We start from the raw sequence: 72089 nt of genomic DNA on the forward strand, positions 1-72089 counted from the left end.
GTTTCATTTTTGGGTTGGGTTTCATCTGCAGGAGGGGCATTAATCTATGTAGGCGCGCAACACGCTACAAGTACGTTTAAGAATGACTCCTATTCTTTTGTTTTTGTCTATTCGTGGTGGGTGTTACATAACTTTGTAAGGCAAAGTGTTTCCATGCTCTTGTTTTGTGCTTTTTAAGAGCAGGAGCGCTCCCTCTCGAGAATACTGTATACGTGGATACAGTTCTGTGCACGAGCATCACGTGCACTTGCCTGGTTTTTATGTGCAGGGTTTTGAGACTAATAGAACACATACAGATATATCTCCCTTCATTGACAAAGACAGCTCAATGCAGAAAAATGTCCCTTCTGACTGTTACCTTTATACTGTAACATTAGATTATTATTAGATTAAAAGCAGGAATTTACTGTGGTAGTTTGGTGAAGTGAGGTTTGGTATAGATCGTGTGCATGTGACGTCACGCTTACGTCCCAACCCGTAAATCAGCCATGTTGGATGATATACACAACCAAGACAGCGCCCGTTCACGTGGGAGTTGCTGCAACGCTTCGCAATTTTCTTTGTATTTAAACGTCTAAGATTGAAAGAAAATGCCAATCGTGTGTGCAGTGTATAACTGTGGTCATAACGCTACTCGTGACCCAGAGAAACGCTTCTTTAGATTTCCTAAAATCATCAAAAACAACGATCCACAAAAGAGGGATGAATTGCTGTCTACCGAACGCCATCAGCTGTGGTTTAGCAACATAACTCGTGAGGATTTAACAGAAGAAAAAGCACAATTCGTCCACTTTATATCTGGTAAGAGCTCATGCTAAAGCTATGTTTTCAATGTTTACATTAAACATTTGTGCTTATAATATACCCGAACACTGTAAGACCTTACTTCTCCATATCGCTGACCCTAACCCAACCGGCATTTATTTTCTTCCACTTCAAGCACTGGAGGCAAGTAAACAGCAGAGCAGCATCTGTGCGAAATAAATGACAGATTAGTCAGTTAGTTGTGACGTAACTTGTGAGCAAAAATATCTTTTGACACTTCCTTGAGTCTGCCATAATCAGTTTAATAACCTCTAATTAACCTAAGTGATCAGAACTGTCCTGAGTTGTAGTGGTTGATTTAAACATAATTATTTGTTTATCCTCCAGTTGCTGTTCTTGGTCATGGATGATTTTGTTCGCAACAAATTAACTGAGTGGAATCTCAGCGACTGGATAGAAACATTCAAAGGTAAAGTCTTACCATGCTTCTTCATCGAGCACATATATTCTACACTGTTGATATAACCTACCAATACTGAAACATTTGAGCATCTAGTCATACACACATACACAATGATCAAACATTGTTCTGTAGTACAATGCTTACATATGCTTAAACTATATAGTTTTAAGAACATGGAGAGAGATCAGCGTTGACAAATCCTGACAATTTGTGTCTGTGTTCAGAGAGTACAAAAGCACTATTGGTAAAGTTCTTGTATATTTTCACACAGAAGGGACACGTTAATTAACTTGACAGTAACTGCTGTTCTGTGGCATATGTTGGGTTATTGAAATTAATTCTCAATTTTCCATGAAAAATTAATTACAGATCAATGCATTGACAAGGAAAGTCTTTACTGTCTGGGTGATCAAGAAATTGCTGAATTGATCCCAACAGTGGGACCAAGGTCAAAATTCAAGAAGAGACTCAAGTTGTTAAAGGTAATGTTCTGCACTGGGAAGACAATTTACACAAATACTGTATTTAGTCTCATACATCTCATTTGTGTAGATATATTTAGAATTTACAGAAACACAAAGTTCTGTGAAAAGTTTTAATGACGTCTAAAAATAAAGGATAAATAATATCTCATTGTTAATGACAGCATTTATTAGAATGTCTTTATTGTTATGAATTTGCAACTATTTTCTTTTGTCACTAGGAAGAACAAAACACAACAAATCCGGAAACAGTTGAATCTTCTGCTCAAGTAAGTTTCCTAAATGTATGTATCATCTAATCTAAGGCATTAATTACAATCAGACAGATTATATTTGTATTGTCTGCTAAACACTTTACATGGACACTTAGAGTATCACTTTTATCTACAGTGTAAACAGGAGTATGAAGAAGAAGATGTTTCTGTTCAGGTTAGGATCACATTGAATTTAACAGGCATGTAATCAGTGAACGAGCCTCTATTCTTCATGCATAATCATCTGAAGCGCCCTGAGACAAAGTCATCTTTAACTGAAGACCGTGATCACTTGTTGGCTCTTTTCTGCGTTCTTCAAAACTTTCCAGAGTTTTTCCAGGCTCATCCCAGATTAGCTGAGAACATAAATACAAATTTCACTATGAGAATTGTAAAGTTGTGTGTTCAAGCATGTAAAACCCTGTTAGAGGACAAATAGTAAAATATTCTTTACTATTATAGATTTGCAATTATTTTCCTTTGTCACTAGGAGTTTCCTACACTTATGTATCATCTAAGGCGTTAATTACAATCAGACAGAGTTGTATCTGCAGTGTTATGAAGGAATATGAAGAACAAGCTATTTATGCTCAGGTAAGGATCACATGAAATAAAATTTTGCAAGGCTCATCTTAGACAGGATGGACACAGCCTGTGTGAATATCATTTCTTGATCAAATACTGTTTTAAGAGTCAAATATTCATGTTCATCCTCAGGTTTGTCCGTCCACCAGCAACACAAGTAATGAAGGTGAGATACACAGCATCGTATTGATTACATGTAGTGTTCTTTCAAGGCGGTTATATCTTGCTTTGACATAGCAACTATAACGAGACTACGTTTTAATATTGTGAGAGGCTCATACAACAAACTTCTTTTTCCCTTTTTTTAATTAATAAAATAAGGAAAGAGAAAGATGGATCTTCAGGGTGAACCCAGACAATGTCAACCACCAACACAACAGCCACGTGATGATATACAAGGTATTTATATTACTTTCTAAACAATTATATGTCTGATGATACACTCTGAGGCATCCTAAATTGGATTGGCAGAGAAAGTGCTTCATTGTGCAGCTTACTGGATACACTGGTTCATGGTTCCTGAATAGTTCTTTACTTTTACTCTGACAGAAGAAATCATTCTGTCTGATGTGAAAAACATCATGAGATGTGTCAAACAGAAACTGCCTAACGAAGACAACAAGCTCAATAAGTTCCTGAAGTGAGTATTACGTTTATTAAACTTTCCATATTCTTTGTTATATGGGCCTTGTTTTATATTTTAGACTGGTCTTAATTTTGCTCTTAGATTAGTGTAATACAAATACATACTGACTTATTTTTTAAATAAAAACTTAGCCACCTTACCTCCTGGCCGACTCAGAACTAAGAGCTGTGTTTCCATGGTAACCATCTGTGACACCTGCTGGCAAGAGTCACCAATAAAAAGTAAAGAAGAAAACATGTTCATAGTTTTAGAGACTGTAGTAAACCTGTTGAGGACATCGTCAGTAGTTTTCATGCAGAAACTATCCTAAGCCTGACTGACAGTAGACAGTAGGACTGAGCCCTGCCACATTATGAAGCTGCAGCATCTCAGCAGGTCTGCACTGCGATGACATTTTAAGCTCTGGAAGATTCTTGTGTTGTTGCACTCTTCACTGAATTTACACTGCAAAACGTCCTTGTTACTATTTAACTCTCTTTCAGAAAGCAAATGTTTTCTGCAGAAGTGACAGAAGCATAGCAGTTTGATAACGTTGCTTTGTCAGACAAGTTTTATTTATTTTTTTAAGTCATAATTTACCCAGAATTTATATTATTTTAGTCTGAAGATAGTATTATGCTTGAGTAGGCTGTTCGTTGATGGATTTCTTCCTGATTTTTAACACAATCTTTAGTATATTGGTGTATATTTTTCAAACTAACCCATGAACCATATTTAACCTCTTGTACAACAGGGATAAAATCAGAGATTTGGAGACAGACAAGAGGGAGGTGGTCGGTGTCTTTGGTAAAACGGGGGCTGGAAAGAGCTCTTTGATAAATGCCGTCATTGGAGAGAAGGATCTCTTGCCCTCTGGAGATATCAGTGCATGTACCACAGTCATGATTAAAGTGGAGGCTAACATGCAGAACTCAAAGTATGAGGCACACATTGAGTTCATCACAAAAGAGGTAAAATGAGCTGAATATGTTTGTTCACTTGAAGCTATTTTGAAAGTTATAATGTAGCTGCAGAAAATAATGCAGGTGCTAATTACACAACATGCCATCTAATTGAACTAAGTTTTTATGTTTTTCATTCAGGAGTGGAGAGATGAGATGTGGTCCTTGTTTAATTTCCTTCAGCATAATGTGGATCAGGAAAATGATCAGGAAGAAGATCAGGAAGAAGATCAGGAAGATGACGATGGTTATCAGGACACTGAGGAAAAGCTCTCAGCGCTGTATGGAGAAACATGGAAAAACAAATCCCTTGAAGACCTCGTGAATTTCAAGCATTTCAAAGAAATTCCAGAATTTCTCCTGTCCAAGAAGAAGATTCTGACATGTGAATCAGTAAGTGAGGCTAGAAATATTATATGACTTCATAGAAAACATTCTTACTTGTCTGTCAAATATGGAGGTTTATGTAATCTGCTTTCCGTTTAGCCATTCCAGGTTGGTGTAGATTAACGGTAGATCAACAAATGTAAAAGTAAATTCAGTTTGTGAAAAGTACTTAAAAAAGGACTTTATCTATCTAATTTATCCTTCATCGGAAAATCACAACAAACATCGTCTACAAGTTACTAACTTACTTGCAAGAAGCTCCTGGATAATTCTAGGCACTATCATGTTTAAATTTAAATGTAAAACCTAATTGTTCACTATTGCCAAAAAATAATAATTTTGACTTTTTGCTGTTGTTGTTTCAATGATTGGGTTTCTTAAATGCATCTCCTTTTTTAATCTCATCCTGTTCTAACTCTTTTACGCAACTTTTGAAGGCAATTTAAAGTTGGAGTTTGTTCATAAAAATGAAATTCCCTTGCATTGTCTTAATGTTACTTTATTATTTATTTTAGGCTAAAGAGCTTTCTGCTAAATTAGTCAAATACACAAGAAGTGACTCAAAAGACGGAGAAGATAAAGATGTGAAGAGGTGGTATTGGCCACTGGTGAAGTGCGTGACTGTCAAGGTGCCCAATAATAAACTTCTCCAGCATGTCACACTTGTGGATCTGCCTGGAAATGGGGACCGTAACAAGAGCAGAGACCAGATGTGGAAAAGGGTAATTTATTCACGTTCAATTCTCCTTATTGTGTATTAGTGTTGTCTGGGAACTGTGACAAAGCTCTGACATTCAGTAATCATAATGAACTTCCAGGTTGTTGAAAGTTGTTCTACAGTGTGGATTGTGACCGACATTAATCGGGCAGCATCAGAGAAGGAACCATGGGACATCCTGAAAGATGCCAGTAGCCACATGGGAAATGGTGGCGAGTGTCAGAACATTCACTTCATCTGCACCAAATCTGATCTTATTGAAGATTCAGATGATCTGTGAGTGATTTAAGATGCCAAAAGTAGATATTTGAATTGAACATTCAGTTTAGACGCTTAGTTTGGCGGCCAAGAGGAGAATCTCTGGAAACATTGGTTACGTTAGTATCCTGGTTTTGATCATATTCAGGATATATACATGAAACATGAGACACCAGGTGTATCATGTCCCTGTTAACATGATCATAACAGTATCTAAGTTTATGATTGTCTGCATACAGGTGTGTCTTGATCCCTCAACATCTCTGTCATTCATATCTGTCCCATTGTTGTTGCCTCAACACATTTTGTTCTCTGGCTGTCTGAACTATGCTGGATTTAGCTTCTCCATGTGATCACTGTTGATGGAAAGCAATAGCGAAAATACATATAAGAAATAATTTGCATTGTAGTACAGAAGTAAGACTTTCCCTTTTATTTCAGCTTGTTTATCATAATTATATTACATCATCATGTTTTTCTGATTAAATTCTACATTATTTGAGTTCATGTCACACCTGCAACATAGCAGAGAATGATCAGAAACCTGAGTGAGTAAGTATCCCGGTTCTTACCAGAGTCCTGAAGCTGTCATATCCAGGTTCATGAAACAAGGATATGGCCCGATCATAACCAGAGTACAGGTGCACATGAAACACACATACTGAGCGCAGCTGACTTGAGAACTCCTTAAGAAACTAATTATAAACTTAACACAACTAACTAGACTAAAATAGTCATTAGTAACAGGTATGGATTTAACAAAAGATAACTTTGGCTTTAATTCTAAGAGGAGAGAAGACGACTGTATGCAAAGAATGTTGGAATTTGAGTTTTCTGCTCCAAATACTGTGAGCTGTTCCACTTGACACAAATCTTTTCTTATAGTTCAGCAGATGGTGTTCGTGCTTTCATACTTAAGGAAAACGAGCAAGCCAAGAAAGAAGTGAGGAGAGAATTCAGCAAACTACACCAGGTTAAGGTGAGTTGTATACACTACATAATATAAACATAAAGATTGTCTACAACTGCAAGTCTGTATTAAAATCAAATCATGTTTTTCCAGAAACATTTCAGTGATGAATGTTTAGAAGTGTTCACAGTGAGCTCCAAAGAGTTTCTAAGAAAGAAATGTCTACAGCAAGATGACACTGGTGAGTGAAGTCTCCATGCATGAGCCCTGGATAACAGAAATACAGTATATAACTTATGGAGCTGAAATTTTCATTTGCAAATGTTTTCAGATGCAAATCAAATTTTTGGGGTTTCAGATCTTTTTTATTTTCAGATCATATTTTATTCAGTTTCAGACTTTTGGTCCTGATCTGATGTGGGGGGGCTTGGCTTTAACTGAGAGGTGTTTAAATGTGAGTGACGGCAAAACAAAGGCTGAGGACCTTCCTCAATCATGTTGCCTTCAGGAAACATAGGTATAGTGAGAAGTACGATTCAACACTTTCTATACACCATATTTCTGTGATTGGCAGTAAAAAAAACTGACGCCGTCACAAAGTTCTGTTAAGCAAGTTGTCTTAGACCGTACTCGGTACCAATAGCAGTACAAGATCAATAAAGTGACAGATTGTGCAGTTCAACAGTCACACTTCAGGGATTGAAGTTTCCCACTTCCACTTAGCAGTGTGGACGCATGAACTAGCTTTATGCTGTTTGCTATAGTGTTAGTGAATTTTACACTTTTTACAGTGTCCAGCTCAAGTTTTAGTTAGACTGCTTGCTTCACGGATCTTAATGGATTTATTTTACTGCCAATCACGGGAATATGGTGTATAGAAAGTGTTGAATCATACTTGTACCTACATTTCCTGAAGGCAACGTGATTGAGGAAAGTCCTCAGCCTTCTTTCTTTTGCTGTCAATCACATTTCAACACCCCTCTCAGTTGAAGCCACACCAGATCAGCGCCAAAAGTCTGAAGCTAAAAGTACGATCTCAAGACAAATTCTTTTCTATCTGAATCTGAAAAAATTGAATTTGCAAATGAAAAAAACTCAAATCAAAATGAAAATATATTTATTACAAAAAATAACAGAACTGAATCAAAATAATATATATATTTGAACGTTTTTGAAAGTTCAAGATCAAAACTTGAACTTTTCTTTTTTACCAATGATCAAAACTTTTGGCCTGGATGTAGCTCCATAATAGCTCCAATACATATTTTGTTTACTTTAATCACTAATAAAAGACATTTTAATATATATATATATGTAATGTCAATATATCAATAAATGTTTTACAGAAATACCAAAACTTCAGGAATTCCTGAAAGGTCTCAATGACCGGCACTCAGAGACATCAAACTATGTGTCTGGAGCTCATGGGATTCTCTCTCTGATGCACGGGGCGAGCCGTAAAGAAGGGGTAAGATCAAGTAATAAAACCTCTCACATTGTCTTTGTCTAATCATTTTCATGGCAAAAATGTAAGCTGAAGGATACGCTCAAATTCAGTGTAAACATGGGAAAGTCAGAGACAGACCGCTTACATGTAATGTCACCCCTGCAGACGTTTTAGCCACCAAGGTAGTTGATTTCATGAGTTTCTGTTGCTTCAGAGAAGATGCATAACCACAGTAATTAAAGGCTGGTCGTACTCGAGACCAACAGAATCAGGGAGCATTATAGTTGTATTTCTTTAAATACTGAATGTGTTGTGTTTGGTTTCAGGCTGACATAAAGACAGCTGTGTGCAAAGACCTTGAAGAAGAGCTGAAGCAGGAGCTTGATAAAGTCAGGAAACCAATAGAAGAGACTTTTCAGGCTTTTGAAAAATGCCTCAGTGAGGGGGTTGAAAAATCTAAGAGTTCATGTGAAACAGTCTTGCAGTCGGTCATACATCCTCCTGTACGTACTTTAGTTGTTATTCCATCAAAATGATTTTGCACTTCCTGTGAATATGTCTTTAAAATGTTTATTTTGTTTCAGGCTAAGAAAAGTCGTGCTTTTCACAGTACATTGAAGCGTATAGTTGTGAACGATGGCATCCACAAAACAAAAAAAGGGAAGCAAATAAATCTCAACATGAAGTTAACTTCATGCCTGACTGACAGCATTGATGAGAAATTCAAGGAGACCTTCCCGTAAGAAATGACTTAACTAAGACATAAAACCCTGTGTTGGCTAAGTTTACAAATGATGGGGAATTATTGATTCTACATTATATAGTTATACAAATGATGTATTACAATACATTAAATTACATTATTGAAATACAAACTTGTCAATGCTTCATGTTTATGAAACATTTCTTCCTGTTAACATGTTTCAGAAATGAAGGAAAACGTGAACCATTCAAAGGAGTCATCAATAAGTTTTCACTTGGCATAAAGAGGATGATGAGAGAGAAGAGAGAGTACAAAGATGTCACACTGCAGCTGATCTTTCTCAGGACAGAGGTAAAAGATGAGAACAGTACCGTCCTATTCATTAGTCCATTATCAAAGCTGTTTGTCCAGGTCATGGAGACTTGAGCGCAAACATCAAGTTGGTAACTGATGACTGAACATTAAAGAATTAAATGCAAACAAAATAGATATTTTTAGCTGTCAACATATTTATATACACTGTAAATGAAGAAGTTAGAAGTTAGATAGAACTGGAGAAAAAATAAATAATGGGGTTTTGTTTGGTTTGAGGCTGACATGAACACAGCTGTGTGCACAGACATTGAGTTAAAGATGAGGCGTAGTCTGACCTGCACTTCCACATGGTGGAAAACAGCTCCCATTTTAAAGTCAGTTTCAATAATGTACTGCTTTGTCACGTAAAATCTGGAAGGAAAGAAAAATAAAGTAAAATATGAGCCATATTTGTACTACTTTGATTTATTATTAAAATAGGTTTATTTATGCTTCATATTTTCTCTCTAAGGAACACAATATAAAGACAAAACTCAACAAAATCATCCGTGAGGATAAGAAAATTATCTACAGGAGTCTGACGACAACAATCGAGAGCACCATGAAAGAATGCTATGAAGGTAAGATAAAAGATCATGACATATAAATCCTGACACAATAAAAATACATATTCATGATGATTGTGCAGAACATTTTAATTGAATGTTTTTTCTGTTTTATTATAGAAGCAAAAGAAATCAAAGGACGGGACTCGCTGAAAAACATGAGGGACATTATTGTGAAACACGTACATGATTCAAAGAACATCATGTTTGAGCAGGCTAAAGATGATATGTTGAAGAAGCTAAAAAAATTGAAGGTTTGTCACATTTTATATTACGTCAGGCAGTGATGATGATATAGTAAAACATGTTGTGCTGCACATCTTTATCTTTATCCATGATTCTAGGTCTTCATTTACATAAAGGATTTTTCTATATTGAAGGGGAATATGATTCATTCTTAAAGCTGCTTTTCCCACTGAAAACCCTGCAGACACTTTCACAAACATTCAACTATATTAATCTTAGACAGAAACATACAAAGGATTATAGCTTTTAACTTTAATGCCAACTCTGAGCAGCCCTGTGAACACATCTTAACACTGATTTCATGTAGGATTCAGTTCATCTTGAATATTATGACACAATATTTGACAGTGTGAGTGACAAGTGAGAAATATTTTCATCCTAATTTAGTTTAAGATCCTGCAGAAACTGGAGGAAACCATGCAGGAATCAATCGAGCTGTCGCTCAAGACAGAAGGTGTCTCGATCCCAGGTAAAGGGAATGTAACAAAATCACAAAAAATACTGTAGATACTTTACTGAAATTAAGAAGTCAATACATTTCCAAACGTGTAATAAATAGTGCACTTGTTTCAAACAATATGGTTTTTGTTTTTTAGATGTTACAGTGGAGCTTGAGATGGTGAAGAACTACTACAATGGACTGAAACGAAGCCCAGATACAGAATGACTTCTCTGGTAAAACCTTTGTTAAAATATACATAATGCTCTGATGATGAGCACTTCTGAATAACGCTCATCAGGCTGATTAGAGACGTTAGGCCTCTGGGTTTGATCTCAACCATTTTTGTCAAGTTTTTATCCGTGTACTCTTTGAGTGTTGTTTTGATGTGTACTTTGTGTTTGCTTGTTGTGAATTACACGCAAAGAGATTTTAGATTTCTATTATTGGTAGAACACTTTTGCTATTAAGTGATTAGAGGCAGGTAGAAAATGTGAGGGGGGGGGGGTTCCTTACTCGGATTTAAATGAGGGACATTGTGGTTTGTATTGTACGGGTCTTAGCCACCACTCCACTAAGATGTCCCAGATACTTTTTGTTTTATTGATTTAACAATTTATTTCTTCTTCTTGAATATATTTTCATGTTTTTCATTTGTTATTTTACTTTATAAATGAGCGTGCTGAAATGTCAATGATTTGATGGATGTCTAACTTTAATGATGAACCTTGGTTACAGCACAAACTGTAGGATAGATTTGACATAGACTTTAAAATTTTCATAGAATGGAAAGAATGGAACATGTGGACACAGACGGGCCATAAATGTGGACAGGTATCATCTGAATTTTATTTTAATACTGCTTTTCATCCTTCACGGTTCCTTTCTTATTAATGTCCAAGAAAAAGAATAAATTAAAAGATTCATGTCAAAGGTTCTCTCTTTTAATCCGTTTCTATTGTAAGATAAACAGATGATTCTCCAGCCTTGTTCTTGTCTAAACCTTCATTAAAACAATCCTAAAACTTCTTACCTAAAATTAAGTTTTCTGAAACAAATCTACATTACAATACACAAATATTTTTACTTACGTGTGATCTTGCATTTGTAACTCTTACAGAATGTATTTATACTGTGTACTGTACAGAAGGACGCTTGCAAATTTAGTAATAAGCACTTATTGAACAATTCAAGTCAGAACCATTGTTATAGATCAAAGTATTACGGTAGTACAGAGCGGACCCAGGCGCAGAACACAGACAAAGAGATTCAATGAGAATTATGAGGATTTTATAGCAGTAAGACAGGGATGTGAGAGGTGCTGGAGAATGAAGGGGATAAGCAGGCAGGCGAGCTGGCAGGCAGGCAGAAGGCTGGTTCTGACCACACAAAGACAAAAGGTTAGAACTGGCCAAAAACACAGAGCTACAAAGATAGCGTGAGAGCGGTCTGAAGGCAACTACCACTTGCAGTGGAAACAACAATCTGACGATGAGTGGAGGGAAACCGAAGGAGATATACAGCTGAGTGGCTGATTAGATAGGAGGCAGGTGAGCTGATAGCAACGAGGACCAGGTGTGCAGGTGGAGCTGTAGAGGGAGGCAGACACACCCATGACACACAACTCCCATGTCAACTCCACCTGTAGGATGGATTTTACACAGACTTTAGGCTTCTCAAAGAATGGAAAAATTGGAACATGTGGACACACAGACGGGCAGAATCTTGTGTATATATTTTGCTTATTTCTTTCGCTATACATTTGTGTGTGTGTGCGTGCGTAAGAGCATATTAATAAGACTATTTATAAAATAAATATTTAAATAAATCAATAACTACACAGGCGACATTTAGTACGTGAGCAGTAACTTTACGCGCCCCTATAGGAAACAAACCCACAAGACTTTAGGTTTCTTTTTTTCGGTTGGGTTGGGCAACTTTTGAGAGCAATACCTAGAACTCCTAACATGCGCTTGAATGCGACTCTCGAGCCATAGGTTCCCGACCCGTGTCTTAGCACAAAAACTGGAAGTCAATACAATACTGTAACTCACATGCTTTAGTAAACTAGTTTATGAATGTGGTGAGTGTGTTCATATCTCTGGTGTACTGTTGGTGAGACTTTGAGAAGTATACTTTATAGGTGATGATGAATGCAGTAGCATTAGTTAAGGTGTGGTGGTTCTAATTACAAGTCTAGTGGTGTATGAGGCGATAATAATACACATTTTTAACTAGATAAAAGTCTCAATTAATGCCAAGTTTCGTTTCATACTGCTTACAGTGCACCTTAATGACCATGCCCTCAAAATGACCCTTTCTGGGCAGATGAAGTGGCTACACATTTCACATAGACACACAGGTACATACACAAAGTGCATACACGATGTACCTAGGCAGGAGTAAACTGTTTGCAGGCTGTAGGTTGACAATTTGCCGAGTCAGGTGCTGCTCAAGACCCTGTCTGTCTTGAAGGAGCCGTTGTTTGGCCAGTTCTGGGATGGTGTGCTGTTCCACAGAGACTGGGTGCAGCTGTCACCACTGAGCAGGGTCATGGAAAGGTCTGGTCAGCTGGGCTTGGCACTGGAGGCAGGTGAAAAGGGACTCATTTGCAGAGTCACCAGTATATTTGGTACAGTTAGCTACATCCACTGCAATCCAATACAGTAAAATACATACTTCTTTAATATTGACATATAGTGTCAAAGAGGTGTTGTTGCACTATACTGTATATAGCAGCATCCTGAAAAGTGTGACTTCAAGAGGTGATGACGGAGCTTCTGTTAGCAGTTGGCGGTTAGCTTGACTTTAGAAACATCTACCCCAGCTCTGGGGCTTGTATCCCGGGAGGGGGACGACCCCGATTCCCCTATTAATTGACAAACTTTCTGTTTCTGTCGTTACACAGGTTAGACCAAGGTGTTACTATCCAAATGACCATTAGCTATAGGAACAGGAAAGTTAATAGTCTTACTGAGGGAACAAATACTTTACGGGATTTAGGTGAGATTGGAGATTAAGTTAATTTCATGTTTAATTTGTTAATTATTTGCTAAATTAGAGGCTACACTTTTTTTAGTAAAATGTCCTTCATTTCTGATGAGTTCTTATGTTTAGAAATGTTTTTAATGTGTTTTAGGAAGGGAACATTTGGCAGATTTTATTTGTCCAGTCTGGGACCGAAGACCAAGACCAAGAGGTTATGTTCATTTATGTCAAATGTTTTAGCACTGAATCTGGATGTCCATGTCGGCTGGATACTTGTACTTATTGCATGATGCAATAAAAACATGAATACTACCTCGTTATTACATTAGCACTTTGAGTTCTGTTTACGCAAATGAAAAATGCGCCTATAAATATAATTTATTATTATTATTATTATTATTATTATTATTATTATTATTATTATTATTACATGATTACCCCAGTAATAACCCCAAGTAATTCACAGACACTGACTGACGCTACAATATATTATACATCACATAACAAAATCCACAAGGAAAGCATTACAACTTCTTCTTCTTCTTCGTCTTCGTCTTCGTCTTCGTCTTCGTCTTTTTCTTATTATTATTGTGTTTTATCCATCCATCCATCCATCGTCTACCGCTTATCCGGGATCGGGTCGCGGGGGCAGCAGCTCCAGTAAGGAACCCCAATCTTCCCTTCTCCGGGCCACATCCTCCAGCTCCGACTGGGGGATCCTGAGGCGTTCCCAGGCCAGTGAGGAGATATCATCTCTCCACCGAGTCCTGGGTCTTCCCCGGGGTCTCCTCCCAGCTGGACGTGCCTGGAACACCTCCCTAGGGAGGCGGTGTTAATGACGTTCTCCGGGATATGCTTAATCGATTTGTGTTCGTGTATCTGGATGACATCCTCATTTTTTCATCAGATGAGGAGACCCACATACAGCACGTCGGTTAAGTGTTACGACGCCTTCTCGACAACCTGCTGCTTGTCAAGGCGGAGAAATGTGAGTTCCACGTCAAGACTGTTTCGTTTCTGGGATTTATCATCGCTGAGGATAGCATTCGAATGGATGAGGCGAAGGTCAGTGCAGTCACTCAGTGGCCTACCCCCACCAGTCGGAAGCTGGTGCAAAGATTCCTGGGGTTTTCAAACTTTTATCGAAGATTCATTAGGAATTACAGCACTGTCGCAGCGCCTCTACATGCCTTGACCTCGCTTTCTGTCAAGTTCTATTGGAATGAGGGGGCTGAGAAGGCATTTCAACGACTGAAGACAAGCTTCGTTTTTGCTCTCATCCTGAACTTGCCAGACCCCCAGAGACTGTTTGTGGTGGAGGTGGACGCGTCAGATGTGGGGTTGGGAGCAGTTCTGTCCCAACGATCAGTTTCGGACAATAAATTGCACCCATGTGCATTTTTTTCCAAGAAGCTGTCACCAGCAGAAAGAAATCACGATGTCGGCAACAGGGAGTTACTTGCCATTAAGGTGGCGCTCGAGGAGTGGCGACACTGGCTGGAAGCAGCAGAGCAGCCATTCCTGGTTCTTATGGACCACAAGAACTTGCAGTACATTCAGTCGGCGAAGAGACTGAATTCCCGGCAAGCCCGATGGGCTTTGTTTTTCACCCGCTTCAAGTTCACACTAACCTATCGGCCGGGGTCTAAGAACATAAAGGCGGACGCACTATCCCGCCTTTTTGATCCCAACCCGACCCCCAGACTCCCTTCATTCGTGTTGCCGCCTTCTCGTGTTGTGGGAGCGGTAACCGGGGAATTGAGGAGAAAGTAAGAAATGCCAATATAGACATTCAGATTCCTGAGGGGGGGTCTGATAATCGTCTGTTGGTGCCAGAGCAGTTGTGCCCACAGGTGATTCATTGGGCCCATACATCTCTCGTTTCCTGTCATCCCGGGGTTCGGAGGACCCTGTTCGTCATTCGGCAGCGGTTCTGGTGACCGTTCATGGAGAGGGCGGTCAGGGAGTACGTGGCTGCCTGTTCGGTATGTGCACGCAACAAGTCCTCACGTCAACCGCCATCGGGTCTTCTACGACCCCTTCAAGTGCCACATCGTCCTTGGTCAGAGATTTCTATGGATTTAGTCACTGGACTACCCATTTCAAAGGGACAATCCACTATCCTAACCGTGGTTGACAGTAAAATGGCACATTTCATTGCATTGCCCAAACTTCCGTTGGCGAAAGAGACGGCGGAGGTACTTCTCTCTCAGGTGTTCCGGATCCATGGTTTCCAGAGGGATGTGGTTTCCGATCGGGGTCCTCAATTTGTTTCGCTTTTTGGAAGGATTTTTGTGAACTTTTGGGAGCCAAGGTTAGCCTTACATCTGGGTACCATCCCCAGTCGAACGGACAGTCTGAAAGGATGAACCAGGAGTTAGAGACTTGTCTACGGTGTCTCATCTCCCAGAACCCCACAACCTGGAGCAAGCACCTAATCTGGGTTGAGTATGCCCATAATACCTTACCTGTCTCTTCTTCTGGTTTGTCCCCTTTCCAGTGTGCGTATGGATATCAGCCACCTCTGTTTCCGGACCAGGAATTGGAGGCCAGTGTTCCTTCAGCCCAAGCTATGGTTCTTCGTTGTCGTCAGATGTGGAGTCGGGCAAAACAAGCTCTCCTCCGCAGCTCCGCCACCTATAAAAGGGCAGCTGATAAGAGGAGAATCCCTGCACCCAGTTATGCTCCAGGACAGAGGGTGTGGTTGTCCACCAAGGACCTTCCTCTACGGGTGGAGTCACGCAAATTGGCTCCACGGTTTGTGGGCCCATTCCCGATCTCCAGGGTCATCAACCCTGTAGCAGTGAGGCTGCAATTACCACGGTCCATGAGAGTACAACCCACCTTTCATGTGTCTAGAATAAAACCTGTGAAGGAGAGTAATTTGGTTCCCACAACCAAACCCCCACCTCCCCCCGGTTCTTCGAGGGGGGAACGTCTACACGGCGGTGAGAGAGGGGCAGGGGTCGTCAATACCTGGTGGATTGGGAGGGGTATGGTCCTGAGGAGAGACAGTGGGTGGCTACCAAGAACATTGTGGACCATACTCTGATCCAGGATTTTCACCTGGGATGTCAGGTGCCGTCCCTAGAGGGGGGGGGAGGGGTACTATTAGGTCTTGGCCTGTTCGTTGTTTTGTGTTGTGTTTGTACTTCCTGTTTTATTTTGTTAATTACCTGTTCTCTGTTGTTTCTACTTCCTACCCCCAGGTGTTCCCAATCTGTTCGTTAGTGTCCTCACCTGTGTTTCGTTCCCTCTCACTTCTTGGTGTGTATATAGAGTCTGTTTTGTTTGTCTCTTGTTGCCAGTTCGTCTTCGTACTTCGATGTCAAGAGTTCCAGCATTAGTCCCGTCTTCCTGTTTCCTGTTTCCCAAGCGTTTGATTCCCCGGCTTCCTTGACCTTGTTTCCGTGACTCGATTCTGCCCTTGCCTGATCCTTGTCTGCTGTACTGCTACGCTGAGTATCTGCCCGTGTACCAAACCTGTTTCCATGACCCGACTCTGCTCCTGGATTACCCCTTGATACTTTGTATGATCAACTGTCTATGTGTGTACCATAGCAACTGCAAAGCTTTCAGTAAAGACAATTCCCATTCAACATTTATCTGCCTCTGTGTCGTGCAATTGATTCCCACCTCCCTTCCGTCTTGATCGTACTGTTACAACATAGATAGAGTTTTAGCATCGGGGAGATCGATGAACTCAGGATACATATTATCTATCTTTACAAAATCAACCCCATAAAAGGTTTTTTTTACAGTTTTGTAAGAAGTGAGATTCTGTCTTAATCTCTCTTTTATGACAAAGTGAACACAGGCCTCAGCCTCCGTGGTGAGCCAATCAGAGAAAGAGTTGGGTGGGAAAGGGGCGTAAAGTAAATTCGGGGGCCTTTATTTATGTTGTGAACATCAGCAATATATCCAAGTATCTTTTATTTACTGTAGAAATTCTAAATGTTTTAATGATTTGCTGATACCGACCGATACACACACCAACATGTGAATAAGGGGATAAGCCGACTGGCACTTATTTTCTTCCACTTCAAGCACTGGAAGCAATGAAACAGCAGCGCAGCATCTGTGAGAAAGAAATGACAGATTAGTCAGTTAGTTGTGATGTAACTTGTGAGCAAAAATATCTTTTGACACTTTCTTGAGTCTGCCATAATCAGTTTAATAACCTCTAATTAACCTAATTGATCAGAACTGTCCTGAATAAAACACAGTTAATGACCTTGTCAAATGCATGCTAAATTCTCTGAAGTTTTCCCTTATTGTCCACTGCTCAAGAATAAGGGTCAGACTCTGAATAAAATAATATTTATGTGCACAAATAATCTAACCTCATGTTAAAAGATTGGTACACCCACTTGTTCACTGCAATATCACATTGACTTGATTGTCAGTAGTATTCAGTTTGTTGATGTTGTTTGCTGACATTGCTATACTCTCTTAAAAAAAAGTTTTTTTGTTTGTTTTTTAAATGCCAAATTGTCATGTTTTCTATGACCAGAATAAATTCTGAAATTATTTGATTTTTCTGGACTCTGATTCACTATAAAATGGAAAGATGTTTATACTGAAACTGGCTTGACTCAACAAGCCATGCAAGGGAATAAATTATGGTAAAAGATTGCATGATGCAGTGCTGTAGGTAATAATATAATTTAATCTTTTAAATTAAGTTTTGTGCCTTTAAAGCACATTAATCTACATCAAGAACATGCATGTAGATTAATGTTCAACCTATTTGCGCTCAATTGTTTTCATGATTTTAGAAACACATTGCATGTGGTTTCAAAGGGAAGTCTGTTTAAGATAAGAAAGCCTTAGTTTTATGTGTAATTTTGGTGTGGACATGTATAACTGGAACCAAAAGCAGCTTACTCACCATTGCACACACCCATAGACTAACTTCTGCAAAATAATGCAAACCGTTTATCCTGGAGAGATACTAACCCTTAAGACAGGGATGGGCAGCCCTCACCCTCAGTTTCAAGAAATCAATCTGTCAGACACATTTTTTTTGACCTTCCCTATCTTCAAAGTTGCCCATCCCTGCCTTAAGGCATACAAGATAGGCCGCTTGCTAAACACAGGGTATTTTATTGCAACATAATTTGTGTGTGATGCCTGATATTATTGCGCTTTCTCTCTCTGATCCCAAATGTCTTTCTAACTTTTACTGTCATATTGTATCCCACATTCACGATTCCCACAAACTTGAGTGAGGAAGTCACTTCATGTATCTGAGAGCTATTAGTGAGTTTACTGAGTGATGTTACTGCTTCAGAAAATAGAAGTAAATGTACATAAGTACTAAGTGGTGATAAAAAGCTGTATTAAACAAGATGCCATGTTCCATGTTCTTGCATCAGTAAGTAGCACTTTGCTAACATGAACGAGCATAAAACCTTCCATTAACATTAATCCTCAATGAAAAACACACTTCTACTGAACCTGTTTGGACAAGAAGAGCAATCATTATTGCTGTCACCTGACGAGGGAATGTTTAAACAAGTACACAGAACAACTTGCATACACTTTCTAAACTCGATTTTAAGAAACAACTTTTAGGAGTTTTCAGTAAGAAGTCAAGAACAAGGCTGAAAATCATTTGTTTATCTTACAATAGAAACTGATGTGAGAGAGAACTGCAATGGTACATTTCATGATATGCTTTGCTTATACTTATATGCGTACATTGTAGATGTGTTTGTCTTAGTTTCACACGGTACCAGTTAGATACATTCCACTGTTTACTCAGGAGGTATTTCTCTTATCACTCTCTTTGGGGAGTAGAGGACTAGGGGTAATGGCATTTCATTAGGGTCATATACTTTAGGGGACCCAACCAAATGGGGCACATGGTCTGGTCTATGTCATGGGTTTATAAGCTTTACGACTCTTCCAAACCTCCCCTTTGTTTACCTTTAAAATATATGCAAAGAATAAAGAGCTCTAAGACTACTTATTTCCTCAGGTACCTTTATTTCAGTATAAAAGTTATAATGTAGCTGCAGAAAATAATGCAGGTGCTAATTACACAACATGCCATCTAATTGAACTAAGTTTTTATGTTTTTCATTCAGGAGTGGAGAGATGAGGTATTTCCTTCGGCATAAAATGGATCAGGAAGATTATCAGGAAGAAGATCAGGAAGAAGACGATGGTTACCAGGACACTGAGGAAAAGCTCTCAGCGCTGTATGGAGAAGGATGGGAAAACAAATCCCCTAAAGAAGAAGAACTCATGGATGACGAGCATTTCAAAGAAATTCCAGAATTTCTCAAGTCCAAGAAGAAGATTCTGACATGTGAATCAGTAAGTGAGGCTAGAAATATTTTATGACTTCATAGAAAACATTCTTGCTTGTCTGACAGAGCGAATTATGGAGGTTTATGTAATCTGCTTTCCCTCTAGCCATTCCAGGTTGGTGTAGATTAACGGTAGATCAACAAATGTAAAAGTAAATTCAGTTTGTGAAAAGTACTTAAAAAAGGACTTTATCTATCTAATTTATCCTTCATCAGAAAATCACAACAAACATCGTCTACAAGTTACTAACTTACTTGCAAGAAGCTCCTGGATAATTCTAGGCACTATCCTGTTTAAATTTAAAACCTAATTATTCACTATCGCCAAAGAAAATGTCTTTCAACTTAAGATTTGCTACTTACTAATTAAATTGAGACTTTTTTATTTTGTTTGTTCATCAAAATGAAATTCCCTTATATTGTCTTAATCTTACTTTATTATGTATTTCAGGCTGAAAAGCTTTCTACTGAATTAGTCAAATACACAAGAAGTGACTCAAAAGACGGAGAAGATAAAGATGTGAAGAGGTGGTATTTGGCCACTGGTGAAGTGCGTGACTGTCAAGGTGCCCAATAATAAACTTCTCCAGCATGTCACACTTGTGGATCTGCCTGGAAATGGGGACCGTAACAAGAGCAGAGACCAGATGTGGAAAACGGTAATTTGTTCTCATTTAATTCTCCCGATTGTGTATTGGTGTTGTCTGGGAACTGTGACAAAGCTCTGACATTCAGTGATCATAATGAACTTCCCGGTTGTTGGAAGTTGTTTTACAGTGTGGATTGTGACCGACATTAATCGAGCAGCATCAGAGAAGGAACCCTGGGACATCCTGGAAGATGCCAGTAGCCACATGGGAAATGGTGGCGAGTGTCAGAACATTCACTTCATCTGCACCAAATCTGATCTTATTAAAGGTTCAGATGATCGGTAAGTGATGTAAGATGCCAAAAGTAGATATTTGAATTGAACATTCAATGTAGACACTAAATACTGTGAGCTGTTCCACTTGATACAAATCTTTTGTTATAGTTCAGCAGCTGGTGTTCGTGCTTTCATAGCTAAAAAAACGCAAGTCAAGAAAAAAATGAGGCAAGAATTCAGCAAACTACACAAGGTTAAGGTGAGTTTTATAGACTGAAAGAAAATCCAACACAAAGATTGTCTACAACTGCAAGTCTGTATTAAAATCAAATCTCATTTTTTCAGAAACATTTCAGTGATGAATGTTTCAAAGTGTTCACAGTGAGCTCCACAGAGTTTCTAGAAAAGAAACGTCTACAGCAAGATGACACTGGTGAGTGAAGTCTCCATATATGAGCCCTGGATAACAGAAATATATAGCTCAAATTCAAATATGTAATGTAATGTCAATATATCAATAAATGTTTTACAGAAATACCAAAACTTCAGGAATTCCTGAAAGGTCTCAATGACCGGCACTCGGAGACATTAAACTATGTGTCTGGAGCTCGAGGGATTCTCTCTCTGATGCACGGGGCGAGCCGTAGAGAAGGGGTAAGATTAAGTAATAAAACCTCTCACATTGTCTTTGTCTAATCATTTTCATGGCAAAAATGTAAGCTGAAGGATACGCTCAAATTCAGTGTAAACATGGGAAAGTCAGAGACAGACCGCTTACATGTAATGTCACCCCTGCAGACGTTTTAGCCACCAAGGTAGTTGATTTCATGAGTTTCTGTTGCTTCAGAGAAGATGCATAACCACAGTAATTAAAGGCTGGTCGTACTCGAGACCAACAGAATCAGGGAGCATTATAGTTGTATTGCTTTAAATACTGAATGTGTTGTGTTTGGTTTCAGGCTGACATAAAGACAGCTGTGTGCAAAGACCTTGAAGAAGAGCTGAAGCATGAACTGGAAAAAGTCAGGAAACCAATAGAAGAGACTTTTCAGGCTTTTGAAAAATGCCTCAGTGAGGGGGTTGAAAAATCTAAGAGTTCATGTGAAGAAGTCTTGAAGTCGGTCATACATCCTGTACGTACTTTAGTTGTTATTACATCAAAACTACTGATTGTGCACTTCCTGTGAATATGTCTTTAAAATGTTTATTTTGTTTCAGGCTAAGAAAAGTCGTGCTTTTCACAGTACATTGAAGCGTATAGTTGAGAACAATGGCATCCACAAAACAAAAAAAGGGAAGCAAATAAATCTCAATATGAAGTTAACTTCATGCCTGACTGACAGCATTGATGAGAAATTCAAGGAGACCTTCCCGTAAGAAATGACTTAACTAAGACATAAAACCCTGTGTTGGCTAAGTTTACAAATTATGGGGAATTATTGATTCTACATTATATAGTTATACAAATGATGTATTACAATACATTAAATTATATTATTGAAATACAAACTTGTCAATGCTTCATGTTTATGAAACATTTCTTCCTGTTAACATGTTTCAGAAATGAAAGAATATGTGGACCATTCAAAGGAGTCATCAATATGTTTTCACTTGGCATAGAGAAGATGATGAGAGAGAAGAGAGAGTACAAAGATGTCACACTGCAGCTGATCTTTCTCAGGACAGAGGTAAAAGATGAGAACAGTACCGTCCTATTCATTAGTCCATTATCAAAGCTGTTTGTCCAGGTCATGGAGACTTGAGCGCAAACATCAAGTTGGTAACTGATGACTGAACATTAAAGAATTAAATGCAAACAAAATAGATATTTTTAGCTGTCAACATATTTATATACACTGTAAATGAAGAAGTTAGAAGTTAGATAGAACTGGAGAAAAAATAACTAATGGGGTTTTGTTTGGTTTGAGGCTGACATGAACACAGCTGTGTGCACAGACATTGAGTTAAAGATGAGGCGTAGTCTGACCTGCACTTCCACATGGTGGAAAACAGCTCCCATTTTAAAGTCACTTTGAATAATGTACTGCTTTGTCACGTAAAATCTGGAAGGAAAGAAAAATAAAGTAAAATATGAGCCATATTTGTACTACTTTGATTATTATTAAAATAGGTTTATTTATGCTTCATATTTTCTCTCTAAGGAAGAAAAAATGAAGACAAAACTCAACAAAATCATCCGTGAGGATAAGAAAATGATCTACAGGAGTCTGACGACAACAATCGAGAACACCATGGAAGAATGCTATGAAGGTAAGATAAAAGATCATGACATATGAAACCTGACACAATAAAAATACACATTCATGATGATTGTGCAGAACATTTGAATTGAATTTTTTTCTGTTTTATTGTAGAAGCAAAGACATTCAGTGGAGTGGGCTCACAGAAAAACATGAGGGACACGATTGTGAAGCACGTACATGATTCAAAGAACGTCATGTTTGAGCTGGCTAAAGATTTTATGTTGAAGCAGCTCAGAGACTTGAAGGTTTGTCACATTTTATATTACGTCAGGCAGTGATGATAATATAGTAAAACATGTTGTGCTGCACATCTTTATCTTTATCCATGATTCTAGGTCTTCATTTACATAAAGGATTTTTCTATATTGAAGGGGAATATGATTCATTCTTAAAGCTGCTTTTCCCACTGAAAACCCTGCAGACACTTTCACAAACATTCAACTATATTAATCTTAGACAGAAACATACACAGGATTATAGCTTTTAACCTTAATGCCAACTCTGAGCAGCCCTGTGAACACATCTTAACACTGATTTCATGTAGGATTCAGTTCATCTTGAATATTTTGACATACTATTTGACAGTGTCAGTGATAAGTGATAAATATTTTCATCCTAATTTAGTTTAAGATCCTGGAGACACTGGAGGAAACCATGATGGAATCAATCACGCTCAAGACAGAAGGTGTCTCGATCTCAGGTAAAGGGAACCTAACAAAATCACAAAAAATACTGTAGATACTTTACTGAAATTAAGAAGTCAATACATTTCCAAACGTGTAATAAATAGTGCACTTGTTTCAAACAATATGTTTTTTGTTTTTTAGATGTTACAGTGGAGCTTGAGATGGTGAAGAACTACTACAATGAATTGATGGGAAGTCCAGATGCAGAATGACTTCTCTGGTAAAACCTTTGTTAAAATATACATAATGCTCTGATGATGAGCGCTTCTGAATAACGCTCATCAGGGATTAGATGATTAGAGACGTTAGGCCTCTGCTTTTGATCTCAACCATTTTTGTCAAGTTTTTATCCGTGTACTCTTTAAGTGTTGTTTTGATGTGTACTTTGTGTTTGCTTGTTGTGAATTACACGCAAAGAGATTTTAGATTTCTATTATTGGTAGGACATTTTTGCTATTAAGTGATTAGAGGCAGGTAGAAAATGTGAGGGGGGGGTTCCTTACTCGGATTTAAATGAGGGACATTGTGGTTTGTATTGTACGGGTCTTAGCCACCACTCCACTAAGATGTCCCAGATACTTTTTTTTTTATTGATTTAACAATTTATTTCTTCTTCTTGAATATATTTTCATGTTTTTCATTTGTTATTTTACTTTATAAATGAGCGTGCTGAAATGTCAATGATTTGATGGATGTCTAACTTTAATGCTGAACCTTGGTTACAGCACAAACTGTAGGATAGATTTGACATAGACTTTAAGATTTTCATAGAATAGAAAGAATGGAACATGTGGACACAGACGGTCCATAAATGTGGACAGGTATCATCTGAATTTTATTTTAATACTGCTTTTCATCCTTCACGGTTCCTTTCTTATTAATGTCCAAGAAAAAGAATAAATTAAAAGATTCATGTCAAAGGTTCTCTCTTTTAATCCGTTTCTATTGTAAGATAAACAGATGATTCTCCAGCCTTGTTCTTGTCTAAACCTTCATTAAAACAATCCTAAAACTTCTTACCTAAAATTAAGTTTTCTGAAACAAATCTACATTACAATACACAAATATTTTTACTTACGTGTGATCTTGCATTTGTAACTCTTACAGAATGTATTTATACTGTGTACTGTACAGAAGGACGCTTGCAAATTTAGTAATAAGCACTTATTGAACAATTCAAGTCAGAACCATTGTTATAGATCAAAGTATTACGGTAGTACAGAGCGGACCCAGGCGCAGAACACAGACAAAGAGATTCAATGAGAATTATGAGGATTTTATAGCAGTAAGACAGGGATGTGAGAGGTGCTGGAGAATGAAGGGGATAAGCAGGTAGGCGAGCTGGCAGGCAGGCAGAAGGCTGGTTCTGACCACACAAAGACAAAAGGTTAGAACTGGCCAAAAACACAGAGCTACAAAGATAGCGTGAGAGCGGTCTGAAGGCAACTACCACTTGCAGTGGAAACAACAATCTGACGATGAGTGGAGGGAAACCGAAGGAGATATACAGCTGAGTGGCTGATTAGATAGGAGGCAGGTGAGCTGATAGCAACGAGGACCAGGTGTGCAGGTGGAGCTGTAGAGGGAGGCAGACACACCCATGACACACAACTCCCATGTCAACTCCACCTGTAGGATGGATTTTACACAGACTTTAGGCTTCTCAAAGAATGGAAAAATTGGAACATGTGGACACACAGACGGGCAGAATCTTGTGTATATATTTTGCTTATTTCTTTCGCTATACATTTGTGTGTGTGTGTGTGTGCGTAAGAGCATATTAATAAGACTATTTATAAAATAAATATTTAAATAAATCAATAACTACACAGGCGACATTTAGTACGTGAGCAGTAACTTTACGCGCCCCTATAGGAAACAAACCCACAAGACTTTAGGTTTCTTTTTTTCGGTTGGGTTGGGCAACTTTTGAGAGCAATAGCTAGAACTCCTAACACACGCTTGAATGCGACTCTCGAGCCATAGGTTCCCGACCCGTGTCTTAGCACAAAGACTGGAAGTCAATACAATACTGTAACTCACATGCTTTAGTAAACTAGTTTATGAATGTGGTGAGTGTTGGTGAGACTTTGAGAAGTATACTTTATAGGTGATGATGAATGCAGTAGCATTAGTTAAGGTGTGGTGGTTCTAATTACAAGTCTAGTGGTGTATGAGGCGATAATAATACAAATTTTTAACTAGATAAAAGTCTAAATTAATGCCAAGTTTCGTTTCATACTGCTTACAGTGCACCTTAATGACCATGCCCTCAAAATGACCCTTTCTGGGCAGATGAAGTGGCTACACATTTCACATAGACACACAGGTACATACACAAAGTGCATACACGATGTACCTAGGCAGGAGTAAACTGTTTGCAGGCTGTAGGTTGACAATTTGCCGAGTCAGGTGCTGCTCAAGACCCTGTCTGTCTTGAAGGAGCCGTTGTTTGGCCAGTTCTGGGATGGTGTGCTGTTCCACAGAGACTGGGTGCAGCTGTCACCACTGAGCAGGGTCATGGAAAGGTCTGGTCAGCTGGGCTTGGCACTGGAGGCAGGTGAAAAGGGACTCATTTGCAGAGTCACCAGTATATTTGGTACAGTTAGCTACATCCACTGCAATCCAATACAGTAAAATACATACTTCTTTAATATTGACATATAGTGTCAAAGAGGTGTTGTTGCACTATACTGTATATAGCAGCATCCTGAAAAGTGTGACTTCAAGAGGTGATGACGGAGCTTCTGTTAGCAGTTGGCGGTTAGCTTGACTTTAGAAAGATCTACCCCAGCTCTGGGGCTTGTATCCCGGGAGGGGGACGCCCCCGATTCCCCTATTAATTGACAAACTTTCTGTTTCTGTCGTTACACAGGTTAGACCAAGGTGTTACTATCCAAATGACCATTACCTATAGGAACAGGAAAGTTAATAGTCTTACTGAGGGAACAAATACTTTACGGGATTTAGGTGAGATTGGAGATTAAGTTAATTTCATGTTTAATTTGTTAATTATTTGCTAAATTAGAGGCTACACTTTTTTTAGTAAAATGTCCTTCATTTCTGATGAGTTCTTATGTTTAGAAATGTTTTTAATGTGTTTTAGGAAGGGAACATTTGGCAGATTTTATTTGTCCAGTCTGGGACCGAAGACCAAGACCAAGAGGTTATGTTCATTTATGTCAAATGTTTTAGCACTGAATCTGGATGTCCATGTCGGCTGGATACTTGTTCTTATTGCATGATACAATAAAAACATAAATACTACCTCGTTATTATATTAGCACTTTGAGTTCTGTTTACGCAAATGAAAAATGCGCCTATAAATATAATTTATTATTATTATTATTATTATTATTATTATTATTATTATTATTATTATTATTATTATTATTATTATTATTATTACATGCTACACGCTACAATATATTATACATCACATAACAAAATCCACAAGGAAAGCATTACAACTTCTTCGTCTTCGTCTTTGTCTTCGTCTTCGTCTTCGTCTTCGTCTTCGTCTTTTTCTTATTATTATTGTGTTTTATCCATCCATCCATCCATCGTCTACCGCTTATCCGGGATCGGGTCGCGGTGGCAGCAGCTCCAGTAAGGAACCCCAATCTTCCCTTCTCCGGGCCACATCCTCCAGCTCCGACTGGGGGATCCTGAGGCGTTCCCAGGCCAGTGAGGAGATATCATCTCTCCACCGAGTCCTGGGTCTTCCCCGGGGTCTCCTCCCAGCTGGACGTGCCTGGAACACCTCCCTAGGGAGGCGCCCAGGTGGCATTCTTACTAGATGCCCGAACCACCTCAACTGGCTCCTTTCAACGTAAAGGAGCAGCGGCTCTACTCCGAGTCTCTCACGGATGGCTGAGCTTCTCACCCTATCTCTAAGGGAGATGCCAGCCACCCGTCTGAGAAAACCCATTTCGGCCGCTTGTACCCGTGATCTCGTTCTTTTGGTCATGACCCAGCCTTCATGACCATAGGTGAGGGTAGGAACGAAGATCGACCGGTATATTGAGAGCTTCGCCTTCTGGCTCAGCTCTCTTTTAGTCACAACGGTGCGGTAAAGTGACTGTAATACCGCCCCCGCTGCTCCAATTCTCCGGCCAATCTCTCGCTCCATCGTCCCCTCACTCGCGAACAAGACCCCGAGATACTTGAACTCCTTTACTTGGGGTAATGGCTCATTCCCTACCCGGAGTAGGCAATCCACCGGTTTCCTGCTGAGAGCCATGGCCTCAGATTTAGAGGTGCTGATCCTCATCCCAACCGCTGCACACTCGGCTTCGAACCGATCCAGTGACTGTTGAAGGTCACAGACCGATGATGCCATAAGGACCACATCATATGCAAAGAGCAGCGATGAGATCCTCAGGTCACCGAACTGCAACCCCTCTCCTCCACGACTACGCCTCGATATCCTATCCATGAAAATCACGAACAGGATTGGTGATAAAGCGCAGCCCTGGCGGAGGCCAACATTCACTGGAAACGAGTCCGACTTACTGCCGAGTATCCGGACACAACTCTCGCTTTGGGCGTACAGGGATTGGATGGCCCTCAAAAGTGACCCCCTCACCCCATACTCCCGCAGCACCTCCCACAGTATCACTCGGGAGAACCGGTCAAACGCCTTCTCCAGATCCACAAAACACATGTAGACCAGATGGGCGTACTCCCAGGCCCCCTTCAGGATCCTTGCAAGAGTAAAGAGTTGGTCTGTTGTTCCACGACCAGGACGGAATCCGCATTGTTCCTCTTCAATCAGAGATTCGACTACCGGCCGAACCCTCCTTTCCAGTACCTTGGAGTAGACTTTACCAGGGAGGCTGAGAAGTGTGATACCCCTGTAGTTGGCACACACTCTCTGGTTGCCCTTTTTAAATAGGTGAACCACCACCCCGGTCTGCCAACCCCTAGGCACTGTCCCAGACTTCCACGCATTGTTGACGAGGCGTGTCAACCAATTTAGATGGATGGATAGACAGATGAGATGTGATAAACAGACGAACATTTGCTACACACCTTTTTTGTATTAGTGTATGATAACAGTGCACTGAGTTTTCTCCCCTCATATATCAGGTCTTAATGGCGGTCATCCCTCCCATCACCACGGCTACTCCCCAGCCAATGATTCGTCTCTCCAGACCCGAACGCTTCTCCGGAGATTTGGAGAATTGCAGAGCGTTCTTAACCCAATGTTATTTACATTTTGAATTACAAGCTGCTTCTTTTCCAACTGAGCGTTCCAAGGTGGCATATGTGATTTCTTACCTGTCAGGACGGGCGGAGGCATGGGCTACGGCAGAATGGGCCAGGGAGGCACCAATTTGTCAATCCTTAGGAGCCTTCACAGAGACTCTAAGGAAGATCATTGACCACACGGCTCCGGGTCGAGAGGCAGCCCGTGCACTCACCAGTATTCGACAGGGGAACCGGCTGACTTCGGACTATGCTGTGGAATTCCGGACATTGGTGGCCGACAGTGGATGGAATGAGCAGGCGTTGTTCGACGCATTCAGGAGTGGACTCTCGGATCGTATCAAGGATGAGCTCGCCCCATTGGAATTGCCCACAGGTCTGGACTCTCTTATTGCTCAGTGCATCCGAATCGACAACCGATTCCGCGAGAGGGAACGAGGACTATCGACGATTGCAGCTCGCAGATACAAGGGACAGGGTGGTTCCGGTCACACTTCCGCCCAAGGTCCGGGGTATTCTCGGCTTCAGAGACCACCTTATTCGGCGACAGTAACCTCACCAGACGAGGAGATGCAGTTGGGCCGCACCAGATTGTCTCAAGCGGAGAGACAGCACCGGATGAGAGAGGGTCGCTGCATCTATTGCTCTGAGTTTGGACATTTTGTTAATAGATGTCCAGTAAAAGCCAAAGGCTCACCAGTAAAGAGGGCACTGGTGAGCCGAGCAGTTTCTGGAGGAGGACCCTCTCGAGCGCTGACATCTGCCATGCTCATCTCATCCCATGCTGATCGATTCCGGAGCAGACGAGAGTTTTATGGATGAGGGAATGGCTAAGAGGTTGGGTTTGAAGTTGTACTCATTACCCGAGGTGTTGGAAGCCAAGGCTCTGGACGACAGACTACTGTGTCGAGTTTCCCATATCACCCAACCTCTGCAACTGGTCATGGCTGATGGACATTCGGAACAGATTGAGTTCCATGTGTTTGAAGCTCCCACACACCCGATAATTCTGGGGTATCTGTGGCTAGTCCAGCACAACCCACACATGGACTGGGCCGGAGGAGAGGTATTGGGATGGCACCAGAGGTGTTCTACCACGTGTTTTCCAGACTGCAAGGAAAGAGGTCTGGGAATGACTACTTTGGACAAAAGACCCAGTGGAAGACTGGAGAGGGACTTTCCGGATTTGGCCAAGGTTCCGGCGTGCTACTTGGGGCTTAAAGAGGTCTTCAGTAAGACCCGGGCCACGGCTCTGCCACCTCACCGAGAGTATGACTACCCGGTTGACCTACTTCCGGGCGCTGCACCTCCAAAGGGTCATTTGTATTCCTTGTCTGCGCCAGAGAGAGAAACTATGAGGGAGTACATCGAGGGAGCCTTGGAAGCTGGGATTATTGATCCTAAATCTTCACCCGCTGGTGCGGGATTCTTTTTCGTGGAGAAGGACAAGTCCCTACGACCCTGTATTGACTATCGGGGTTTGAACAAAATCACTGTGAAGAATCGGTATCCACTTCCACTTATTTCTTCGGCATTTGAGCTGTTACAAGGGGCCAAGATATTCAACAAACTGGACCTATGCAACGCGTATCATTTGGTGAGGATAAGGGAGGGGGATGAGTGGAAGACCGCATTCAATACTCCCAGTGGACACTACGAATACCTTGTAATGCCTTTTGGACTGACCAACGCTCCAGCGGTGTTCCAGGCCCTGGTTAATGACGTTCTCCGGGATATGCTTAATCGATTTGTGTTCGTGTATCTGGATGACATCCTCATTTTTTCATCAGATGAGGAGACCCACATACAGCACGTCGGTTAAGTGTTACGACGCCTTCTCGACAACCTGCTGCTTGTCAAGGCGGAGAAATGTGAGTTCCACGTCAAGACTGTTTCGTTTCTGGGATTTATCATCGCTGAGGATAGCATTCGAATGGATGAGGCGAAGGTCAGTGCAGTCACTCAGTGGCCTACCCCCACCAGTCGGAAGCTGGTGCAAAGATTCCCGGGGTTTTCAAACTTTTATCGAAGATTCATTAGGAATTACAGCACTGTCGCAGCGCCTCTACATGCCTTGACCTCGCTTTCTGTCAAGTTCTATTGGAATGAGGGGGCTGAGAAGGCATTTCAACGACTGAAGACAAGCTTCGTTTTTGCTCTCATCCTGAACTTGCCAGACCCCCAGAGACTGTTTGTGGTGGAGGTGGACGCGTCAGATGTGGGGTTGGGAGCAGTTCTGTCCCAACGATCAGTTTCGGACAATAAATTGCACCCATGTGCATTTTTTTCCAAGAAGCTGTCACCAGCAGAAAGAAATCACGATGTCGGCAACAGGGAATTACTTGCCATTAAGGTGGCGCTCGAGGAGTGGCGACACTGGCTGGAAGCAGCAGAGCAGCCATTCCTGGTTCTTATGGACCACAAGAACTTGCAGTACATTCAGTCGGCGAAGAGACTGAATTCCCGGCAAGCCCGATGGGCTTTGTTTTTCACCCGCTTCAAGTTCACACTAACCTATCGGCCGGGGTCTAAGAACATAAAGGCGGACGCACTATCCCGCCTTTTTGATCCCAACCCGACCCCCAGACTCCCTTCATTCGTGTTGCCGCCTTCTCGTGTTGTGGGAGCGGTAACCGGGGAATTGAGGAGAAAGTAAGTAAGGCCAATATAGACATTCAGATTCCTGAGGGGGGGTCTGATAATCGTCTGTTGGTGCCAGAGCAGTTGTGCCCACAGGTGATTCATTGGGCCCATACATCTCTCGTTTCCTGTCATCCCGGGGTTCGGAGGACCCTGTTCGTCATTCGGCAGCGGTTCTGGTGGCCGTTCATGGAGAGGGCGGTCAGGGAGTACGTGGCTGCCTGTTCGGTATGTGCACCAACAAGTCCTCACGTCAACCGCCATCGGGTCTTCTACGACCCCTTCAAGTGCCACATCGTCCTTGGTCAGAGATTTCTATGGATTTAGTCACTGGACTACCCATTTCAAAGGGACAATCCACTATCCTAACCGTGGTTGACAGGTTCAGTAAAATGGCACATTTCATTGCATTGCCCAAACTTCCGTTGGCGAAAGAGACGGCGGAGGTACTTCTCTCTCAGGTGTTCCGGATCCATGGTTTCCAGAGGGATGTGGTTTCCGATCGGGGTCCTCAATTTGTCTCGCTTTTTTGGAAGGATTTTTGTGAACTTTTGGGAGCCAAGGTTAGCCTTACATCTGGGTACCATCCCCAGTCGAACGGACAGTCTGAAAGGATGAACCAGGAGTTAGAGACTTGTCTACGGTGTCTCATCTCCCAGAACCCCACAACCTGGAGCAAGCACCTAATCTGGGTTGAGTATGCCCATAATACCTTACCTGTCTCTTCTTCTGGTTTGTCCCCTTTCCAGTGTGCGTATGGATATCAGCCACCTCTGTTTCCGGACCAGGAATTGGAGGCCAGTGTTCCTTCAGCCCAAGCTATGGTTCTTCGTTGTCGTCAGATGTGGAGTCGGGCAAAACAAGCTCTCCTCCGCAGCTAAGCCACCTATAAAAGGGCAGCTGATAAGAGGAGAATCCCTGCACCCAGTTATGCTCCAGGACAGAGGGTGTGGTTGTCCACCAAGGACCTTCCTCTACGGGTGGAGTCACGCAAATTGGCTCCACGGTTTGTGGGCCCATTCCCGATCTCCAGGGTCATCAACCCTGTAGCAGTGAGGCTGCAATTACCACGGTCCATGAGAGTACAACCCACCTTTCATGTGTCTAGAATAAAACCTGTGAAGGAGAGTAATTTGGTTCCCACAACCAAACCCCCACCTCCCCCCGGTTCTTCGAGGGGGGAACGTCTACACGGCGGTGAGAGAGGGGCAGGGGTCGTCAATACCTGGTGGATTGGGAGGGGTATGGTCCTGAGGAGAGACAGTGGGTGGCTACCAAGAACATTGTGGACCATACTCTGATCCAGGATTTTCACCTGGGATGTCAGGTGCCGTCCCTAGAGGGGGGGGGGAGGGGTACTATTAGGTCTTGGCCTGTTCGTTGTTTTGTGTTGTGTTTGTACTTCCTGTTTTATTTTGTTAATTACCTGTTCTCTGTTGTTTCTACTTCCTACCTCCAGGTGTTCCCAATCTGTTCTGTGTTTCGTTCCCTCTCACTTCTTGGTGTGTATATAGAGTCTGTTTTGTTTGTCTCTTGTTGCCAGTTCGTCTTCGTACTTCGATGTCAAGAGTTCCAGCATTAGTCCCGTCTTCCTGTTTCCTGTTTCCCAAGCGTTTGATTCCCCGGCTTCCTTGACCTTGTTTCCGTGACTTGATTCTGCCCTTGCCTGATCCTTGTCTGCTGTACTGCTACGCTGAGTATCTGCCCGTGTACCAAACCTGTTTCCATGACCCGACTCTGCTCCTGGATTACCCCATGATACTTTGTATGATCAACTGTCTATGTGTGTACCATAGCAACTGCAAAGCTTTCAGTAAAGACAATTCCCATTCAACATTTATCTGCCTCTGTGTCGTGCAATTGATTCCCACCTCCCTTCCGTCTTGATCGTACTGTTACAACATAGATAGAGTTTTAGCATCGGGGAGATCGATGAACTCAGGATACATATTATCTATCTTTACAAAATCAACCCCATAAAAGGTTTTTTTTACAGTTTTGTAAGAAGTGAGATTCTGTCTTAATCTCTCTTTTATGACAAAGTGAACACAGGCCTCAGCCTCCGTGGTGAGCCAATCAGAGAAAGAGTTGGGTGGGAAAGGGGCGTAAAGTAAATTCGGGGGCCTTTATTTATGTTGTGAACATCAGCAATATATCCAAGTATCTTTTATTTACTGTAGAAATTCTAAATGTTTTAATGATTTGCTGATACCGACCGATACACACACCAACATGTGAATAAGGGGATAAGCCGACTGGCACTTATTTTCTTCCACTTCAAGCACTGGAAGCAATGAAACAGCAGCGCAGCATCTGTGAGAAAGAAATGACAGATTAGTCAGTTAGTTGTGATGTAACTTGTGAGCAAAAATATCTTTTGACACTTTCTTGAGTCTGCCATAATCAGTTTAATAACCTCTAATTAACCTAATTGATCAGAACTGTCCTGAATAAAACACAGTTAATGACCTTGTCAAATGCATGCTAAATTCTCTGAAGTTTTCCCTTATTGTCCACTGCTCAAGAATAAGGGTCAGACTCTGAATAAAATAATATTTATGTGCACAAATAATCTAACCTCATGTTAAAAGATTGGTACACCCACTTGTTCACTGCAATACCACATTGACTTGATTGTCAGTAGTATTCAGTTTGTTGATGTTGTTTGCTGACATTGCTATACTCTCTTAAAAAAAAGTTTTTTTGTTTGTTTTTTAAATGCCAAATTGTCATGTTTTCTATGACCAGAATAAATTCTGAAATTATTTGATTTTTCTGGACTCTGATTCACTATAAAATGGAAAGATGTTTATACTGAAACTGGCTTGACTCAACAAGCCATGCAAGGGAATAAATTATGGTAAAAGATTGCATGATGCAGTGCTGTAGGTAATAATATAATTTAATCTTTTAAATTAAGTTTTGTGCCTTTAAAGCACATTAATCTACATCAAGAACATGCATGTAGATTAATGTTCGACCTATTTGCGCTCAATTGTTTTCATGATTTTAGAAACACATTGCATGTGGTTTCAAAGGGAAGTCTGTTTAAGATAAGAAAGCCTTAGTTTTATGTGTAATTTTGGTGTGGACATGTATAACTGGAACCAAAAGCAGCTTACTCACCATTGCACACACCCATAGACTAACTTCTGCAAAATAATGCAAACCGTTTATCTTGGAGAGATACTAACCCTTAAGGCAGGGATGGGCAGCCCTCACCCTCAGTTTCAAGAAATCAATCTGTCAGACACATTTTTTTTGACCTTCCCTATCTTCAAAGTTGCCCATCCCTGCCTTAAGGCATACAAGATAGGCCGCTTGCTAAACACAGGGTGTTTTATTGCAACATAATTTGTGTGTGATGCCTGATATTATTGCGCTTTCTCTCTCTGATCCCAAATGTCTTTCTAACTTTTACTGTCATATTGTATCCCACATTCACGATTCCCACAAACTTGAGTGAGGAAGTCACTTCATGTATCTGAGAGCTATTAGTGAGTTTACTGAGTGATGTTACTGCTTCAGAAAATAGAAGTAAATGTACATAAGTACTAAGTGGTGATACAAAGCTGTATTAAACAAGATGCCATGTTCCATGTTCTTGCATCAGTAAGTAGCACTTTGCTAACATGAACGAGCATAAAACCTTCCATTAACATTAATCCTCAATGAAAAACACACTTTGGACAAGAAGAGCAATCATTATTGCTGTCACCTGACGAGGGAATGTTTAAACAAGTACACAGAACAACTTGCATACACTTTCTAAACTCGATTTTAAGAAACAACTTTAGGAGTTTTCAGTAAGAAGTCAAGAACAAGGCTGAAAATCATTTGTTTATCTTACAATAGAAACTGATGTAAGAGAGAACTGCAATGGTACATTTCATGATATGCTTTGCTTATAATTATATGCGTACATTGTAGATGTGTTTGTCTTAGTTTCACACGGTACCAGTTAGATACATTCCACTGTTTACTCAGGAGGTATTTCTCTTATCACTCTCTTTGGGGAGTAGAGGACTAGGGGTAATGGCATTTCATTAGGGTCATATACTTTAGGGGACCCAACCAAATGGGGCACAGGGTCTGGTCTATGTCATGTGTTTATAAGCTTTACGACTCTTCCAAACCTCCCCTTTGTTTACCTTTAAAATATATGCAAAGAATAAAGAGCTCTAAGACTACTTATTTCCTCAGGTACCTTTATTTCAGTATAAAAGATTTACTTCTCACAACTCTTTAGTTTAGTTGGCATCGGCTGAATTCCACGACAGAACATAGAGCATCTTTTAATAAGAATAAGAATAATAATACATTTGATTTAGAGGCGCCTTTCAAGACACCAAGGACACCGTACAAAATACAAGAAATAAGAAGAGCAGGACATTGGAAGGGAGAGCAGACAAACAAAACCAGAGATAAGGTGGAGACACATGAAGAAAGCAAGAAAGAGAAGAGGGGGGGAGGACACAGGATGATGGAGACTACAGAGAGTAGGCCAACTTGAATAAGTGAGTTTTGAGGTGGGACTTGAATGTTGTAATAGTTTTGGACTGTCAGATGTGTGGAGGGACATAATTCCAGAGCCTGTGAGCAGTGCAGCTGAAGGCCCTGCCACCCATGGTGAGTTTTAAGTCCTATAACAAAACCATAAAGAAGACAAACTACATGTGGCACTTTGACTCAAACGTGTATTTTATTGAGGTTTATTGGACAGTACACCATATCAAATACATTGCATGCATTTAGAATCAGCGTAGATTAAAACAAAACAATTGTTGAGTAAATAACAAGAAACCAGTTAAGCCAAGTTATTACTATCATCTAGATCTCTATATTTCTCATATATGAATGAACACAAACAGAAACAATTGTGTTGCACTAAGCAACAGTTTTGTCATTGAATATGATAGATAAAAGATCGAGTTCATTCTTTCAGAAGCATAAAGTCAAATCCATCCTACAGTTTGTGCTGTCACCAAGGTTCAGCATTTAATTAGACACCCACAAAATCATTGATATTTCAGCCTATACTAACCAACCAATACCAAACTAATGTAATAAAAACAGATTACAAAAAAGATTAAAAACAGATCAATCAAAAAGAAGACAGATTGTAAGACCTGAAAGACTAAATGAAATACACCATCACCTTGTTTAAATTATGTATTTCTCTAGGTTTTAAAATAGTAGGAAACATGTTGGAGAACATAAGTACACGACTCAACACAACACATAACACAGTTCTAGTTGTTTTTAGACATATTAATGTGGAAAAGTTACATGTTATATCTTTAGGTTCAGCTGTCTTTTAATATTGACAAAGACATGTTCCTTGATACACAGTATAAACTAAGGCTTTGATCAAACTGCTTTTTTAAATGACATGAATCAGGGAGCTACATGATGTAAATGTCATTGAGGACACTCCCCTTGATAGAGCACACCTGTGTCTTATTAAATGTCTGTGTTTTTGTCCCTCAACACCCTAAAGAAGACTGTCATGTCGAAACGTTGGAAAGTTATCAAATATTTGTTTTATATCTTGGTTAAGAATGTGTCACTATTTTCCTTCACACCTAGGACTCCTACCATGAAAACAACAATGTCCCTGGTTTGAATCAGACTGAGGAAATGTGCTGCATGTCATCCCCCTCCTCATTTTCTATTTGCCTCTGATCTTTTATCAATTAAAAGCAAAGATGTCATACCATATAACAAAGAATATGGAAAGTTTAATAAACGTAATACTCACTTCAGGAACTTATTGAGCTTGTTGTCTTCGTTAGGCAGTTTCTGTTTGACACATCTCATGATGTTTTTCACATCAGTCAGAATGATTTCTTCTGTCAGAGTAAAAGTAAAGAACTATTCAGGAACCATGAACCAGTGTATCCAGTAAGCTGCACAATGAAGCACTTTCTCTGCCAATCCAATTTAGGATGCCTCAGAGTGTATCATCAGACATATAATTGTTTAGAAAGTAATATAAATACCTTGTATATCATCACGTGGCTGTTGTGTTGGTGGTTGACATTGTCTGGGTTCACCCTGAAGATCCAACTTTCTCTTTCCTTATTATATTAATTAAAAAAAGGGAAAAAGAAGTTTGTTGTATGAGCCTCTCACAATATTAAAACGTAGTCTCGTTATAGTTGCTATGTCAAAGCAAGATATAATCGCCTTGAAAGAACACTACATGTAATCAATACGATGCTGTGTATCTCACCTTCATTACTTGTGTTGCTGGTGGACGGACAAACCTGAGGATGAACATGAATATTTGACTCTTAAAACAGTATTTGATCAAGAAATGATATTCACACAGGCTGTGTCCATCCTGTCTAAGATGAGCCTTGCAAAACCCGGAGAATTGGAGTATAGATAGAGCCAATTTAGCATCCTTTTTCTGTTAGTTCAATAACTAAATCAACAACAACAACAGTACATATTAAGTGACATAGTACTTAACAATTTCCTAAGTATACAACACTGTGATCCAATGAGACAATTCTTTAGTGAAATATACATTTTCTCAGGACACTTCAGCTGCATATTAATAAAACAGAGCAACATTCACTGATGATTACTTGCCTGTGAAATTTAATGTTATCCTTACCTGAGCATAAATAGCTTGTTCTTCATATTCCTTCATAACACTGCAGATACAACTCTGTATAATTGTAATTAACACCTTAGATTATACATAAGTGTAGGAAACTCCTCGTGACAAAGGAAAATAATTGCAAATCTATAATAGTAAAGAATATTTTACTATTTGTCCTCTAACAGGGTTTTACATGTTTGAACATACAACTTTACAATTCTCACAGTGAAATTTGTATTTATGTTCTCAGGTAACCCTGGAAAGTTTTGAATAACGCAGAAAAGAGCCAACAAGTGATCACGGTCTTCAGTTAAAGAGGACTTTGTCTCAGGGCGCTTCAGATGATTATGCATGAAGAATAGAGGCTCGTTCACTGATTACATGCCTGTTAAATTCAATGTGATCCTAACCTGAACAGAAACAGCTTCTTCTTCATACTCCTGTTGACGCTGTAGATAAAAGTAATACTCTAAGTGTCCATGTAAAGTGTTTAGCAGACAATACAAATATAATACAAATATAATCTGTCTGATTGTAATTAATGCCTTAGATTAGATGATGCATAAGTGTAGGAAACTTACTTGAGCAGAAGATTCAACTGTTTCCTGATTTGTTGTGTTTTGTTCCTTCTAGAGACAAAAGAAAAGTTGCAAATTCATAATAATAAAGATATTCTAGTAAATGCTGTTATTGTCAATGAGATATTTTAATCCTTTATTTTTAGACGTCATTAAAACTTTTAACAGAAGTTTGTGCTTTCTGTAAATTAGAAATATATCTATATAAGTGAGATGTATGAGACTAAATACATAAATACAGAACATTACTTTTAACAACTTGAGTCTCTTCCTGAATTTTGACCTTGGTCCCACTGTTGGGATCAATTCAGCAAGTTCTCGATCCTCCAGACAGTAAAGACTTTCCTCGTCAATGCGTTGATCTGTAAATTAAAAAAAGATTAATTCATGGAAAAATTTTAACCAATTTTTATTTCTGTCGATAAGTACTTTGTAGGGAGTGAAATAATTGTGGGTTCAGCTTTTAAATTAAAAATGTTTAAGAACATTACAGCCTCACAGATCAAATGACCCGGCTGTATGCATATTCTTTGTTATATGGGCCTTGTTTTATATTTTAGACTGGTCTTAATTTTGCTCTTAGATTAGTGTAATTAAAAAATATATACTGACTTATTTTTTAAATAAAAAGTTAGCCACCTTACCTCCAGGCCGACTCAGAACTAAGAGCTGTGTTGCCATGGTAACCGCCTGTGACACGTGCTGACAAGAGGCACCAATAAAAAATAAAGAAGAAAACATATTAATAGTTTTAGAGACTGTAGTAAACGTGTTGAGGACATCGTCAGTAGTTTTCATGCAGAAACTATCCTAAGCCTGACTGACAGTAGACAGTAGGACTGAGCCCTGCCACATTATGAAGCTGCAGCATCTCAGCAGGTCTGCACTGCGATGACATTTTAAGCTCTGGAAGATTCTTGTGTTGTTGCACTCTTCACTGAATTTACACTGCAAAACGTCCTTGTTACTATTTAACTCTCTTTCAGAAAGCAAATGTTTTCTGCAGAAGTGACAGAAGCATAGCAGTTTGATAACGTTGCTTTGTCAGACAAGTTTTTTTTATTTGAAAAAAGTCATAATTTAACAGAATTTATATTAATTTAGTCTGAAGATAGTATTAGTCGTATTTTTTGACACAATCTTTAGTATATTGGTGTATATTTTTCAAACTAACCCATGAACCATATTTAACCTCTTGTACAACAGGTATAATATCAGGCATTTGGAGACAGACAAGAGGGAGGTGGTCGGTGTCTTTGGTAAAACGGGGGCTGGAAAGAGCTCTTTGATAAATGCCGTCATTGGAGAGAAGGATCTCTTGCCCTCTGGAGATATCAGTGCATGTACCACAGTCATGATTAAAGTGGAGGCTAACATGCAGAACTCAAAGTATGAGGCACACATTGAGTTCATCACAAAAGAGGTAAAATGAGCTGAATATGTTTGTTAACTTGAAGCTAAAAAGTTATAATGTAGCTGCAGAAAATAATGCAGGTGCTAATTACACAACATGCCATCTAATTGAACTAAGTTTTTATGTTTTTCATTCAGGAGTGGAGAGATGAGTTGTGGTATTTCCTTCGGCATAAAATGGATCAGGAAGATTATCAGGAAGAAGATCAGGAAGAAGATCAGGAAGAAGATCAGGAAGAAGACGATGGTTACCAGGACACTGAGGAAAAGCTCTCAGCGCTGTATGGAGAAGGATGGAAAAACAAATCCCCTAAAGAAGAAGAACTCATGGATGACGAGCATTTCAAAGAAATTCCAGAATTTCTCCAGTCCAAGAAGAAGATTCTGACATGTGAATCAGTAAGTGAGGCTAGAAATATTTTATGACTTCATAGAAAACATTCTTGCTTGTCTGACAAATATGGAGGTTTATGTAATCTGCTTTCCCTCTAGCCATTCCAGGTTGGTGTAGATTAACGGTAGATCAACAAATGTAAAAGTAAATTCAGTTTGTGAAAAGTACTTAAAAAAGGACTTTATCTATCTAATTTATCCTTCATCAGAAAATCACAACAAACATCGTCTACAAGTTACTAACTTACTTGCAAGAAGCTCCTGGATAATTCTAGGCACTATCATGTTTAAATTTAAAACCTAATTATTCACTATCGCCAAAGAAAATGTCTTTCAACTTAAGGTTTGCTACTTACTAATTAAATTGAGACTTTTTTATTTTGTTTGTTCATCAAAATGAAATTCCCTTATATTGTCTTAATCTTACTTTATTATGTATTTCAGGCTGAAAAGCTTTCTACTGAATTAGTCAAATACACAAGAAGTGACTCAAAAGACGGAGAAGATAAAGATGTGAAGAGGTGGTATTTGGCCACTGGTGAAGTGCGTGACTGTCAAGGTGCCCAATAATAAACTTCTCCAGCATGTCACACTTGTGGATGTGCCTGGAAATGGGGACCGTAACAAGAGCAGAGACCAGATGTGGAAAAGGGTAATTTATTCACGTTCAATTCTCCTTATTGTGTATTAGTGTTGTCTGGGAACTGTGACAAAGCTCTGACATTCAGTAATCATAATGAACTTCCAGGTTGTTGAAAGTTGTTCTACAGTGTGGATTGTGACCGACATTAATCGAGCAGCATCAGAGAGGGAACCCTGGGACATCCTGAGAGATGCCAGTAGCCACATGGGAAATGGTGGCGAGTGTCAGAACATTCACTTCATCTGCACCAAATCTGATCTTATTAAAGGTTCAGATGATCTGTGAGTGATTTAAGATGCCAAAAGTAGATATTTGAATTGAACATTCAATGTAGACACTAAATACTGTGAGCTGTTCCACTTGATACAAATCTTTTGTTATAGTTCAGCAGCTGATGTTCGTGCTTTCATAGCTAAAAAAACGCAAGTCAAGAAAAAAATGAGGCAAGAATTCAGCAAACTACACAAGGTTAAGGTGAGTTTTATAGACTGAAAGAAAATCCAACACAAAGATTGTCTACAACTGCAAGTCTGTATTAAAATCAAATCTCATTTTTTCAGAAACATTTCAGTGATGAATGTTTCAAAGTGTTCACAGTGAGCTCCACAGAGTTTCTAGAAAAGAAACGTCTACAGCAAGATGACACTGGTGAGTGAAGTCTCCATATATGAGCCCTGGATAACAGAAATATATAGCTCAAATTCAAATATGTAATGTAAGGTCAATATATCAATAAATGTTTTACAGAAATACCAAAACTTCAGGAATTCCTGAAAGGTCTCAATGACCGGCACTCGGAGACATTAAACTATGTGTCTAGAGCTCGAGGGATTCTCTCTCTGATGCACGGGGCAAGCCGTAGAGAAGGGGTAAGATTAAGTAATAAAACCTCTCACATTGTCTTTGTCTAATCATTTTCATGGCAAAAATGTAAGCTGAAGGATACGCTCAAATTCAGTGTAAACATGGGAAAGTCAGAGACAGACCGCTTACATGTAATGTCACCCCTGCAGACGTTTTAGCCACCAAGGTAGTTGATTTCACGAGTTTCTGTTGCTTCAGAGAAGATGCATAACCACAGTAATTAAAGGCTGGTCGTACTCGAGACCAACAGAATCAGGGAGCATTATAGTTGTATTGCTTTAAATACTGAATGTGTTGTGTTTGGTTTCAGGCTGACATAAAGACAGCTGTGTGCAAAGACCTTGAAGAAGAGCTGAAGCATGAACTGGAAAAAGTCAGGAAACCAATAGAAGAGACTTTTCAGGCTTTTGAAAAATGCCTCAGTGAGGGGGTTGAAAAATCTAAGAGTTCATGTGAAGAAGTCTTGAAGTCGGTCATACATCCTGTACGTACTTTAGTTGTTATTACATCAAAACTACTGATTTTGCACTTCCTGTGAATATGTCTTTAAAATGTTTATTTTGTTTCAGGCTAAGAAAAGTCGTGGTTTTCACAGTACATTGAAGCGTATAGTTGAGAACGATGGCATCCACAAAACAAAAAAAGGGAAGCAAATAAATCTCAATATGAAGTTAACTTCATGCCTGACTGACAGCATTGATGAGAAATTCAAGGAGACCTTCCCGTAAGAAATGACTTAACTAAGACATAAAACCCTGTGTTGGCTAAGTTTACAAATGATGGGGAATTATTGATTCTACATTATATAGTTATACAAATGATGTATTACAATACATTAAATTACATGATTGAAATACAAACTTGTCAATGCTTCATGTTTATGAAACATTTCTTCCTGTTAACATGTTTCAGAAATGAAGGAAAACGTGGACCATTCAAAGGAGTCATCAATATGTTTTCACTTGGCATAAAGAGGATGATGAGAGAGAAGAGAGAGTACAAAGATGTCATTCTGCAGCTGATCTTTCTCATGACAGAGGTAAAAGATGAGAACAGTACCGTGCTATTCATTAGTCCATTATCAAAGCTGTTTGTCCAGGTCATGGAGACTTGAGCGCAAACATCAAGTTGGTAACTGATGACTGAACATTAAAGAATTAAATGCAATCAAAATAGATATTTTTAGCTGTCAACATATTTATATACACTGTAAATGAAGAAGTTAGAAGTTAGATAGAACTGGAGAAAAAATAACTAATGGGGTTTTGTTTGGTTTGAGGCTGACATGAACACAGCTGTGTGCACAGACATTGAGTTAAAGATGAGGCGTAGTCTGACCTGCACTTCCACATGGTGGAAAACAGCTCCCATTTTAAAGTCAGTTTGAATAATGTACTGCTTTGTCACGTAAAATCTGGAAGGAAAGTAAAATATGAGCCATATTTGTACTACTTTGATTTATTATTAAAATAGGTTTATTTATGCTTCATATTTTCTCTCTAAGGAAGAAAAAATGAAGACAAAACTCAACAAAATCATCCGTGAGGATAAGAAAATGATCTACAGCAGTCTGACGACAACAATTGAGAACACCATGGAAGAATGCTATGAAGGTAAGATAAAAGATCATGACATATGAAACCTGACACAATAAAAATACATATTCATGATGATTGTGCAGAACATTTTAATTTAATGTTTTTCTGTTTTATTGTAGAAGCAAAGAAATTCAGTGGAGTGGGCTCACAGAAAAACATTGTGAAGCACGTACAGGATTCAAAGAACGTCATGTTTGAGCAGGCTAAAGATGTTATGTTGAACCATCTCACAGAATTGAAGGTTTGTCACATTTTATATTACGTCACGCAGTGATGATGATATAGTAAAACATGTTGTGCTGCACATCTTTATCTTTATCCATGATTCTAGGTCTTCATTTACATAAAGGATTTTTCTATATTGAAGGGGAATATGATTCATTCTTAAAGCTGCTTTTCCCACTGAAAACCCAGCAGACACTTTCACAAACATTCAACTATTTTAATCTTAGACAGAAACATACAAAGGATTATATATATTATATATTTAACCTTAATGCCAACTCTGAGCCGCCCTGTGAACACATCTTAACACTGATTTCATGTAGGATTCAGTTCATCTTGAATATTATGACACAATATTTGACAGTGTGAGTGATAAGTGATAAATATTTTCATCCTAATTTAGTTTAAGATCCTGGAGACACTGAAGAAAACCATGCAGGAATCAATCGAGCTGTCGCTCAAGACAGAAGGTGTCTCGATCCCAGGTAAAGGGAACCTAACAAAATCACAAATAATACTGTAGATATTTATTTTTCATTAAGAAGTCAATACATTTCCAAACGTGTAATAAATAGTGCACTTGTTTCAAACAATATGTTTTTTGTTTTTTAGATGTGACAGTGGAGCTTGAGATGGTGAAGAACTACTACAATGAACTGATGGGAAGCCCAGATACAGAATCACTTCTCTGGTAAAACCTTTGTTAAAATATACATAATGCTCTGATTATGAGCACTTCTGAATAACGCTAACAGTGCTTCTTATTACACTAGGGCTGATTCACCCGGCCAAGCAGCTGCACTGCGTCCATGACGTGCACAGGTACGTTTTAGTCAATATGATGATCCGAATAGATTATATGACATCTACCGTTTGTCATTAATATTTAATGTCACAACCTCACTGTTTATCTCTCTGGTGGACGTTTCAGGTTTCAGGAGGCCTCATAACCCACTGAGGGTCCCTGCAGCACGCTGGTTAGAGTCTCGTGACTCAAAGTACTTATCCCTGTTCTCTTTGAGTGTTTGTTTGTTGTGAATTACACGCAGACAGATTTCAGATTTTCTATTTTTGGTATGACATCTTTGCTTTTAATTGCTAAAAGATCAGAGGCAAACAGAAAATGAGGAGGGGGATGACATGCAGCACATTTCCTCAGTCTGATTCAAACCAGGGACATTGTTGTTTTCATGGTAGGAGTCCTAGGTGTGAAGGAAAATAGTGACACACTCTTAACCAAGATATAAAACAAATATTTGATAACTTTCCAACGTTTCGACATGACAGTCTTCTTTAGGGTGTTGAGGGACGAAAACACAGACATTTAATAAGACACAGGTGTGCTCTATCAAGGGGAGTGTCCTCAATGACATTTACATCATGTAGCTCCCTGATTCATGTCATTTAAAAAAGCAGTTTGATCAAAGCCTTAGTTTATACTGTGTATCAAGGAACATGTCTTTGTCAATATTAAAAGACAGCTGAACCTAAAGATATAATATGTAACTTTTCCACATTAATATGTCTAAAAACAACTAGAACTGTGTTATGTGTTGTGTTGAGTCGTGTACTTATGTTCTCCAACATGTTTCCTACTATTTTAAAACCTAGAGAAATACATAATTTAAACAAGGTGATGGTGTATTTCATTCAGTCTTTCAGGTCTTACAATCTTTCTTCTTTTTGATTGATCTGTTTTTAATCTTTTTTGTAATCTGTTTTTATTACATTAGTGTGGTATTGGTTGGTTAGTATAGGCTGAAATATCAATGATTTTGTGGGTGTCTAATTAAATGCTGAACCTTGGTGACAGCACAAACTGTAGGATGGATTTGACTTTATGCTTCTGAAAGAATCAACTTGATCTTTTATCTATCATATTCAATGACAAAACTGTTGCTTAGTGCAACACAATTGTTTCTGTTTGTGTTCATTCATATATGAGAAATATAGAGATCTAGATGATAGTAATAACTTGGCTTAACTGGTTTCTTGTTATTTACTCAACAATTGTTTTGTTTTAATCTACGCTGATTCTAAATGCATGCAATGTATTTGATATGGTGTACTGTCCAATAAACCTCAATAAAATACACGTTTGAGTCAAAGTGCCACATGTAGTTTGTCTTCTTTATGGTTTTGTTATAGGACTTAAAACTCACCATGGGTGCCAGGGCCTTCAGCTGCACTGCTCACAGGCTCTGGAATTATGTCCCTCCACACATCTGACAGTCCAAAACTATTACAACATTCAAGTCCCACCTCAAATCTCACTTATTCAAGTTGGCCTACTCTCTGTAGTCTCCATCATCCTGTGTCCTCTCCCCCTCTTCTCTTTCTTGCTTTCTTCATGTGTCTCCACCTTATCTCTGGTTTTGTTTGTCTGCTCTCCCTTCCAATGTCCTGCTCTTTTTATTTCTTGTATTTTGTACGGTGTCCTTGGGTGTCTTGAAAGGCGCCTCTAAATCAAATGTATTATTATTATTATTATTATTATTATTAAAAGCTGCTCTAGGTTCTGTCGTGGAATTCAGCCGATGCCAACTAAACTAAAGTGTTGTGAGAAGTAAATCTTTTATACTGAAATAAAGGTACCTGAGGAAATAAGTAGTCTTAGAGCTCTTTATTCTTTGCAAAGAAGGTTCAATTGTCCCACAGAGTGCAAGCAGTCTGGGTGAGGAAGAATGAAAACGTGTATCGATGTGTTCATATATTTTAAAGGTAAACAAAGGGGAGGTTTGGAAGAGTCGTAAAGCTTATAAACACATGACATAGACCAGACCCTGTGCCCCATTTGGTTGGGTCCCCTAAAGTATATGACCCTAATGAAATGCCATTACCCCTAGTCCTCTACTCCCCAAAGAGAGTGATAAGAGAAATACCTCCTGAGTAAACAGTGGAATGTATCTAACTGGTACCGTGTGAAACTAAGACAAACACATCTACAATGTACGCATATAATTATAAGCAAAGCATATCATCAAATGTACCATTACAGTTCTCTCTTACATCAGTTTCTATTGTAAGATAAACAAATGATTTTCAGCCTTGTTCTTGACTTCTTACTGAAAACTCCTAAAAGTTGTTTCTTAAAATCGAGTTTAGAAAGTGTATGCAAGTTGTTCTGTGTACTTGTTTAAACATTCCCTCGTCAGGTGACAGCAATAATGATTGCTCTTCTTGTCCAAAGTGTGTTTTTCATTGAGGATTAATGTTAATGGAAGGTTTTATGCTCGTTCATGTTAGCAAAGTGCTACTTACTGATGCAAGAACATGGAACATGGCATCTTGTTTAATACAGCTTTTTATCACCACTTAGTACTTATGTACATTTACTTCTATTTTCTGAAGCAGTAACATCACTCTGTAAACTCACTAATAGCTCTCAGATACATGAAGTGACTTCCTCACTCAAGTTTGTGGAAATCGTGAATGTGGGATACAATATGACAGTAAAAGTTAGAAAGACATTTGGGATCAGAGAGAGAAAGCGCAATAATATCAGGCATCACACACAAATTATGTTGCAATAAAACACCCTGTGTTTAGCAAGCGGCCTATCTTGTATGCCTTAAGGCAGGGATGGGCAACTTTGAAGATAAGGAAGGTCACAAAAAATGTGTCTGACAGATTGATTTCTTGAAATTGAGGGTGAGGGCTGCCCATCCCTGGCTTAATGGTTAGTATCTCTCCAGGATAAAAGGTTTGCATTATTTTGCAGAAGTTAGTCTATGGGTGCATTTGTGCTTATAATATACCCGAACACTGTAAGACCTTACTTCTCCATATCGCTGACCCTAACCCAACCGGCATTTATTTTCTTCCACTTCAAGCACTGGAGGCAAGTAAACAGCAGAGCAGCATCTGTGAGAAATAAATGACAGATTAGTCAGTTAGTTGTGACGTAACTTGTGAGCAAAAATATCTTTTGACACTTTCTTGAGTCTGCCATAATCAGTTTAATAACCTCTAATTAACCTAAGTGATCAGAACTGTCCTGAGTTGTAGTGGTTGATTTAAACATAATTATTTGTTTATCCTCCAGTTGCTGTTCTTGGTCATGGATGATTTTGTTCGCAACAAATTAACTGAGTGGAATCTCAGCGACTGGATAGAAACATTCAAAGGTAAAGTCTTACCATGCTTCTTCATCGTGCACATATATTCTACACTGTTGCTATAACCTATCAATACTGAAACATTTGAGCATCTAGTCATACACACATACACAATGATCAAACATTGTTCTGTAGTACAATGCTTACATATGCTTAAACTATATAGTTTTAAGAATATGGAGAGAGATCAGCGTTGACAAATCCTGACAATTTGTGTCTGTGTTCAGAGAGTACAAAAGCACTATTGGTAAAGACCTTGTATATTTTCACACAGAAGGGACACGTTAATTAACTTGACAGTAACTGCTGTTCTGTGGCATATGTTGGGTTATTGAAATTAATTCTCAATTTTCCATGAAAAATTAATTCCAATTAATTACAGATCAACGCATTGACAAGGAAAGTCTTTACTGTCTGGGTGATCAAGAAATTGCTGAATTGATCCCAACAGTGGGACCAAGGTCAAAATTCAAGAAGAGACTCAAGTTGTTAAAGGTAATGTTCTGCACTGGGAAGACAATTTACACAAATACTGTATTTAGTCTCATACATCTCATTTGTGTAGATATATTTAGAATTTACAGAAGCACAAAGTTCTGTGAAAAGTTTTAATGACGTCTAAAAATAAAGGATAAATAATATCTCATTGTTAATGACAGCATTTATTAGAATGTCTTTATTGTTATGAATTTGCAACTATTTTCTTTTGTCACTAGGAAGAACAAAACACAACAAATCTGGAAACAGTTGAATCTTCTGCTCAAGTAAGTTTCCTACACTTATGTATCATCTAATCTAAGGCATTAATTACAATCAGACAGATTATATTTTTAATGTCTGCTAAACACTTTACATGGACACTTAGAGTATCACTTTTATCTACAGTGTAAACAGGAGTATGAAGAAGAAGCTGTTTCTGCTCAGGTTAGGATCACATTGAATTTAACAGGCATGTAATCAGTGAACGAGCCTCTATTCTCCATGCATAATCATCTGAAGCGCCCTGAGACAAAGTCCTCTTTAACTGAAGACCGTGATCACTTGTTGGCTCTTTTCTACGTTCTTCAAAACTTTCCAGAGTTTTTCCAGGCTCATCCCAGATTAGCTGAGAACATAAATACAAATTTCACTGTGAGAATTGTAAAGTTGTATGTTCAAGCATGTAAAACCCTGTTAGAGGACAAATAGTAAAATATTCTTTACTATTATAGATTTGCAATTATTTTCCTTTGTCACTAGGAGTTTCCTACACTTATGTATCATCTAAGGCGTTAATTACAATTATACAGAGTTGTATCTGCAGTGTTATGAAGGAATATGAAGAACAAGCTATTTATGCTCAGGTAAGGATCACATGAAATAACATTTTGCAAGGCTCATTTTAGACAGGATGGACACAGCCTGTGTGAATATCATTTCTTGATCAAATACTGTTTTAAGAGTCAAATATTCATGTTCATCCTCAGGTTTGTCCGTCCACCAGCAACACAAGTAATGAAGGTGAGATACACAGCATCGTATTGATTACATGTAGTGTTCTTTCAAGGCGGTTATATCTTGCTTTGACATAGCAACTATAACGAGACTACGTTTTAATATTGTGAGAGGCTCATACAACAAACTTCTTTTTCCCTTTTTTTAATTAATAAAATAAGGAAAGAGAAAGTTGGATCTTCAGGGTGAACCCAGACAATGTCAACCACCAACACAACAGCCACGTGATGATATACAAGGTATTTATATTACTTTCTAAACAATTATATGTCTGATGATACACTCTGAGGCATCCTAAATTGGATTGGCAGAGAAAGTGCTTCATTGTGCAGCTTACTGGATACACTGGTTCATGGTTCCTGAATAGTTCTTTACTTTTACTCTGACAGAAGAAATCATTCTGACTGATGTGAAAAACATCATGAGATGTGTCCATCAGAAACTGCCTAACGAAGACAACAAGCTCAATAATTTCCTGAAGTGAGTATTACGTTTATTGAACTTTCCATATTCTTTGTTATATGGGCCTTGTTTTATATTTTAGACTGGTCTTAATTTTGCTCTTAGATTAGTGTAATGCAAATACATACTGACTTATTTTTTAAATAAAAACTTAACCACCTTACCTCCTGGCCGACTCAGAACTAAGAGCTGCGTTGCCATGGTAACCGCCTGTGACACCTGCTGACAAGAGTCACCAATAAAAAGTAAAGAAGAAAACATGTTCATAGTTTTAGAGACTGTAGTAAACCTGTTGAGGACATCGTCAGTAGTTTTCATGCAGAAACTATCCTAAGCCTGACTGACAGTAGACAGTAGGACTGAGCCCTGCCACATTATGAAGCTGCAGCATCTCAGCAGGTCTGCACTGCGATGACATTTTAAACTCTGGAAGATTCTTGTGTTGTTGCACTCTTCACTGAATTTACACTGCAAAACGTCCTTGTTACTATTTAACTCTCTTTCAGAAAGCAAATGTTTTCTGCAGAAGTGACAGAAGCATAGCAGTTTGATAACGTTGCTTTGTCAGACAAGTTTTATTTATTTTTTTAAGTCATAATTTACCCAGAATTTATATTATTTTAGTCTGAAGATAGTATTATGCTTGAGTAGGCTGTTCGTTGATGGATTTCTTCCTGATTTTTAACACAATCTTTAGTATATTGGTGTATATTTTTCAAACTAACCCATGAACCATATTTAACCTCTTGTACAACAGGGATAAAATCAAGGATTTGGAGACAGACAAGAGGGAGGTGGTCGGTGTCTTTGGTAAAACGGGGGCTGGAAAGAGCTCTTTGATAAATGCCGTCATTGGAGAGAAGGATCTCTTGCCCTCTGGAGATATCAGTGCATGTACCACAGTCATGACTAAAGTGGAGGCTAACATGCAGAACTCAAAGTATGAGGCACACATTGAGTTCATCACAAAAGAGGTAAAATGAGCTGAATATGTTTGTTAACTTGAAGCTATTTTAAAAGTTATAATGTAGCTGCAGAAAATAATGCAGGTGCTAATTACACAACATGCCATCTAATTGAACTAAGTTTTTATGTTTTTCATTTAGGACTGGAGAGATGAGTTCTGGTATTTCCTTCAGCATAAAAGGGATCAGGAAAATGATCAGGAAGAAGATCAGGAAGAAGATCAGGAAGAAGATCAGGAAAATGATCAGGAAGAAGATCAGGAAGAAGACGATGGTTACCAGGACACTGAGGAAAAGCTCTCAGCGCTGTATGGAGAAGCATGGAAAAACCAATCCCTTGAAAACCTCATGGATTTCAAGCATTTCAAAGAAATTCCAGAATTTCTCCAGTCCAAGAAGAAGATTCTGACATGTAAATCAGTAAGTGAGGCTAGAAATATTATATGACTTCATAGAAAACATTCTTACTTGTCTGTCAAATATGAAGGTTTATGTAATCTGCTTTCCCTCTAGCCATTCCAGGTTGGTGTAGATTAACGGTAGATCAACAAATGTAAAAGTAAATTCAGTTTGTGAAAAGTACTTAAAAAAGGACTTTATCTATCTAATTTATCCTTCATCAGAAAATCACAACAAACATCGTCTACAAGTTACTAACTTACTTGCAAGAAGCTCCTGGATAATTCTAGGCACTATCATGTTTAAATTTAAAACCTAATTATTCACTATCGCCAAAGAAAATGTCTTTCAACTTAAGGTTTGCTACTTACTAATTAAATTGAGACTTTTTTATTTTGTTTGTTCATCAAAATGAAATTCCCTTATATTGTCTTAATCTTACTTTATTATGTATTTCAGGCTGAAAAGCTTTCTACTGAATTAGTCAAATACACAAGAAGTGACTCAGAAGACGGAGACGCTAAAGATGTGAAGAGGTGGTATTGGCCACTGGTGAAGTGCGTGACTGTCAAGGTACCCAATAATAAACTTCTCCAGCATGTCACACTTGTGGATCTGCCTGGAAATGGGGACCGTAACAAGAGCAGAGACCAGATGTGGAAAAGGGTAATTTATTCACGTTCAATTCTGCTTATTGTGTATTAGTGTTGTCTGGGAACTGTGACAAAGCTCTGACATTCAGTAATCATAATGAACTTCCAGGTTGTTGAAAGTTGTTCTACAGTGTGGATTGTGACCGACATTAATCGAGCAGCATCAGAGAGGGAACCCTGGGACATCCTGAGAGATGCCAGTAGCCACATGGGAAATGGTGGCGAGTGTCAGAACATTCACTTCATCTGCACCAAATCTGATCTTATTGAAGATTCAGATGATCTGTGAGTGATTTAAGATGCCAAAAGTAGATATTTGAATTGAACATTCAATGTAGACACTAAATACTGTGAGCTGTTCCACTTGATACAAATCTTTTGTTATAGTTCAGCAGCTGATGTTCGTGCTTTCATAGCTAAAAAAACGCAAGTCACGAAAAAAGTGAAGGAAGAATTCATCAAACTACACAAGGTTAAGGTGAGTTTTATAGACTGACAGAAAATCCAACATAGAGATTGTCTACAACTGCAAGTCTATTGAATTCAATCTTGTTTTTTCAGAAACATTTCAGTGATGAATGTTTCAAAGTGTTCACAGTGAGCTCCAAAGAGTTTCTAGAAAAGAAACGTCTAGAGCAAGATGACACTGGTGAGTGAAGTCTCCATATATGAGCCCTGGATAACAGAAATATATAGCTCAAATTCAAATATGTAATGTAATGTCAATATATCAATAAATGTTTTACAGAAATACCAAAACTTCAGGAATTCCTGAAAGGTCTCAATGACCGACACTCAGGAGACATTAAACTATGTGTCTAGAGCTCGATGGGATTCTCTCTCTGATGCACGGGGCGAGCCGTAGAGAAGGGGTAAGATCAAGTAATAAAACCTCTCACGTTGTCTTTGTCTAATCATTTTCATGGCAAAAATGTAAGCTGAAGGATACGCTCAAATTCAGTGTAAACATGGGAAAGTCAGAGACAGACCGCTTACATGTAATGTCACCCCTGCAGACGTTTTAGTCACCAAGGTAGTTGATTTCATGAGTTTCTGTTGCTTCAGAGAAGATGCATAACCAGAGTAATTAAAGGCTGGTCGTACTCGAGACCAACAGAATCAGGGAGCATTATAGTTGTATTTCTTTAAATACTGAATGTGTTGTGTTTGGTTTCAGGCTGACATAAAGACAGCTGTGTGCAAAGACCTTGAAGAAAAGCTGAAGCAGGAGCTGGAAAAAGTCAGGAAACCAATAGAAGAGACTTTTCAGGCTTTTGAAAAATGCCTCAGTGAGGGGGTTGAAAAATCTAAGAGTTCATGTGAAAAAATCTTGAAGTCGGTCATACATCCTCCTGTACGTACTTTAGTTGTTATTACATCAAAACTACTGATTTTGCACTTCCTGTGAATATGTCTTTAAAATGTTTATTTTGTTTCAGGCTAAGAAAAGTCGTGGTTTTCACATTACATTGAAGTGTATAGTTGAGAACTATGGCATCCACAAAACAAAAAAAGGGAAGCAAATAAATCTCAACATGAAGTTAACTTCATGCCTGACTGACAGCATTGATGAGAAATTCAAGGAGACCTTCCCGTAAGAAATGACTTAACTAAGACATAAAACCCTGTGTTGGCTAAGTTTACAAAATATGGGGAATTATTGATTCTACATTATATAGTTATACAAATGATGTATTACAATACATTAAATTACATGATTGAAATACAAACTTGTCAATGCTTCATGTTTATGAAACATTTCTTCCTGTTAACATGTTTCAGAAATGAAGGAAAATGTGGACCATTCAAAGGAGTCATCAATATGTTTTCACTTGGCATAAAGAGGATGAGAGAGAAGAGAGAGTACAAAGATGTCACACTGCAGCTGATCTTTCTCAGGACAGAGGTAAAAGATGAGAACAGTACCGTCCTATTCATTAGTCCATTATCAAAGCTGTTTGTCCAGGTCATGGAGACTTGAGCGCAAACATCAAGTTGGTAACTGATGACTGAACATTCAAGAATTAAATGCAAACAAAATAGATATTTTCAGCTGTCAACATATTTATATACACTGTAAATGAAGAAGTTAGAAGTTAGATAGAACTGGAGAAAAAATAACTAATGGGGTTTTGTTTGGTTTGAGGCTGACATGAACACAGCTGTGTGCACAGACATTGAGTTAAAGATGAGGCGTAGTCTGACCTGCACTTCCACATGGTGGAAAACAGCTCCCATTTTAAAGTCAGTTTGAATAATGTACTGCTTTGTCACGTAAAATCTGGAAGGAAAGAAAAATAAAGTAAAATATGAGCCATATTTGTACTACTTTGATTTATTATTAAAATAGGTTTATTTATGCTTCATATTTTCTCTCTAAGGAACAAAATATAAAGACAAAACTCAACAAAATCATCCGTGAGGATAAGAAAATTATCTACAGGAGTCTGACGACAACAATCGAGAGCACCATGAAAGAATGCTACGAAAGTAAGATAAAAGATCATGATATATAAATCCTGACACAATAAAAATACATATTCATGATGATTGTGCAGAACATTTTAATTGAATGTTTTTTCTGTTTTATTATAGAAGCAAAAGAAATCAAAGGACGGGACTCGCTGAAAAACATGAGGGACATTATTGTGAAACACGTACATGATTCAAAGAACATCATGTTTCAGCAGGCTAAAGATGATTATGTTGAAGAAGCTAAAAAAATTGAAGGTTTGTCACATTTTATATTATGTCACGCAGTGATGATGATATAGTAAAACATGTTGTGCTGCACATCTTTATCTTTATCCATGATTCTAGGTCTTCATTTACATAAAGGATTTTTCTATATTGAAGGGGAATATGATTCATTCTTAAAGCTGCTTTTCCCACTGAAAACCCAGCAGACACTTTCACAAACATTCAACTATATTAATCTTAGACAGAAACATACAAAGGATTATAGCTTTTAACCTTAATGCCAACTCTGAGCAGCCCTGTGAACACATCTTATCACTGATTTCATGTAGGATTCAGTTCATTTTGAATATTCTGACATAATATTTGACAGTGTGAGTGATAAGTGATAAATATTTTCATCCTAATTTAGTTTAAGATCCTGGAGACACTGAAGGAAACCATGCAGGAATCAATCGAGCTGTCGCTCAAGACAGAAGGTGTCTCGATCCCAGGTAAAGGGAACCTAACAAAATCACAAATAATACTGTAGATATTTATTTTTCATTAAGAAGTCAATACATTTCCAAACGTGTAATAAATAGTGCACTTGTTTCAAACAATATGTTTTTTGTTTTTTAGATGTTACAGAGGAGCTTGAGATGGTGAAGAACTACTACAATGAACTGATGGGAAGCCCAGATACAGAATCACTTCTCGGGTAAAACCTTTGTTAAAATATACATAATGCTCTGATTATGAGCACTTCTGAATAACGCTAACAGTGCTTCTTATTACACTAGGCCTGATTCACCCGGCCAAGCAGCTGCACTGCGTCCATGACGTGCACAGGTACGTTTTAGTCAATATGATGATCCGAATAGATTATATGACATCTACCGTTTGTCATTAATATTTAATGTCACAACCTCACTGTTTATCTCTCTGGTGGACGTTTCAGGTTTCAGGAGGCCTCATAACCCACTGAGGGTCCCTGCAGCACGCTGGTTAGAGTCTCGTGACTCAAAGTACTTATCCCTGTTCTCTTTGAGTGTTTGTTTGTTGTGAATTACACGCAGACAGTTTTCAGATTTTCTATTTTTGGTATGACATCTTTGCTTTTAATTGATAAAAGATCAGAGGCAAACAGAAAATGAGGAGGGGGATGACATGCAGCACATTTCCTCAGTCTGATTCAAACCAGGGACATTGTTGTTTTCATGGTAGGAGTCCTAGGTGTGAAGGAAAATAGTGACACACTCTTAACCAAGATATAAAACAAATATTTGATAACTTTCCAACGTTTCGACATGACAGTCTTCTTTAGGGTGTTGAGGGACGAAAACACAGACATTTAATAAGACACAGGTGTGCTCTATCAAGGGGAGTGTCCTCAATGACATTTACATCATGTAGCTCCCTGATTCATGTCATTTAAAAAAGCAGTTTGATCAAAGCCTTAGTTTATACTGTGTATCAAGGAACATGTCTTTGTCAATATTAAAAGACAGCTGAACCTAAAGATATAATATGTAACTTTTTCCACATTAATATGTCTAAAAACAGCTAGAACTGTGTTATGTGTTGTGTTGAGTCGTGTACTTATGTTCTCCAACATGTTTCCTACTATTTTAAAACCTAGAGAAATACATAATTTAAACAAGGTGATGGTGTATTTCATTCAGTCTTTCAGGTCTTACAATCTTTCTTCTTTTTGATTGATCTGTTTTTAATCTTTTTTGTAATCTGTTTTTATTACATTAGTGTGGTATTGGTTGGTTAGTATAGGCTGAAATATCAATGATTTTGTGGGTGTCTAATTAAATGCTGAACCTTGGTGACAGCACAAACTGTAGGATGGATTTGACTTTATGCTTCTGAAAGAATGAACTCGATCTTTTATCTATCATATTCAATGACAAAACTGTTGCTTAGTGCAACACAATTGTTTCTGTTTGTGTTCATTCATATATGAGAAATATAGAGATCTAGATGATAGTAATAACTTGGCTTAACTGGTTTCTTGTTATTTACTCAACAATTGTTTTGTTTTAATCTACGCTGATTCTAAATGCATGCAATGTATTTGATATGGTGTACTGTCCAATAAACCTCAATAAAATACACGTTTGAGTCAAAGTGCCACATGTAGTTTGTCTTCTTTATGGTTTTGTTATAGGACTTAAAACTCACCATGGGTGCCAGGGCCTTCAGCTGCACTGCTCACAGGCTCTGGAATTATGTCCCTCCACACATCTGACAGTCCAAAACTATTACAACATTCAAGTCCCACCTCAAATCTCACTTATTCAAGTTGGCCTACTCTCTGTAGTCTCCATCATCCTGTGTCCTCTCCCCCTCTTCTCTTTCTTGCTTTCTTCATGTGTCTCCACCTTATCTCTGGTTTTGTTTGTCTGCTCTCCCTTCCAATGTCCTGCTCTTTTTATTTCTTGTATTTTGTACGGTGTCCTTGGGTGTCTTGAAAGGCGCCTCTAAATCAAATGTATTATTATTATTATTATTATTATTATTAAAAGCTGCTCTAGGTTCTGTCGTGGAATTCAGCCGATGCCAACTAAACTAAAGAGTTGTGAGAAGTAAATCTTTTATACTGAAATAAAGGTACCTGAGGAAATAAGTAGTCTTAGAGCTCTTTATTCTTTGCAAAGAAGGTTCAATTGTCCCACAGAGTGCAAGCAGTCTGGGTGAGGAAGAATGAAAACGTGTATCGATGTGTTCATATATTTTAAAGGTAAACAAAGGGGAGGTTTGGAAGAGTCGTAAAGCTTATAAACACATGACATAGACCAGACCCTGTGCCCCATTTGGTGGGGTCCCCTAAAGTATATGACCCTAATGAAATGCCATTACCCCTAGTCCTCTACTCCCCAAAGAGAGTGATAAGAGAAATACCTCCTGAGTAAACAGTGGAATGTATCTAACTGGTACCGTGTGAAACTAAGACAAACACATCTACAATGTACGCCTATAAGTATAAGCAAAGCATATCATGAAATGTACCATTACAGTTCTCTCTCACATCAGTTTCTATTGTAAGATAAACAAATGATTTTCAGCCTTGTTCTCACTTCTTACTGAAAACTCCTAAAAGTTGTTTCTTAAAATCGAGTTTAGAAAGTGTATGCAAGTTGTTCTGTGTACTTGTTTAAACATTCCCTCGTCAGGTGACAGCAATAATGATTGCTCTTCTTGTCCAAAGTGTGTTTTTCATTGAGGATTAATGTTAATGGAAGGTTTTATGCTCGTTCATGTTAGCAAAGTGTTACTTACTGATGCAAGAACATGGAACATGGCATCTTGTTTAATACAGCTTTTTATCACCACTTAGTACTTATGTACATTTACTTCTATTTTCTGAAGCAGTAACATCACTCTGTAAACTCACTAATAGCTCTCAGATACATGAAGTGACTTCCTCACTCAAGTTTGTGGGAATCGTGAATGTGGGATACAATATGACAGTAAAAGTTAGAAAGACATTTGGGATCAGAGAGAGAAAGAGCAATAATATCAGGCATCACACACAAATTATGTTGCAATAAAACTACCCTGTGTTTAGCAAGCGGCCTATCTTGTATGCCTTAAGGCAGGGATGGGCAACTTTGACGATAGGGAAGGCCACAAAAAATGTGTCCAAGCCAGTTTCAGTGTAAACATCTTTCCATTTTATAGTGAATCAGAGTCCAGAAAAATCTAATAATTTCAGAATTTATTCTGGTCATAGAAAACATGACAATTTGGCATTTAAAAAACAAACAAAAAAACATTTTTTTTTAAGAGAGTATAGCAATGTCAGCAAACAACATCAACAAACTGAATACTACTGACAAGCAAGTCAATGTGGTATTGCAGTGAACAAGTGGGTGTACCAATCTTTTAACATGAGGTTAGATTATTTGTGCACATAAATATTATTTTATTCAGAGTCTGACCCTTATTCTTGAGCAGTGGACAATAAGGGAAAACTTCAGAGAATTTAGCATGCATTTGACAAGGTCATTAACTGTGTTTTATTCAGTGTCTGCTGTGCGTCTCCTGTTCTGTGAAGCTGCATTAATGTAACAGTGTGTAAACAAATAAAACATTTTTTTGGACATTTGGCATTGATTAAAGCCAAATGTTGAGATGCGCTGGAATCTCTCAGAGTACAGTAAACTCAGCACCATTTAATAAAGAAACAAAGCACAAAGAGGTACAAGCCCTTGAAAAAAACTTCAAATGAATGAATTATACTCACTTAAAAACTCTTTCTAATGGAAACTACTTTATGTGACTTTCAGTATGAAACTGATGTTTACAGCTATAAGCACTAGATGTTTATGAACACTACTGGTAAATATACATACACTAAAACATTACAGATAGCAAAGGCATAGTTCTGAGGCACAGATGGAAATGTTGACCTATTTCCTTTTAACTGACCTTCCTCTAGCTTGCATTTAAGTACAGATACTTGTTTTTGTTTTTTTTCTTTAAAAGGTTAAATGTGCCCACCTTGTCATTAAATTCTCCACACACAGTATCAAGCTACATGTGTGTTTTGTGGATAACAATCAGTTGTTGCCACTAAAAACTATTTCAAGCTACAACAGTCAAAAACAATGGCATCGTGATGATGTATAGCACTGAGCTAAAGTGTGGTAGTGAATACAATCAATTGAATTTCAGAAGGTAGATTAGACAATCATATTAGCAGCGCAAATAGGAGTTTCAGTGGTGTGAGGTTTCTATTCAGAGACTAAAAATTCAGGCTCACAGGTCGGGGAAGTTGAGTCACCTGTTAACCCAGAGAGTGCTGCTTCTTCAGGCTGTCTGAGCGCCTCACTCTCTCCTCTGGGGTCTTTCTGTACCAGCTCCTGAGGGGAAACAGCCACTGTCATGCTGTGCTGCCTTTAAAAGGTATCCATAAAAGCTCAAATCCATACATTTACGTCCATTGTTTCCTTTAGCGACAGGTGATTAAAACGATGTTGGAATTACAGTTCATTACAAAGTATGACATCCACTACTGGATCCACAAAAATACAATACAGGTCAGCATATGAAATGTAAAAAGTTGAATGCATCAGGACAGGAGCATCCCACAACCCAATCAACATTTTCTCAGTGGTGGAGTGAGGAACACTGCATCTCTCCGGGAAATAAGTTTAAACTCACCCCTGGCGGTTCAGCTGGCCTGGAGAATTTTGGCCTTGGCTTGGCTTCAGGACTCTGGGAAAGGGCAACATAAATATGTATTGAGAGAACTGATTTTCTGGAGACAGTAAACACAGGAAAATTAAGTATAATGCACAAAATCAGACAATATAAAGCACCTGTTGGTAGTGGGGCTCTTTGGCTTCTGCTGCATCTTCCTAGCTTGTGCTGGGGATTCACCAAACCTGAAGGAGAAGCAAATACATACAATGAAAACATTGCTGATGACTGGAACACATCATGGGAAACATTAACATCTAAAACCAGATTTCATCTGCAATGTAAGCCTGTTTGCCTCTTTCACATCTTACCTCTTTTTCCTGTCCAGAGACCTCTGTGTGGCAGCAGACAGAACCACTCTATCCTTGGGGCACTTGGCTTTCTCCTGCAGGTTTGACACAGTCAGTAAAGAACATAGATTACCATAGAAGTACTGACATTCACAGTATAAGACAAGGCCTGTTATAAGGTTGCAACTAAACAGTGTTACTTTGTAAATTTGGTAATCAAGGTGCTATATAAATACAGCTCACCATGATGATCTTTTAAAGTGACACCAGTTATCAGCCGGTAGACCATTTATAATTAATCTTAAGAAATGTAGCTGCGTTGGCAGACAAACATTACAAATCATGTATGAAGGACAAAAAAAGCCATGACTGTCTTGATTCATACTTTGGTAAACATTGTAGAAATTGTCCAGACAAATGCTTCAGTGCTTATCAAGTGCGAGTACAAACTTCAGCTAGTTTTCAAGTTCATACTGAGAGTGAAAAGATGTCTGAACTTTACTTTCAGGTCCTTCCTTTAAAAGAGGAACAACAGATGTCACCCTCTTCGGATTATATTCGACTATGTGATTTATTACAGGCCTGTATTTTCAGGTTACCATTTCTCGCAGCTTCCTCTCTGCTCGGAGCTCCCTTTCCTGCTGCAGCAATGCTAATCGATCCCCCAGAGGTATTTCAAAGAAGATGTCATGGATGTCGTAAAGGGCTGCACGTAACTGAAGCACAAAAAGATGCAGGCATAAACACAAAGAAGGATTGACCTCTGCTGTCTATAGACAGTAACTACACATTCATACCTGGGCTCTAACTCTCTCCTGCAGGGAGCGATCTTGTGCTGAGCAGGAGCCTCTCTTCCGAGGAGCTTCAGTCTGGAATGAACGGATGAACTCTTGTGTATCCTAAGCACACATATAAACAGGACACATTCATAAACAGAAACATTTTTTCCCAGTCACTAACAAGCTGATTTATTTATTTAATAATAACACTTACATGTGTGTTTTTTGTGTGTTTGTGTGAGTGTAATCTCACCATGATGGTCTGGCACAGGTGTTTGATCTTCTCTGTTTTGAGCAGTCTCCGAGTGAGGAAGCCACGAATGATGGCGCCGATTCGACAGAACGCTCTCTGCTGCTCTGCTGTCAGGACCTGGAGAACAGGACAATGATGAAATGTGAAGATAGGAACATAGAGGGGGTTAAAAAACAAATCCATCTCTTGTAAACACATGGAGGTACACATGTCTTCTTGTCATCTTGGGCATACCCACCAGACTTAACCTCGCTCGAGGTTTGCTAACTGCCCATGTGGGCCCCCACAGATAGACGGAAGGCTGCACAGAGGGAGAGGATACACTGGAACTGACAGGACTGGGAAAACCTGGAGAAAGAAACAGTGTGCAAGTGATGGCGCCGATTTATCTTGTTTAAATGTTTAAAAGAAGAAAAAAAAACATCAGGCACCCTTTCTCCAGATATAATGAACTACAGTACACTGAGTATGCAGTCTTTTGTCACCACTGTTTTACAAACTCCAATACAGTAATAAGTGAGCATGGGGAAGTGGTACCTATACTGTGTCCAGGTGATCGCTCAGAGGGTGTGTGGGCAGGGCTTAGTCCCGGGCAGGAGGGGCTCACAATAGGACGGCTGTCACTCACAGATCTACAATTCCACCCACAAGCATCCGCACTCAAAGGCCGCACACACCTCTTCTGCTTCAGTTTTCTCTCTGTCTCCTCGAGCTCCTAAATACATGTGTACACAAACACACACTTCAGTACTTTAACTGTAAGTAAAAGAGAATAATACTTCTGCATGACAACTTAACACCAAACCAATTATTGCCAATTTGCTAAACTTATTAAATACTGCACAAAAAATATGTTTTTGGTACTGTATCTACTTCTGTTTATACTAGATAGTGTGTGATTCCATGTGCTGACCAGACAGAGGCACTGTTGTTCTTTTTCCTGCTCAGCCAGGAGGAGAGTCATCTGCAAGGCATGCTCCTCCTCCAGACGCCTTTGCATGTCCTCCAGATCCTCTGCTCGCCTCTGGGTCTCCTCTATTGATGTGCACAAATAAATATACGTAAAATCATTTATCTTTTACCTTTTACCATTTTCCCCTGCCTCTCATCATACAATATTTAACCTAAAAGCTGCAGAGTGAGATCTCACTGGAAATGACATAATTTAACTCTGTAGATGTTGGTAAATACATTGTGCATTACAGGAACTGTACAAGGGAGACTCACCTGTCTTGCTGGCCTGTGTCTCGGCTGCATTTCTAAGGACAGTTGGTGTGATTCTTCCATTGTTTGTCCCCTGAGGGTCATTAGGCTCCATTCTGCGTGTGACCTGACCCAAGTCAGAAGTGATAGAGGGCCTTAGCAGAGATAGCGAGGGATTATCTATCTCATATGACTGGTTAAAAGGGGCTGCAGGGGTGCGCCAACCTGAAGCCATCCATGTAACTCCTGCCATGAAGCGAGGAACCCTTTCCTGGCTGCGGTCTATGTGTTCAACTCCAGAGTGGTAGCTCTGCAGCTGGCTGTCCAGAGTGTGGCACCGCCGGCGAAATCCTGCAGCCAGATAGTCATGGTGTCCTTTCGGGCTAAACCCTGAGGCACTAGCGGGGCTACAGGCGTCCTGCACTGGACTGGTACCACAGTGGCTCGATCGATTGTTGCCACTGCCAACACCACCACCACTTTCACTCCCCAGTGAGCCCCGGTGATCAGGAGACTTTATGGCCCCTGAGAGAGCTCCTCCCCATTCTGCCATGCTAGCACCTTCCCCTGACCTCCCTGGGCTGCAGGGGATAAGGTCTGCTGCGCCAATGGGAAACGAAATATGTATGTTTCCTGTAGAAACTGGGCGTGGTCTGCGTCTCTGTGCGTGGGGACTAATGCTGGACTCTGGACAGGGGAGACGTGCATATCGGTTAGGTAGAGTAGGTGAGCGGCAGCCATACTGTTGGGGACTGGGGTCGTACAGAGTTTGATGCTGGATTTGGGTCTGTGGTGGGCCAATAGGGCTGTGGTGCAGACTGAATCCAAACTCAACATTTGTGTTCCCCATGGGACTGCAGCTCCTGTTCTCCTTGTCAGAGACAGTCTCCGGCGGAGGAGTTCTGGTGACTGTGGTGACAACTTTTGACCCCTGCTGACTCTGCTCTCTCTTCACATACTCCCTTGATCTCTTAAGAAGGCTGTCCAAACTAATGTCCTCCTCCTCCTCCTCCTCCTCCTCTTCCTCTTCACTCTTCTGTTCCATTTCCACCATCACTTCCTCTACTGTCTTGTAGCCATTGAGGATAGGGGTCTCAAAGCTTGGCTGATCACTTGTTTGAAGCCCAAATGTAGGGTCTCTGGGAAGTCCAGGAGAGTCAGTGACCAGGGTGTAGCCACTGACTGGGGAAGATTTAGAAACTGGCAGCTTTTCAACATCTTCACTTGGTACTTGTGCCTGTACAGAGACAATAAGAAATGATGACCAATCAACAAATAATTGCTAAAATAAAGAATGACCAGCTGATGGAATTATATGCCCAAAACTGCATTGGTTTAAAGCAGTTCTTTCATCACCGAAATACAAACAATTAAAAGTAAAACAAAATATACGATAGTTCCATGTTGGTTTTTAACTAAATCTCAGGTGCCTAAACTGAAAAATCACTTGTCACGTAAGTTATCCAAATTCAAACTTTACAGTAACCTAATTTGAAAAGCCAATCCTAAACCTTATTACTTCAAACATGAAGAGCAAAGGTTGGACACCAAGTTGTTCATGCTATTTCCACACCTATCATCACATGAAACTCTTTTAATGACAGTAAAATACATATACATCCTTTTGATTGTGATAAAAACAGATGACAGAGGCAGTAGTGACTATAGACAATCACTGGCCAATCACGTTTATTGAAAGACAAAACATTTCATAACAAGAGCTGATTTGTAATTGGACAATATTGCTTTGAGTGTTGAGTTGACGAAAAAGAACCATCGTCAGGTAAAAATAGCACAGCCTACAGGAGACCGTGTTGAGTCAGACAACCTGTATTCAAATCTGCAAATGTCATGAGAGATTCTGGGTCAGACTGTAATTAAATGTGTGTGCTACATCGTGGGACTGACACATAGACTCATAGATTTCACATATAAAATATGTCAATATTTTAGATGTTTAGATAAAGTGTGTTTATGAAATAAACAAAGTGGCTTAATGTTTTATTCTCTGAACAGAGTGACATAATCTTTGTTATATGATTTTGATAACCATTTGCATGTAGCATATATGTGGTATATATATATATATATATATATATATATATATATATATATATATATATATATATATATATATATATATATATATATATATATATATATATATATATAATATATATATATAATATATATATAGATAGATAGATATAAGTATCTATATATATATATATAATATATATATATATAGATAGATAGATATAAGTATCTATATATATATATATAATATATATATATAGATAGATAGATATAAGTATCTATATATATATATGGATTTTGCTATTTAATTTAGCTTATTCAGTGCACACTGTAAGCCTATTTTCTTTTACAAAATATCTTCCAAATTCCTTTTTCCACTGGATTCCGATACAGGCGACGCTGAGGCCTGAGACCAGGACAATACTGTGCTACTGACCTGAGCTTGGTCCAGTATGTCCTGAACTCGGGCTATGAGGTTGTTCCTCTGCTTGTTCTGCCTGTCCACCTCCAGCTGAACGGCTCTTCGTCTGTGGTCACACATCTCACGGCACTGCTCTGCACTCAACTGGAAAAACAAAACACAGACAAAAAACACTGATTCAAAAAAGTGCTTCACTTTTGGCTTGAACAAACTCAAATAATAACACATGAGAAAATATTTGTCAAGAACTTGTTATCACAATGTTTCAAATACAAAAAAGGAATTTCATCAGGTTAGTTTGTGATGTATTTTCTGTTATTACCAATAACACAATCACTCTTCTTCCACTATATTTTAGTGTCTCCTTTGTTTGAGTGGAAGCAAAATCTTTAACAATCAAAGCCTCCCACTGGCCTCTCCATCATGTGGCTATTCCTGAGAACTCGTTTTGTCAGGAGTCACTAGCAGATGGATTCTCCTGACTAACATCAAACAGCCTTGGTGTTCCTTGTAATTAATGATCTCCCCTCTCTTTCCCCTGCCAACTGCTGATCTAATTGGGACTAGTCAGCCCACATGCTTCAGATATATTATGTAGGTCTCAAAAAGAAATGTTTCCCCCTACATGTTACCTTTAATTCAATTTAAACCAAGTGATTATATATATCTGTGCACATCTGTATTTTATGCCTGAAATGTGTATTGCAAACCTCTTAAAAACATCCATTAGCTATGGCTTTTGGCCTTTACACTTTAGAAACTGTAATTGGTTTAGCTAGATATTGTTTTTGTCTCAGGATAAGTTCCCATGACTGTTTATTTCTTCCTTACCAGAGGCGAAAGCACAGCCCTCCCATGGAAGTGGATGACAGAGAAAGCCTTCGGTGACCACAGTGGCTCACATGTCGTCTTCTTGAATTTCCCCTCCTCCTGCAGTATGGCCAAACTCCGCAAACAGAACTCCTCATAGCTTTCCATTTCAGGACATCCACACATCCACACACTGGGGAAACACACACCATGTAGCCTCGTCACCCAGCTGTTAAATTAAATGAAGAGTGAAGAGTGTAGAATTAGATGGACCTCGACAAGTCAGTGGCCATGTGAGCTTAAGACTGCACTGGGTGTGGATCACTAGTTGAAATCATCAGGGATCATTACGTAGAAGAGCAGGACAAAAAGCCTACAACAAAAGAGGGTCTGTCTGCCCTTAATGGTTGTATCACACTCATCACATTCCTGTCATTCCTTTCCATCAGACCTAGCTGGTGACTGACTTCCATTTCCGTGTCTCAGGGAAATTCATATGGAATCGTGTCTAATCAATACAGTTTCTATTTCTGAAGTGCCTGTCAGCAAATGGATCAGACCCTTCACAGACAGGTAACATCAGTGTAACACAGGGCGTTAGCCCAAGATCACAGCTGTTGTATGGATAACATTAAAACAAATGTAATTGAAAATTGCTTTGTTATTAATGTCGTTTACTCTATAGATTGTATCTATTAAATGTACCATCCCTAGATTATATTTTAATTTAACATGGGGTCCTTATGATGCTGCCAGTAACCTAGTGGTCTTCATTCGCCTAATTACGGTAACGTTCGCGCACACTGATTTATTACAGCCTGGTGACAGCACAGTAAAGGTAGGAATGGTTTTCTTTTTGTACCCAGCTAATACAGAGCAAGCTTGATACCGGCCGTTTTGAAGGTTTAATCTAAGAGATACTCGATTTGACAGCACATTTTGAAGCTATAAATACGTTGAAGTCCAGATGTGCCCTGTCAGTTGATAACGTTACACCCGTGGCTATTGCTCGTTACCCCTTTCTTACCTTCAAAATGGAGAAACAGTGATATATCCTCTTCTTGTTAGTGTTAGACACGCTCAAATGTCGCCGGGAATCAACAAAGTGCGGCTACATCATGAACATGTTTCTTCTTCAATCTCGGGTTCCCCATCATCATCATTTTCAACTCTTCCGGGCTCCAACAGCGCCTCCTAGCAACAGCACGCCGGCCACGTTCCAACACGGTGCACACAACCTGTTTATGTTGCTATATCAACCATTTCGTTCAATTGTCAACAATTTCACTCGCGCACCGACAAATACGAATTATCTTAGAATGTTTTATGGAATGTTTTGTTAAAATATGGAGGGAAAAAATAAGTAAAGTAACTTGAGAAAGGTAAAGGGTAAAACTATGTTGGAAATGGAACGAGATCTTGGTCGAACAATTACCTCACCATTTACATTTTGAATCACTTAATTTGTGATTAAAAAGGATAGTTATCCTAGTGTCACACATCACACCGCTCTTTCCACTCTGTACATTGTGTAGACTACAGTATTCCTGCTCTGGAGTTTTACATGGCACCAGTTTTGTCATGTGGGAATCTTACTACACACATCTTTGGTATTTGCACAGCATCAAATAAAATAATTGTCTTAAATTTTGGATTTTTACATACACTGTGAGGTCTCCTCAAGGCAGGACCTCAATATAAGTAAGTAACAAAGCAGACCAAAAGGCCCAACAGTATATGCCATTACCACAATAATTGCCACACAAAACCCCAGACTATGCTAATTGAATAATACCAGTCATATTTATTTATTTTCTAAAACACCAACATCACTTTTATCTAGTATATGGTCATATTTTCTCCTTTTGCAACTATAGTATGATTAATGCAGGACATGATTTTTTTTCACTTGATGATTTCTAGCTGTTGAAGAGCTGTGTGTATATTATTTGAGATAACAGGGATCCATATTTATTCTTTGTTGTTTTATTTTGCAGCAGTACATTGGCAGGTGCTCATATAATGTGTCTGTAATTGTTTTAAAGTGTCTGGATCACAACGAGGGATTGGTTGACTGAAAACTTTACTGTCAACATTTAACTTTTAGATCTTTATCATTTTAATATCGTATTGTGGTCACATGAAACATATTCCTAAATGATGGTGTTCAATCAAATTACCATAACGCCGCCGTCCCACAGACAACCATATAGTAGCCTATTATTCCTGAGCAGGGATAGTGGCTGCTGTGCACTGGACTTACGGAGAACTTGGTGCCGACAGGATACACAATGCAAAGAGAGTATGCTGTGGGGGGCTTTGGTGGGTGCAATAGGTGCCCAAGAGAAAATGTTTAACCTAGTGCCTTCAATCAGGTTAATCTGACTATGTGTATCAGCCTGTGTCTCTGTTGCCATGTTGGGCTAATTTGCATTTAAGATTGTTTGTTGATTTAGCAAAAGATCTTTTGAGTTTTGATACACCACTGCCTGACACATAGTGTATTCAACAAAGGGAAATGTTAGAAAATATTCCAAATAGAAAAAAATATATTGTTTATATACTTTTACATATTGAAATCTTTATATACACTCAGTATATGTGCCCTATTCTAAAATAAATGATGGGTCTGAAGCTCTTTGTAATATGTAACCTTATATGTAACGGGTATAATATATAGTCCAGGACAACGTTTTTAATTGATGTCTTTATTATACTGACACAAAACCACAGTATCATGACAACAAGCCCTCACACATTCAATAGGTAGAAAAGTGACATTGCTGTTTTCACAACTCATCTTTTGATTGCACAGGTGAACCTGAATGTACAGGTTGAGCAATGCGTACATGTTCCTTATTGTCCCAAAGTAGAGCTTCAATGTCACTTTCGGAAAAGGTGGTTTTGGAACTCTGTCACAAAAGTTAAACAATGTTAGTTCTAATAGGAGCAATTTAGACTAATTACATGGATATTAATGTGTATACGTTTAACAACTGTACCCACAACCTACCTTAAAAGACTGCCGTTTTACTCCTACACATGCCGTGGACTGCTCATAACACAGGACTATATCCAGATGCTCTGGTTCTTTATTCACCAAAGCTGCATGGAACTGGTCATAATGAGACTCTGGATAGGTATTAAAAAATAAGAGATTAATACAACGTAAAAAATATACAAAGAAATATTTTTTTCCTCCTGGTCTTACCTAACAAGTGCATGCAGAAAGATATCATTTTGTCCTTAGAGACACGATCATGTTTGTAGGACAGCAGTTTCTCACACACCCCTCCACTGATAAGGTTCTTAACTACTGTCTGTCTGCTCTCAGGTGGGGCTTCCTTCATGGCGTTCTCAATCTCTGGAGGGAATATGCTTTTATTTACTTTCTATACCTTAAAGAAAATATTCTTAACAAGTGGTACTTGGGTGATTATTCATTGTGTATACTTTAAATCATTGTTTCTTGCTCAGGGCAAGCTCAATAGTTGTCCACCTACCTTGTGCTGTTGTAAGACAACTCTCACAATAGGCATCTGTTAAAAATAAATCAGTCAACAGAAACAAAGACTAGCCCAACTACACATATAATGACTGAGGAAACCAGCAGATAATGTTTAATTTACTTACATCTGTCCATGTCTTCTGGCTGCACAGGAAGAAGGTAGCACACACCCAATAGAAAAAATAAGATTCTCATTGTTAGTGACTGTAGACCAAACACACACAACTAACAGCTCTACACTAGGAAAGATACGTAAATTCAGAGCAAACAACTGCACTCAGGCTAAATCATCTTGCCTTTCCCACAATGGAGTCATGTGATCTCAAGGACAATAGGATCACATCACCATCATTCCACAAATGACAGGTGTCCAGTTTTTCCGGTTTTCTCCGACTATTCACAGACTGAGTTGTTCCTGGTCTTTGAACAGAGGGCTTAAAGTACTGTGAACTCAAAATAGCCATTTTTCCACTGTACTTTAGGATTTACAATACAGCAGGACTACGAGATACAGTATTTCAACAATAGGAGAGGCAAAGAACAAGCATAAGGAATAAATATTTAAAACAACATCTGAAATACTAAAAAGATTTGTGTGCAAAAAGGTAAAAGTAGTGATTTAGTGAGTAAAGTAACTGACAATTAAAGTAAATTGTTGTATATGCATTTCCAAGACTATATTTTTGCCCTGAGATATTTTTAACTACTATATGAATTTTGTTAACAGAGATAAGTGATAGCCATGAATCTCAGTTTGTCTTCCATTGTTTCTTTGTTTGAGCTTACTAGTTTAAACAGGCTACTCTTTTTTTGTGGAGAGTCCCTACACAGCTACATAGAGGCACTTTGAACCAACTGTGAGAACTTGAGAGTCAATATATTATTCATATATTAGTTAATTTTCCTAAAACCTTTTCTCTGCTGGGCTTCAGACAAGAGACAAGTTAGGATATTAGGATATAACAGTTTAATATATTTTGTTCTTCTTGTCATCATCATTATTTTTTTTAATTATTATTAGTAGTAGTGGTGATGCGTAGTTGTAGTAATAGTAGTAGTAATCTTTAGTTTTTTTTAAATTAATTCACTGATAGTTTTTTTGTCAGCGGCCACTAAGTGATGCTGTTTTATATCAAACGCCAGTTTCAGGGCGTTTTGACAGATCCCATATATGGTCATTTTTACCATATAAGGATTGACGTACGTGACGCTCGTGTTTCAACGGAAAATATGACTGTGTGCGGGAAAGGCGAACGTTGGAATAAGGTCCTCTTTTCAGGGGAGTTATTATGCAACTACTTGTTCATATTTAACCAACTGGATGTAACTAACTTCAAGAAAAACACTTTTAACAGTCACCAGCGACAGAGTCAACATGTGAGTAGTCTAACTTATGTTGATAATTATGTAAATACATTTTATTGAACTGTCAGGAGAGGCTACAATGTATCTCCAATCTTAAATTTGCAGATAGCATCCTTAACGGGTTGACTCTGTGGTGCAGTGTTTTTGGGAACACGTGTTGTATCTTCGTGAACTGTTTGTGTCTTCAGAGGTTTTATAAGAAGCACATAAAGAAGCCAAGAGACTGACTACAGCTTTTGTATTTCCCTGACCAGTGCAGGAGCATGGGGCTAAATTATGCTAATTTCGTGAATGGCCACTGGACAGTTTGTCTAGAGATTCATTGAACATACTCTCAAACTGCAACAATGGTAAGGCATATTAAATGGTCTTGAAATAGATCACATATTAACGTACACCTCTTGCTTGTTATCGCTATTCCTTTGAACTTTACATCAGCAAAGGCTGCGTATCAATGGAGAGCTAAGGGCTTCATTTCTGTACACTTCCGTACACTTCCGTCTTCGTTTAAATTCGCGAGACTCGTAATTTATTTTGCGACTACTGGCTTGTCTTGTTAAAGAAAACGGATTTGTTAGTAAGTGATAAGAATGTGCAAGAAGTTTTCCTTGGTCCTGTTCCAGACACAGAGGATTGGAGTCATGTTTTGAAGAAGAAGGGATATTGTGATTGGTGGAAAAGGTAACTGACTACATCTACTCTTTAATCAAGTATTTTAAGGCAGCCTACTTCACTTTTATACTTAAATTGTAGGCTACTTTTAACTCCAATGCAATAATCGTTACAGCTATTGTTACTTTTTTTTAGGTGCAAGTTATATGAAACACATCTGATAAGATTGAACTAGTGGTTTCCAACATTTTTGACTTGTGACTCCTTACAAGAAAGCAGTATCTGGTTCAGACCCCTGTCATTTTTCAGATGTCTATGAATTGTTGCAGTTCAACCAAAGAGACGTTTCCCTGCAAAACGTATTGCATGGTGTCATGTAAATAACTGTTTGAGAACCCAAAACAATTTCAGTATTTCATAGAGAAAAGTCTGCAAAATTACTTCAGATTTTGGTATCAGAACTTTTTTTCCCTTCTTCTTTTCTCTCATTAATCATTTCACAACCCTTCAAAATGATCTTGTTACCTAGGCCTTTTTCAAAGAAGACATTTTGATGTGTCACATTAGAAAAAACAGAGGTGTAAATCAAATGAATGAGGGCTGAAGTCCATTTCGCTGCTTGCTTTGATTTCAGGGTCCTGGTGTGCATGCTTTCTCAATTTCACTGGGACTCTTGAATAGAACAGAGCCATCGTTACTCTTATCAGAAACGCATGCTTTTCCTACTATGACGAGTCAAAATGTCTTCTGGGTAAAAGGTTTTTTTGAGGGCCCCACCCACTGGTCTACAATATAAATATAAAGTAGGTAAAACTAGCTTCCCTTTAACCAGCTACAGCAGTACAATGATGCTTACTCATTGATGTATCTATATTAACAATGTAATAATATATACAAAATGCCAGTCAATTTTGTATTTGATACTTTTGTACTTTTAGTTGTAGGATTTTAAATGCAGTATTATGACTTGTAGTAAGAGTATTTTCTACATTGTTGTATTACTGAAGTTAAGGACCTTAATACTTGTTTCCACCATGGCTGGTTCATCTGAAATGCACTTGCACGAGGAATATGAAATATTTGATAAAGATATTATCAGAGTGGGAACATGCCTGTTGTTTAGTCTGTGGCAGAGGGATAGCCCGCCTTCTGCAGGGTCTCAGATTGGATCCAAAGTCCATCTAAATGAAGTGTACAGACTGCTGTCCAGCAGATGGCGCCTTGCACTAAACCTTACTTCCCATCATCAGTTAAATTATTGGATTCAGATGTAGGTATTAATAATATGTTATATATCTCTGTGGAAATTGTTACGCTCTAACTTCAAAGAGGCCAGTAAAAGTCCTGCATTCGAAATTCTACTTG

At 38.9% G+C, this 72089-nt stretch overlaps 3 protein-coding genes and 3 long non-coding RNA genes across 10 annotated transcripts in view; 4 read left to right on the plus strand and 2 right to left on the minus strand.

The window, feature by feature from the left end:
- The first annotated feature begins 757 nt into the window (after positions 1-757).
- LOC115011782 (nuclear GTPase SLIP-GC-like) lies at positions 758-54555 on the plus strand. Its single transcript, XM_029437022.1, has 20 exons — positions 758-801; positions 1153-1234; positions 1598-1710; positions 1932-1979; positions 2682-2715; positions 2871-2948; positions 3099-3189; positions 3929-4145; positions 4278-4529; positions 5039-5245; positions 5342-5517; positions 6385-6478; positions 6563-6650; positions 7756-7877; positions 8183-8359; positions 8441-8595; positions 8784-8910; positions 43144-43252; positions 54149-54283; positions 54548-54555. The coding sequence occupies exons 2-20, from the start codon at positions 1168-1170 to the stop codon at positions 54553-54555; spliced, it is 2298 nt and encodes a 765-aa protein (XP_029292882.1). The 5' UTR covers positions 758-801; positions 1153-1167.
- Positions 36923-37505, minus strand: LOC115012160 (uncharacterized). The gene is made up of 3 exons (XR_003832644.1): positions 37371-37505; positions 37138-37215; positions 36923-36987 (listed from the first exon to the last, which is right to left on the minus strand). It is a non-coding gene; the product is annotated as an uncharacterized LOC115012160 (long non-coding RNA).
- Positions 44239-45570, plus strand: LOC115012162 (uncharacterized). The gene is made up of 2 exons (XR_003832646.1): positions 44239-44284; positions 44394-45570. It is a non-coding gene; the product is annotated as an uncharacterized LOC115012162 (long non-coding RNA).
- A 318-nt stretch (positions 54556-54873) lies between the features above and the next one.
- LOC115012158 (uncharacterized) lies at positions 54874-55723 on the plus strand. The gene is made up of 3 exons (XR_003832642.1): positions 54874-54950; positions 55033-55081; positions 55191-55723. It is a non-coding gene; the product is annotated as an uncharacterized LOC115012158 (long non-coding RNA).
- Positions 55724-58003: 2280 nt separating this feature from the next.
- ccp110 (centriolar coiled-coil protein 110) lies at positions 58004-66400 on the minus strand. Of its 3 annotated transcripts, none has more exons than XM_029436768.1 (14): positions 66267-66400; positions 65261-65432; positions 64445-64573; positions 61996-63208; positions 61682-61803; positions 61306-61483; positions 61007-61116; positions 60769-60885; positions 60534-60635; positions 60336-60452; positions 59758-59831; positions 59566-59631; positions 59408-59461; positions 58004-59106 (listed from the first exon to the last, which is right to left on the minus strand). In XM_029436768.1, exons 2-14 carry the CDS (start codon positions 65423-65425, stop codon positions 59031-59033), a joined length of 2523 nt encoding a protein of 840 aa, XP_029292628.1. In that variant the 5' UTR covers positions 65426-65432; positions 66267-66400; the 3' UTR covers positions 58004-59030. The 3 variants fall into 3 exon arrangements, with proteins under 3 accessions (XP_029292628.1, XP_029292629.1, XP_029292627.1); XM_029436769.1 differs by having other exon boundaries at positions 58004-59103; positions 65261-65468; XM_029436767.1 differs by having other exon boundaries at positions 65261-65468.
- Positions 66401-69982: 3582 nt separating this feature from the next.
- Positions 69983-72089, plus strand: part of sun1b (Sad1 and UNC84 domain containing 1b) — a 30548-nt gene continuing 28441 nt past the window's right edge. For 2 of the 3 annotated variants that reach the window (XM_029437453.1, XM_029437456.1), the window contains exon 1: positions 69983-70124. The gene's annotated coding sequence lies outside the window, so the exon portion shown is untranslated. Of the gene's footprint in view, positions 70125-70366; positions 70463-72089 lie in introns of all 3 variants that reach the window. The other variant, XM_029437457.1, reaches the window with a different exon arrangement.

The sequence above is a fragment of the Cottoperca gobio genome, chromosome 8 (assembly GCF_900634415.1).
Source record: "Cottoperca gobio chromosome 8, fCotGob3.1, whole genome shotgun sequence".
In the NCBI taxonomy this organism is placed as follows: Eukaryota; Metazoa; Chordata; class Actinopteri; order Perciformes; family Bovichtidae; genus Cottoperca; species Cottoperca gobio.

Bases quoted from the DNA above. Each gene is read 5' to 3' on its own strand.
- LOC115011782 (XM_029437022.1), top strand. From the start codon at position 1,168: ATGGATGATTTTGTTCGCAACAAATTAACTGAGTGGAATCTCAGCGAC. The intron at 2,949-3,098 runs GTATTTATATTA...TTACTCTGACAG, and splicing joins GCCACGTGATGATATACAAG to AAGAAATCATTCTGTCTGAT. The intron at 8,360-8,440 runs GTACGTACTTTA...ATTTTGTTTCAG, and splicing joins AGTCGGTCATACATCCTCCT to GCTAAGAAAAGTCGTGCTTT.
- ccp110 (XM_029436768.1), bottom strand. From the start codon at position 65,425: ATGTGTGGATGTCCTGAAATGGAAAGCTATGAGGAGTTCTGTTTGCGG. The intron at 60,886-61,006 runs GTGGGTATGCCC...CCTGTTCTCCAG, and splicing joins CTCGAGCGAGGTTAAGTCTG to GTCCTGACAGCAGAGCAGCA. The intron at 60,636-60,768 runs GTGAGATTACAC...ATGTGTGCTTAG, and splicing joins ACCTGTGCCAGACCATCATG to GATACACAAGAGTTCATCCG.